This window comes from Wolffia australiana, chromosome 14 (assembly GCF_029677425.1).
Source record: "Wolffia australiana isolate 7733 chromosome 14, ASM2967742v1".
NCBI lineage: Eukaryota > Viridiplantae > Streptophyta > Magnoliopsida > Alismatales > Araceae > Wolffia > Wolffia australiana.
Genome location: NC_135848.1, coordinates 1,412,222 through 1,480,000, shown reverse-complemented (window position 1 = coordinate 1,480,000; position 67,779 = coordinate 1,412,222). Strand labels below are relative to the sequence as shown.

The 67,779-nt window shown below is 40.9% G+C and overlaps 5 protein-coding genes and 1 non-coding gene across 13 annotated transcripts; 1 reads left to right on the top strand and 5 right to left on the bottom strand.

The window, feature by feature from the left end:
• Positions 1-28,551: 28,551 nt before the first annotated feature.
• On the bottom strand, positions 28,552-32,664 carry LOC144712191 (uncharacterized). Of its 3 annotated transcripts, none has more exons than XM_078586393.1 (10): positions 32,118-32,664; positions 31,070-31,638; positions 30,925-30,987; positions 30,381-30,682; positions 30,175-30,286; positions 29,671-29,732; positions 29,375-29,440; positions 29,205-29,282; positions 28,921-29,097; positions 28,552-28,708 (listed from the first exon to the last, which is right to left on the bottom strand). In XM_078586393.1, exons 1-10 carry the CDS (start codon positions 32,408-32,410, stop codon positions 28,670-28,672), a joined length of 1,761 nt encoding a protein of 586 aa, XP_078442519.1. In that variant the 5' UTR covers positions 32,411-32,664; the 3' UTR covers positions 28,552-28,669. The 3 variants fall into 3 exon arrangements, with proteins under 3 accessions (XP_078442519.1, XP_078442520.1, XP_078442518.1); XM_078586394.1 differs by having other exon boundaries at positions 30,381-30,586; XM_078586392.1 differs by having other exon boundaries at positions 30,381-30,688; positions 32,118-32,662.
• Positions 32,665-33,217: 553 nt separating this feature from the next.
• LOC144712589 (small nucleolar RNA U3) lies at positions 33,218-33,395 on the bottom strand. Its single transcript, XR_013583850.1, has one exon. It is a non-coding gene; the product is annotated as a small nucleolar RNA U3 (small nucleolar RNA).
• A 1,685-nt stretch (positions 33,396-35,080) lies between these two features.
• On the top strand, positions 35,081-37,167 carry LOC144711613 (uncharacterized). Of its 2 annotated transcripts, XM_078585596.1 has the most exons (9): positions 35,081-35,236; positions 35,309-35,401; positions 35,470-35,544; positions 35,636-35,733; positions 35,806-35,851; positions 35,923-36,012; positions 36,123-36,200; positions 36,681-36,806; positions 36,920-37,167. In XM_078585596.1, exons 1-9 carry the CDS (start codon positions 35,141-35,143, stop codon positions 36,974-36,976), a joined length of 759 nt encoding a protein of 252 aa, XP_078441722.1. In that variant the 5' UTR covers positions 35,081-35,140; the 3' UTR covers positions 36,977-37,167. The 2 variants fall into 2 exon arrangements, with proteins under 2 accessions (XP_078441722.1, XP_078441723.1); XM_078585597.1 differs by lacking the exon at positions 35,923-36,012.
• Positions 37,168-37,559: 392 nt separating this feature from the next.
• Positions 37,560-41,222, bottom strand: LOC144711611 (arabinosyltransferase RRA2-like). The gene is made up of 3 exons (XM_078585595.1): positions 40,894-41,222; positions 38,789-39,555; positions 37,560-38,135 (listed from the first exon to the last, which is right to left on the bottom strand). Exons 1-3 carry the CDS (start codon positions 41,077-41,079, stop codon positions 37,790-37,792), a joined length of 1,299 nt encoding a protein of 432 aa, XP_078441721.1. The 5' UTR covers positions 41,080-41,222; the 3' UTR covers positions 37,560-37,789.
• Positions 41,223-43,068: 1,846 nt separating this feature from the next.
• On the bottom strand, positions 43,069-47,173 carry LOC144711935 (putative protein phosphatase 2C 55). 2 transcript variants are annotated; one of them, XM_078586093.1, is made up of 5 exons: positions 47,099-47,173; positions 46,231-46,697; positions 45,152-45,476; positions 44,561-44,710; positions 43,069-43,562 (listed from the first exon to the last, which is right to left on the bottom strand). In XM_078586093.1, exons 2-5 carry the CDS (start codon positions 46,623-46,625, stop codon positions 43,260-43,262), a joined length of 1,173 nt encoding a protein of 390 aa, XP_078442219.1. In that variant the 5' UTR covers positions 46,626-46,697; positions 47,099-47,173; the 3' UTR covers positions 43,069-43,259. The 2 variants fall into 2 exon arrangements, with proteins under 2 accessions (XP_078442219.1, XP_078442220.1); XM_078586094.1 differs by having other exon boundaries at positions 47,082-47,140.
• Positions 47,174-53,462: 6,289 nt separating this feature from the next.
• Positions 53,463-66,254, bottom strand: LOC144712110 (alpha-1,6-mannosyl-glycoprotein 2-beta-N-acetylglucosaminyltransferase). Of its 4 annotated transcripts, none has more exons than XM_078586293.1 (17): positions 66,165-66,254; positions 65,985-66,073; positions 62,370-62,584; positions 62,063-62,199; positions 61,791-61,901; positions 61,578-61,679; positions 61,392-61,500; positions 61,114-61,308; positions 60,874-61,042; positions 60,655-60,736; positions 60,460-60,553; positions 60,252-60,348; positions 56,333-56,426; positions 55,295-55,367; positions 55,060-55,233; positions 54,854-54,973; positions 53,463-53,749 (listed from the first exon to the last, which is right to left on the bottom strand). In XM_078586293.1, the coding sequence occupies exons 2-17, from the start codon at positions 65,998-66,000 to the stop codon at positions 53,588-53,590; spliced, it is 1,950 nt and encodes a 649-aa protein (XP_078442419.1). In that variant the 5' UTR covers positions 66,001-66,073; positions 66,165-66,254; the 3' UTR covers positions 53,463-53,587. The 4 variants fall into 4 exon arrangements, with proteins under 4 accessions (XP_078442419.1, XP_078442420.1, XP_078442417.1 ...); XM_078586294.1 differs by having other exon boundaries at positions 65,985-66,066; positions 66,165-66,246; XM_078586291.1 differs by having other exon boundaries at positions 65,985-66,047; positions 66,165-66,208.
• Between the last annotated feature and the right edge of the window lie 1,525 nt (positions 66,255-67,779).

Genomic DNA, 67,779 nt, shown 5'->3' with positions numbered 1-67,779 from the left:
CATAAGGACCAAGGTGTGGAGAAAAATCCAGTAGTCATTGGACCAAATGATAATGGGCCAAAATCACCAAATTCCAACAGGAGGCGAATGAAAAAGGAACAACTAGATCTATTCAAGGAACGAACATATATGCTATGGCATTGCCTCATCTATCATGTGGGAGTTTTCTTACAGTGGTCTAGTACCATAAAAGCCATGATATGGCCTAATAATGTGGCAATGGAGATGATTTTTCAGGTTGAGGGTGAAAATTATTATGGTCACGATGGCATTCCATAGTTATTTGGGCATTACAAACCAAAAAAGAAATTTTCATGGTCGATGACTATCGAATATCACTTAGTAGGACCGACTTAGCTAGAACAATGGGAAAGAATGGAAGCAAGAAAAAAAGGTTAAATCACATAAACAAGAGCCAATCCTTTATGTAGAAAAATACCAATGGCTTTCAAAGGTGGCTTCTGATTGGATTCAAAATATGTGATCAGTAATGTCTTATGAAGGTATTGAGGAAATTAGAATAGGCGTACATCTCCTACATATAAAAGATGCTTTGATATTGAATGGACTGTTGTGGTATGGTGTTTCATGGAAAGACAGAGATACACAAGTGTTCACAATAACATATGTTTTGGCACAAAACGATAGAGCACCAAAAGCCAGGTCTTTTGATGAAAAAAAAGTTTACAGGATTTTCTCAGGAAATCGTGGCAAATATTCTTACTACGAGTAGTAAGGATATAAAAGAATATGCTTTAGGCAACAAAATTGAGACAGCGGAGTGCCAAGGTAACATTGCGATATCAAGGCAAAAAATGAAGATCCTTCATATGCAAAACAGCATCCTAAAGTAGCAAAAAGTCTATTACCCTCTACTATGTGAAAACTCTCATACTCATACAACATGGCTAAGAAGAGATCTCAAAGATCTATAAAGAATAGGAGGGCTAATAAGATTCCTGTTTGTCAAATATTTACATTAAAATTCAGCAGATTTATCACAAATTTCATGAGACAAAAGACACATATGTTAGGTAATACCCAAAAAGTTAGAAGGAAGATGGTACACCAGACACAAATAGAGAAGTTATCTACGAGGATTGAGAATCAAATTTCAAATACTGTAATAGAACATAACAAGAATCAAGAAACACATAGTCCAAGGAACAAGCCATCATTTGGAGAGCTATTTTTGAGAAACCCTATTCAAAATGAAGAAAAGACATAGGTAAATGACATGGACAAGTCAAAATATGAAGACTGGCATATTCCCAAAATCTCGTCGGGCGTCCCATGAAGGGGATATACTTTGCTTGATGGGATAGAAATGATGACATTTTCAGATGAGGAAATACAACATATGACTCAACCTTTCGAGGATACAATTATAGATAAATTTACTTATGGGAGACCAGACATTATGAATATTTGGCAATATCTATTAAAACTAAAGGCATTCAGAGCTGATTTCACCGTCACTGCTTGGGATTAGAGACATGTTTTACTAAGATTTAAGGATAAAGATGATTTCAACTATGCTTGGAGTAGGAGTATGTGGCAGTTTGAAGAATATTGGACGAGGACTTTGAAATGGGCTCCAAACTATTCCATTGACACAGAGCACACCTTTGCACCAATATGGATTGGGTTACCAGGTCTGAGACCACAATTTCTCAACCCATCCCCTTTCAAATCTATTTGCTCAATGATAGGGAAATTCATCACAACAGATAATGGAGTCAGACAATTTTCTCAACCTGGATATGTTGGAGTATGTATTGAAGTGGATTTATCTCAACCTATTCTTGAATTCATTCTTATTGGAAATGGTTCATCACAGATCATCAAACAAAAGGTAATAGTTGAAAGGTCACCGCATTTTTCCCAGCATTTTCACAAGATAGAACACATGGAAGAAGACTGTAGAAGACTGTAGAAGACTGTAGAAGTGCACACGATAGCCTCAGATCAGTCAATCCAAGAACCAAAAATGATCCCACCATAAGAGGCAAACTCAAATGGGTCATCAAGTCAGACATTTGTACACAGGAGAAATCACACAATGATGCATAGGATATTCACTCATGTCCTGATCAAGATACACACAATGCACTAGATCAAACTGCTATCTTATCTATCAAGGAAACCTTGAGTACCATAAGTGTCACAAACAACTCTCTTTCTCTAAAAAATCCCAAGGAGTAAATAATGGAGGTTCCAACTATCCTAGAAGAGATGGGAAAAATGTATGATCTTACAACAGATGAGGAAAATGATAGCTCCCATTCTGCATCTAGCTGGCAGACTGTTTTATCCAAGGTACCCAAAAAACAAGCCAAACAGAAAAGATACAAGTTGGCGGACTCACACTCATTAGATTTAAGAGCACAAAAACTTGAATTTAGATCAAGAATAGATGATTAACACATTATTTTGGAATTACATACAAACCTACAAATATGGTATTGGGAAAACATAAATCCAACTGATAGGGATCATGGAACCTAAAATTAAAAATATGAAAATTGGAACCTATATGCATGACATAGGTTTGACAAAGGATTGGGCACAGCAGAAAAGAAATATTTGGTTATTTTGGGACTCTTCTATTGACCTACATGTAGTGGGTGAAAATTCTCAAAGTGTCACAGCCATAGCACAAGTGGGAACATAACTAATATATTACACCTTTATCTACGCATCGTTTGTTGGCAAAAGAAGACATAAATTCTGGGAGCATTTAATTAGGAAATTTGGTGATTTAGGTTATCCTTGGGTAATAGGTGGGGACTTCAATATTATCAGGAATGCTTCAGAAAAAATTGGAAGACTCCCACCTTCCTTTCGATTAGTAAATGAATTTAATGACACTATTATGCAGTTGGGATTGATAGAGCATGTGCATGAAGCTAACAACCTATCTTGGTGTAATGGCAGAAAGGGGTCAAAGAGAGAGTACAAAAGGCTAGACATGGTACTTGTGAATTATAAAGGTCTTGCTATGGCAAGGTTAAGCATTACATATCTTCCTAGTGAGCCTTTAGATCATGGACCAATCATTTGTATTTTTCAAAACTCACATAAATCTGTAAGGAAACCTCCCTTGAAGTTTCAATCAATGTGGATCCAACATAAAGACTTTCTCAATTTTGTGGCAGAAAGATGATACATACTCAATCAGCCGAATGTGGGCATGTGGGCCATGAATAAGCTCAATAAGAATCTCAAGTTCCTGATTAGAGAACTCAAAAAATGGAATAAAAATATTTTTGGTAATGTACACTTGGCCATTTAGAATTTGCAACATCAAATAGAAAACTTAGAAGCTGAAATACAATGTCGGTTTGGAGAAGCCAAGTGGAACTCATTGGTTCAACTTAAAGAAAATCTCAAAAATAGGCTTACACAACATGAAACATTCTTCAAGCAGAAAGCAAATCTACAATGGACAGTAGAAGGAGATCGTAACACAAAAATTTTTCATGCCATAATAAATCATAGATCTCAACAAGATGATTTTACGCACATTCAGACTGGCATAGAAGAACAAAAACAGGTACAAAAAGAGGAGGCTATGTCATACTTTAAATCTATGCTTACTTCGCAATAGGTGGATACTAATAGGGAGTTAATGCAAGTTATCACACCTTTGATTTCTGTTGAAGATAATATTTTTTATGCAAAGTACTAGAAATGACAGAAATAGAGAATATACTAAAAACTATTAAGCAATATAGCGCTCCTGGTGCTGATGGATTCACTCCTAGGTTTTTCTGCACATGTTGGGATAATGTCAAGCTGGATGTGGTAGCAGAAATCAAAGAATTTTTTTCAACAAACTACAATGCCAACAACATGGAAAAGTACCTTCATCTCCCTCATACCAAAAATTCAGATGCCAAAGGAATATTCAGATATGAGACCTATCAGCCTATGCAACACGATTTACAAGATCATAACCAAACTTCTCTCTAACATATTGAGTCAATTGTTACCAAAGTTAATATCCGATGAACAATATGGCTTTGTTAAAGGTAGGTCTATTCATGATACCATTGCGCTAGTTCAAGAAGTGGCAGAATCCTTGGATCACAAGATAACAGGTCAAAATGCTATAATCAAACTAGATATGAAAAAGGCCTATGATCGAGTAGAATGGTTCTTTTTACAGCAAGTTTTACTGAAAATTTGGATTCACCTGATAAAGGAATGTACCCTGAATAATTATTTCTCTGTGATAGTAGATGGTAATTCCACACCTTTTTTCCAAGCTACACGAGAGTTGAGACAAGGTGATCTGATATCAGCAAGTTTATTCATATTGGGGGAGGAAGTGCTAAGTAGGAATATGATGAAAGAGTTATCATGTGAAAAGAGGATGCCCGTTGATAACGCATAGTCTTTTTGTAGATGACACTATTATTTTTCTCAACGGCAGAACACATTCCATAAGGAACATGATGAAGTTGTTACATGATTTTGAACGTTTATCAGGCCAGAAAATTAATAAGAATAAAAGTGTCATTCATATTGGATCCAAGTCCAGTGAAAGAAAAATGATGCAACTTCAGAACATTACGGGGTTTACTGGAGGAGGGTTTTACAGCAGAAGTAGTGGTCCTTAGAGATATTTTGTGGATGGATGGTTGCATATTAATTATGACCTATTGGTAACTCATTACTATATTAATATCATACATTTACATGTTTATCTATAATTAAATGATTATATTATGTGTTTTCATTTACATGTTAGAAAATATTAAAGTATCAGTTATATTTTAAGAATTATACTATGATTTTTCTGAATTTTTGAGAATTTTATTGGGATTTTATAACAACGTATTTGTAAAAAAATATTTTTAGAGTTTTCAGACATTTCATATATATTTATAAAATAAATATTCATATATTATTAAATAAATAATATGTTATTATAAGTAATTAAATACTCATATATAATTATTTGAGGCATTTTGGGAATTCTTATAGGCTTATAAAATCAACAACACCACATGTCGCTAGCTGATTTATCAAAACACCTATCATTGACATTCACCAATGATTTAATGTGCTAATCATTGAAAAAATGTGCTAATATGGTATCATAAATTAAAAATGTGAAGGGAAATGTGGCAGAAGAGGATCAATTTCAATCATAATTTTGTATTTTTTGGGGATTAAGGGGGGACTTATATAGACATGTCAAAAATGGCAGTTAATTAATTTGTAATATATATGAGTTATAAAACAAGAAATTTTTGGACATGGAACTCTTTTTCATTGGCTTAAAACCAAAAATGAGCTCATGTGGCCTCATTGCCACATTATTCATTTAATTTAATTTAATAAAACACATTTTTCTTAGGTAGGTTCAACTATATGTGTCATGCTATGAGAGGAAGATGGAGGAATATTTAAAATTTTATGGAAAGCATCATAGTGGCAGTTAAATGTGAACATTTATTGCAAAATGTTGGGCCATTGTGAGAATATCACTTAGATTACAGTGATTGGATGCATGGTTCGATGAGGAGAGACAATGAGAATGATCCAACTCCAAATTCTGACATGTGACTATCTAGAAGGATTATCATGCCAGAATTTATAGGGTAATTTCATCTCTCTCCTCTTTCCATCCATACGCTGTGATATATAAATAGAATCATCTATCCATGTAAACTTATTTCGGTATTGCAATTACGTTTGTAGGCCATGTGAAAGAAGATAATTTTGAGATCCATAAAGAATATTCAGTATCCATCTTGGATTGAATTTAGAAGGTAAGCGATAAGTAGAGAGGCTCTCGTATTGATGCAGTTACCTCAATTATGGCTGCCTCTTGCACTTATGTCATCTTCTTCTTCTCAACACCTATTCGTCTACATATCCATATCCCCCCCTTATTCCATTTTTATAAACATTCATATTCATTGTAATCGAATTGCTCCCATTCCATTGCGAGGAAACTCAGAATGGATCATGTTTATTGTCATCCCTCGAATAAGCTCTGGTTTTTTTGGAAGTGGGATTATTCGTTGGTACTATGGGCCGAAGGGACTCAGTACGCCACTTTTGACATACCGTACTCCCTGAAGCCCTACATCCTTACCGTAGTCTATGCCTCACATAGACAGCTAGTGCGGGAGGCCCTCTTGGAGGGACTCGCCTTACATATCCATTCTCACTCACGGCTTGTTGATCTCCCTTGGTTTATAGCTGGGGATTTTAACTACGTATGGGCGGTCAGAGAACGCCAGGGAGGTCGCCCACCTAGGGCACACTCCATGCAAGCGTTCAACGACTTTATTAACCAAACATCACTTGTGGAGCCTCCTACCATCGATGAGAAGTGGACTTGGTGTCATGGGCGTCAGGCAGATGCGCGTATGTACGACAGGATCGACCGTTGTTTCACTAATGGCACTACACTGATGCCTTGAACCATCACGATTGAGATCCTACCGAGATATTACTCAGATTACTCATCGATCCTCCTACTCCAGGACTCGAGTAATCGAGTCCAACGTCCTCCATTCCGCTTCCAAGCCATGTGGTTAGAACATAACGACTTCCATCATTTTGTACGCAGCCATTGGCACGGAACGATCTCGACATCACCTACAGAGAACTTGAGTTATCGATTGAGGAATCTCAAGTTCCACCTGAAATGGTGGAATCGACATGTCTTCGGTGACGTACACGCATCGGTGGAAGCAATCAAGATGGAACTCGCTGATGTCGAGCGGCAATTGCAAGATGTTTGGATAGACGACATGGGAGAGCGTCAGCTTCGACTTAGAGAGCAGCTTGAGGACGCTATGCGACGTCAGGAGATTTTCTATATCCAGAAATCGCATGTTCAATGGCTGCGGGAAGGTGATAGAAACACATGTTTCTTTCACGCCTCAATCTGTCACCGAGCCCGTCCTAATTATACGACCCTACTAGAGACGTATGGTCAGGACCCCGCCCAGCTAGCAGGAGTAGGGGTGGCGTTTTATCGTTCGCTCCTCTCCTCACAACCAACTGTAGTGAGCAAAGATCTTCTCGCCTCTATCCCCCAATTGGTGACCGACCAAGAAAGCGCCCTCCTCACAGCCCTTCCTACTCGAACAGAGATCAAGGAGGTCATCTTCTCCTTGGCTAGGAACAAGGCCCCGGGACCGGATGGATTCTCAGCGGAATTCTATACCGCATGTTGGGATATCGTAGGCACAGATTTGGTGTTTGCTATCAGGGAGGTGTTCACACGCAAAGTCTTCCCTTGAAGTTGGAAATCCACTTTTTTGGCGCTCATCCCAAAAGTGGACACTCCAACTACGTTCAGAGACTTTCGCTCTATTAGTCTTTGTAATGTATGCTACAAAGTTGCATCCAAAATCATTACAAATAGACTAGGGAACTTCTTTGATCGACTTATCTTGCCTGAACAGTGTGGTTTTATCAAGGGTCGACAGATCCATGACAATATCATGTTCATTCAAGAGCTACCCCAGTTCTTAGACACTCATATTCGGGGCTTGAATGTCATCATCAAACTAGATATGTAGAAGGCTTTTGATCGAGTCGACTGGAATTTCCTTATCCAAGTGCTGCGTCGCTTTGGGTTCACCACTGCGTTCATCGACCTCATCGATGCTTGCATTAGAGAGAATCATTTCTCTCTCCTGATGGATGAAAACTCCACTAGCGTCTTCACGGCCACGAGAGGTCTACGGCAAGGTGATCCTATCTCACCCACCCTTTTTATATTGATGGAGGAGGTCTTCAGCCGATCGCTCACACGTGCGATCGACCACGGTCTTATCCAACTGTATTTCACGAGAAGGGGTTGTCCGATCCTCTCACATTCTCTATTTGCAGATGATTCCATCCTCTTTCTCAATGGATCTAAAAAATCCATTAATGAATTTATGAGTGTCCTCACAGCATACGAGCAAGCTTCAGGCCAGCTCGTCAATGCCCCGAAGAGTAGCTTTATAGTTGGTCCTTCCACCACTACAACGCGCTCTCAGATACTTCAGCACTCTACCCGCTACTCACGAGGAAGTCTTCCGTTCGACTATCTTGGATGCCCTATCTTTCTGGGACCCGCTAGGCATCATTACTTTGATGCTTTGTTGGGCAAACGTAGAAAGAAACTAGAGGGATGGAAGCTTTGTTTCCTATCCCCTGGTGGACGTATCCAACTTATTCGACATATCCTCATGAGTATCCAGCTGCACACCCTTGCGGTCCACTCACTATCTCTCACAGCCCTCCGCTCAGTGGAACGACTATGCGCACGTTTCTTATGGTCTGGTCACCCTGAGGGAGAGCGTCGCCACCATTGGGTTTCTTGGGAGAGAGCATGTCGGCCGATGGCCGAGGGGGGTCTAGGGATCAGACGCCTCATGGACGCCCAAGACATGCTCTAAAAGAAGCTAGTGTGGCGTATGCGCACCACACACTCTCCATTGGGTAGCTTTATTTCTGCCAAGTATGGCGAGTGGGCCCGTCGAGAGATCAATATCCGGGGTCATCGGAGATGGTAGACGTGGCGCCATTGGCTTGAGATTGCTCAGGTCACATGCTGGCATATTGGCCGAGGAGAGATTAGCACCTGGTTTGATACCTGGCAGACTGACGAGCCGTTCGCTCGCCACCCATAGTTTGTACCACATCGAGTGCAACTTACAGTGGCCCAACTACTTAGGGGCAACACGCAACACCTATTGGAGGAGCATGGCCTCCCTTCATCCACGTTATCCGAGGCCCGGAGTATCCCAATTGGGTCTAGTCTTGATTGTGCCATTTGGACGCTCACACTCGACGGCGCCTACTCGTGCAAATCTTCTTGGGAGCATTTCGGTGAGAAATCCCCCATCCAGTAATAGGGTCGCCGCATCTGGCATCCGGCGATCTTTCCTCGAGTCTCCTTTTTCCTCTAGAGGCTCTTACATCGTGGCCTTCCGACCGATGATCGTGTTACCCGTATAGGTCACTATCTCAGTTCTCGTTGCCACTGATGTCCCACATCCCCACATACTGAGACCATGGAACATCTTTTTTTCCATAGTGAGACAGCCCTCAACTACTGGCGCCTAATCACACACCATTGACGTCCACTCCTTCACACTACACTAACCCCGCTCGAGTGTTTTGGCAAGGTATTTCTCTCGCCAACATGCTCTAAACGAAGCCCCATCCTACACATCACCATAGCTTGTTTACTATGGGAGATATGGAAAGGGCAAAATTCTTCCCGTTTTGCAGGTTCGCCCATGCGCGCCGTGGATATCATGCATCGAGTCAAGCTATGGACACAGCGCATCCGACATCTCATCCCCCTTCGGGCCTACAACTCAGCCCTCGTGTGTGATTTCCTTCGCTCCTGGGGCATTTTGGTGACCGTTGCCCCCACCCGCGTTCAGCTACAGGTCGTCCATTGGCACCCACTACCAATCGGCATCCTCAAATTGAATGTGGATGGTGCGGCGAAAGGGAACCCGGGGCCAGTAGGGGGAGGTGGAATCCTCCGAGACCATAAGGGGAGCATTCTCTTCGCTTTATCTTCTTACTATGGATTACATACTAATACAGAAGCCGAAGCCTTCATAATATCGTTGTAGAATCGAACTCACAGGTGTTAGTCAACATGATTCATGTAGGTACATGCTCCTAGTGGCGGCTACAACGGGTATGGCAGGACATCATGCGGTGTCGCTCTAGCACAACTAGCGTTCTACACCAGCTGCGATAAGGCGACCAGACAGCAGATGCTCTTTCCAACCTTGCGGTACACACACGACTCCCTTCTACTCTTTTTCTTTCTTGGCAGGCGCTCCCTCCGACAGCACGGGGATGCTATCGTGTCGACCGTCTCGGCTTGCCGACCCTCCGCACGCGTCGGACATTCTCGAAGGGGGCCCCACAGGAATGGAAGATCGCGTGGAGCACTCAAGGTGGGAGTGCTCACCCTCCCGCCTAATCCATTGATCATCTCAAACCAAAGGGATGGACTGTGCCCACCTCGAATGAAGACCTCGCAACGCACTTTATCAATACCACTTGACGGAGGCGAGGACATCTTCAATACAGCTCCATCATCGTTATCGCGGGGGGATCCAGTGGGACGTCATTGCGGGCACATATCCGAGCACCTGCCAGGTATCATTTATGTATCTTTTCCTTTTCTGAACATGGACGTGGACGAGTGGGATCCGAGTGTAATTGGGATATTTATACTCGTTCCACGCCTATAAACACTCCACTTATATATAAAAACCCCCCTGGGTGGCATTCAGGGCACGGATTGATCGGTCTACAGGCACAACCGGAAGGTTGGCCGTAATCGGCACCATATTTTTGCCATTCTAAAAATATATATATATTCACTATGAATTGCATATATCTATCCTTAGTAGAAAATATTAATTAATTATAAATAAATACATTATCCAACCATCAGTGCCACCAAGGGGCAATTAGTGGCAGTTGCACGAATGATGTGAGCTGATGAGTTTGGAAGATATGATAGTGTATATGGGCCCACAAGTGCCAAGACATGGCATGTGATATGGATTTTTCTATCACTGGTGGTAATGTGTGATGTGGATTTTTTATGTCGGCATAGTGGTGGAGTTGGTAGTGGCATGTGTGATGGTGAAAATGTAGGCCTTATTATGTATGGTAACCTAAGAAGAATGATGAAAACGTGAGTTTGAAAAATACTGATATGATCCGGCAGCGGGTTTATGCAAGGCAGGAAGTACAGGCAAGGCCCGTCACACCCGAAGGGGCCCACACCACCCCAACACCTACTTAAGCACCTGCCTGCGGACAGGGGAGGCAGGCAATCAGAAGTAAGCTCTCACCCTCCCCTCTTACCTACCTCTCCAGGTTTCCCTCATCTCTCTCTTGTGGTTCGTAGGTCGACGCGCCCTCCTCGACGCGGAGCCGACAGCCCCCCCTGCCTGTTTCTTCCCCTCTCTACCCCGAGAACTCTCTCCTCCTCTTCTTTCCCTGACCTCCCCTATCTTGTTATCGCTCGTGGCAAATTGAACTGTTGCATTGAATCGTTGAATTACAAGTGTGTCCACGATATGTTCCGAGTAGGATCATATCAATTGGTATCAGAGCCAAACTCTCCTACCTCGCCATCACCGTCATGGAGAACACGTCGGGACGTGGATCCCCAGCCCGCAATGACAAACTGGGCACGAAGGCCATCTCGGACGCATTGACGTCCCTCTACTCTCAGATGCAGGAGCTCCGACTAGATCAACAGCGACAGCCCGCCCACTTCTTGGCAACCCTGGCTGCCGTCGACTTGACGGGGGAGACGAAGGGCCCCTATGCGGGGGTGACCCTCAAAGGGGATGGACAGCCGACTCCACCGGGGAACACGGACATGGTGGTGTCAAATTTCTTCTCCAATGAGGACTACGGTTGCTTGTGCCGCCTCCACCGCCGCCCTACCGCCGCCCTACAGCTGCCACCCCCACCCCGCTGTCAAGGACCCGTCGCAGCCTCTAGAAGGGGGCTTGGTGACCTATGACCGCACATCGACTACCCGCGCAGTCCGTGAGGAGACCGACATCCCGCCGGAGCTGTACCCCGCCGCCCCATCTCCTGCCGAAGTCCCCCAGGGCCGCGCAGCCTTCCTCGCGCCTGCAAACCCTAGTTGGGGGCGACAAGGGGGAAAGGACCCTGCGACCCTGGCCAAACCTCTCGGGCCAGGGCGTAGGGCCCGTTACCCCATTCGAGAAGGGCCAAGCCTGTTTCAAGTGAGCCCACTCACCCATGGGGCGGGCCTGGTTCTTATCTCGGCGGCCCGGGGCAGATCCACTTGACCCGGCGGGCCAATCAAGAACCCTCCCTCTGGATTAGGGAGGGTCAATCACAGGCCTGTTTGGGCCCCCTTGGGCCCCGCCGCGATAGGAGGCACACGGGCCAACCCGGCGCCACACGGCCCACCGACCCCGCCTTCCAAGGCTTCGGCGCTTACGAGCGGGACCGATGTGCAGTGGCTGCAAGGCGTCGCCTACTGGCCGTACTTCTCCAACATGATGAGCCGGCGGACCCTGAATGGGAGGGAGGCAAGGATGAATGTCGTTAACATCCATTTGTGCTTACAACAATGCTTTCCGGGGGTGTTCCACCATCCTGGGGGCCTACCTCCTCGGCGTGCGCTGGACCACCGCATTCCCCAGCTACTAGATACAGGCCCGGTTAACTGTCGCCCTTACCGCTACTCTCATTGTCAGAAAAATGAGCTGGAGTGGTCGGTCCAAGAACAATTGGATGCTGGCCTTATCCGGCCTTCGCACAGCCCCTATACGAGCTCGGCACTATTGGTCTGGAAGAAGGATGGTCAGTGGCATTTTTTCGTCGACTATCGTGCTCTCAACAAGATCACCGACCAAAAACCGTTCCCCATCCCGGTGGTCGATGAGCTGCTCGAAGAACTACACGGCATGTCGCACATCTCCAAGTTGGACCTCAAATTCGGCTACCATCAGATACGAATGCATGACAACGACATCGATAAGACGGCATTCAAGACACATTTGGGCCACTACGAGTACGTGGTCATGCCGTTTGGGCTCTCTAACGCTCCGGCCACTTTTCAAGCTCTGATGAACCTCGTCTTCGCGCCACTCCTCCGGAGGTTTGTGTTGGTTTTCTTTGATGATATTTTAATATACAGCCGCAGCCGGGACGCACACATGGACCACCTAGCCAAAGTCCTGCAACTCCTGGACGACCACGCCCTCCACGTCAATGCAAAAAAATGCTTCTTTCTCCAAATGATTTGGGTCATTGGGTCTCTTCGGAGGACGTGGCCACAGATGAGGCAAAGGTTCGCACCATTCAGGAGTGACCAACTCCCCTCACCCTTCGAGACTTATGGGGATTCCTCGGCTTGGCGGGCTGCTACAGGGCTTTGCCACGATTGTCTGACCGTTGACCTGCCTCCTCAAGAAAGGAATGTTCGCGTGGTCGGCCAACGCCCAAGCTGCTTTCGACCAGCTCAAGCACGCCCTCTCCACGGCCCCAATTCTTATTTTACCTAACTTTACATGTGAAGTTGTGTTGGAGACAGATGCTTCGAACACCAGATTGGGCGTCGTGCTAATGCAACACAATTGGTCGGTCGCCTATTTCAGTCTAGCTTTCCCCATCACGGCCTGGACTCGCTCAGCATATGAAAGGGAGCTTATGGCTATTGTCCTCGCTATTTTCAAGTGGCGCCACTATTTGCTTTTCCAACCCTTCGTCATTCCCACAGACCAACAAAGTTTCAAGCACTTGTTGGAGCAGCGCAAAATCCAGGGCAACTACAACAAATGGCTCTCCAAGCTGTTGGGGTACAACTTCTCCATCCAGTACAAGGCTGGTCGCTCCAACGTAGCCGCGGATGCCCTATCCCGTCTTCCCTCACACAAGGACCTTGCTCTTAGGGACATATCGTGGTCCCATTAGGGAGATTTACCGACCATCCGCCAAAAAGTTTCGGAAGACCCCAAGCTCGCCGCCATCATCACCGCCCTCAAAACAGGTCAAGCACCCCATCGCACTTTACCATCTCCAATGATACGTTACTTTATGATGGCAGGGTGGTCATTCCCAAGTCTTCGACCCTTGTTGCAGCCATCCTACGAGAGTTTCACTCCACAGCCACCAGGGGCCATGGCAGTTTTCTCAAGACGTACAAACGCATCCTTCCACAATTCTTTTGACAAGGAATGAAGCGCGACATCAAGCGATCCGTCGATGGCTCCCACGTTTGTCAACAAAACAAGGCGCCACACCTTGCTCCGGCCGGACTCCTCCAACCTCTACCCACCCCTTCGCGTATTTGGGAAGATCTTTCTATGGACTTCGTGGAAGGCCTGCCCAAGTCAAACAACCTCGACACCATCCTGGTCGTGGTGGACCGCCTCAACAAATACGCCCACTTCCTCAGCCTTCTTCATCTGTTCTCGACCAAAGAGGTGCCGGACAAGTTCACTAAGGAGATCATCAAAATGCACGGGACACCGACATCCATCGTCTCTGACCGGGGTCGCATCTTCATGAGTGGGTTTTGGCAGGAGTTGCATGCTCTCCAAGGCACACAACTCCGCCACAACTCCGCTTATCACCCGGAGACAGATGGTCAAACCGAGGTGGTCAACAGGAGCCTAGAAACTTACCTCCATTGTTTTGTAGGAGACGACCCTCATCGCTTGATTACTTTGTTGCATTAGGCCGAGTTCAGCTACAACACTTCGCATCACTCGGCCATCAACATGTCCCCTTTCAAAGAAGTCTATGGCCGACCGCCACCCACCCTCCTCTGCTACAGGTCGTCTCCTTCCCCGAACGATGAAGTCGACCACCTCCTTCACAATCGAGATGCTCACCTCGACCTCCTACGTCAACACATGGACCGTGCCAAGGCCACCATGAAGGCTCGTGCCGAACAACATCACCTACCGGTGGAGTATCAAGTGGGCGAGCAGGTCTACCTTAAACTCCGCCCTTACCGCCTGCAATCCCTCGCCAAACAGACCTTCGAGAAGCTCGCCCTGCGCTACTTCGGGCCCTACCCCATCCTACAGCGCATTGGCCCGGTGGCTTATCGACTCGCTCTTCCAGAAACTGCACGCCTCCATCCTGTCTTCCATGTCTTCCAGCTCAAGCACGCTGCACCCAGCACCATGCCTCCTCAACCTCTTCCACCACTACTCACGGAAGATCACACTTGGCAAGTGGTCCGGTCCAAGATCACTACTTTTCGTCCGTCCCCAAAGGGCTGCCAAGTCCTCACTCAGTGGGTGGATCTTCCGTCATCCGAAGCTAAATGGGAGCTGGCAGCCGTCATCAGGGACCATGATGGCGGATGTCATCGATGGCGTCGTCCGACGGGTAAAATCACTAAGTGAATGTAACTATGTGATGCGATGTATCCTAGGAGAATGTACGTGCAGGGCACGACTCATAGGGTTCGCCAAACTCTGAGCTCCGTAGCGGACGATCAGTGATGGTGACAATGACCTTCGACCCGCGTTGGAGCGACGATGGCGACTACAGCGCCAAATGGAACAAGTCCGTAGGGGCTCGCACGTAACGGACAGGCTCGACCCGTGCATAGGAAGATGCTCAACTTCGTGGTTTTCTCTCAAAACCTTTCTCTCACCTAATCTATCCCAATCGCGGTGGAGTGCAGTCAAAGATATACTGAGAGAGATAATGTAACGAGCGAGCAAGGAACGACGTACCTCTTCGGTGTCGGTGTTCGTCGTCGATGTCTTAGTCCATGCACAGGCCGGTTTGGACAGGAATAGCAAAAATCGAGGCAGCATGACTGTCAACGAGAGGCGGTGCAGGTGTAGATGTCAACGTAGGAGCCAGAGGGAGAGAAGTTGAAGAGCAAGCGATGACGATAGGACTTGTGCGTTCGACCAAATTAGGGTTTGCAACCAGTCCGCAAACAGCCGACACGACGAAGTTCAAGGCAACCCAACGAAGCCACGCTCACTTGGACATATTCCAGGCATAGTAAGATGGAGGGATTGCAACCGATGTAGCAAGGTGGTCGCTCCAACGCTGCGCAAACAACGCATCCAGAGAGACACGCAGTGGCGCCAGCAGGTAACAGCCACCTGTGGATGAAGGGAACAGCCGGCTCTGTAAGTAACAGAACAAGGTCGTAGGTCCCCTCGGAGATCAATCGAGTGGACGATGGGGTTGTCCTTCAGTCTGTCGCGCAGCCAAGAGAGTCACGAGATGACTCGGCAGTCTTGTCTAGATCTTGAGTCGCGTTCAGATTTGTAACAAGATGTTCATCGTGGATAAATTTTGACAGAAGGATCATATTCGAGTTGCGGGCGATGAGGACTTGGAGATGGTTGAGGACACTATCGTGTGACCATTGAGAAGAATCTCTCAGAGCCCACACTCACTTGATATGAATGGTCAGCGAAGACCACCCAAGCGGCTTAGAGTGTCCATAAGTCGGGAGGGCGGTCACCATGGAGGAGGATCACGAGCGGCTTCTAGCGAGTCATGCAAATGATAAGAATAACGTCCCAAACGTCTGCAAGGATGTGATACCCGCGAGGACAGAGCAACTTCGCGGTGGATGGGTGGTCAACGTCGTGCGCGACAACCCTTCCGGTGCAATGAGCTTATGGCAAGAATCGTCATTTAGCGGCAGGAAGATCCAACGGCATTCTGTGTTTCAGGGCAACCAAGAAGGCGGCACAAAGGGCCACAACGGTGCTCCTCATTTCCCAGGCTCCTCTCTTCTCCCACCCCTCTCCTGTTCTCCCCTTTCTTCTTCTCCTCCTTCCTCTACCCTCTCTTTCTCTTTGGTGAAACCTGGAAACAAAAAATAACTGCCAATGCAAATTTCCAGATCTGAAGGCAATGTGGTCCCATCATGGCCTTATATAGGGCCATGATGGGCCCTTACATGGAGTTCATTACAACACACGTAAAATAAAATAACGGACAAGACGACGTAAACCAGACGACTGAAAACAGACATCAATATGGCTGAAAACAAATGACAAAAACCACGATATAAGGGCACGGACGTGCTCTACCTGGGGTATTTAAACCCGGGCTTCTTCATGGACGCTTTGGCGTGCCAGTCGAGCTGGACTCGAACCGGTGGCGATGCTGGTGATGGCGATGCCGTCGGCGATAGCTCCGTTGACGGTTCATCGGCATCGTCTGGATGCGCTCCATCAAACCGTTTCCCCTCCTTCCAACTTGAGGACAAGCTGTTCGAAATTGGGGGGAGTATTGATATGATCCGGCAGCGGGTTTATGCGAGGCAGAAAGTGCGGGCCAGGCCTGTCACACCCGAACAGGCCCACACCACCCCAACACCTACCTAAGCACCTCCCCCGGACGGGGGAGGCAGAAAATCAGAAGTAAGCTCTCACCCTCCCCTCTTACCTCCTTCTCCGGGTTTCCCTCATCTCTCTCTTGTGGTTCGTAGGTCAACGCGGAACCGACAACCCCCCTACCTATCATTCCCGTTTCTTCCCCTCTCTACCCCGGGAACTCTCTCCTCCTCTTCTCTCCCTGACCTCCCCTATCTTGTTATCGCTCGTGGCGAATTGAATTACAAGCTGTTGCATTGAATCGTTGAATTACAAGCGTTTCCACGATACGTTTCGAGTAGGATCGTATCAAATTTAAGTAGCACACTAATTATGTAATAGCGTGCTCAACATGCTGAGTGGTGCCTTTTCTTCACATGAATTAAATCAGATTGTCCCTCCTTCAATTGTTTGCCCTCAAAACATGTGAATGGACCCATAAAATATTTTGATGAGAAAAACACTCCATTAATTACATTCAGGAACAAAGTCCAAGGGTACATTTTTATAAGTATATAGGTTCTATTTTTCCTAATCTGATCCAATGGTGCAAAAATATAAAGCTCGCCATATTTAGACCTCATCATATTTTTCATATCTCGAATTTTAAAAGTTTAAAAATCTCAACAATTTAATCTTCTTTATGTCTCCTCCAAACACCCACTAGCTGGATTGGATTCTGCTCTCTGATTTTCTATAAATGCTACACTACTATTAGTCAGCGCTATTCAATTTTTTTTCTCTTTTTTTTAATGGTATGCTGCCATGTGCCTAAAAAGGGAATACAAATACAAGTTAGTTTAATCATTAAACCAAGATGTGGAATTGGATATTTAATATCATGTTATGGAGAATAAGGCTTTATTGAGAAGAGAGAGAATGAGAGATCAAGGCACCATGCAGCATCTTGAGAGAGAATGGAGCACCTAAGGATAATTTAGCAAAAAGGATAATAAATGTTATATATTTTCTATGGGTGAGAAGTCATAGCTTTATATAGAATTATTGGGTCCCCTAACAATTAGAGGGTACAATGGTATAGAAATAATTGAACAAACTTCTAGAATATATAAAAATAAAAGTTACCTCTACCAACACTTCCCCTCAAGCTGGAAAGTGTATGTTGTTCATTTCCAGATTGCAGATGAGGCATCACAACACAGGGCGGTGAAGACCTTTTGTGAACATGTCAATACATTGATCTTCTCATTTGACATATGGGGTGATGATTAAGACACTGCACAATTTATTTTTGATGAAGTGTCAGTCCATCTACACGTGCTCAGTTCGATCATGTTGGACTGGGTTTTGAAGAATTTTGATTGCATATTTGTTATCACAGAAGAGATGTTTAGGAGTCTTAAATGGGATCTTGAAATCTTCCATGATGGCTTTAGGCCAGAGTGCTTCACAGATGTCATGTGCCATGGAACAAAGTTCTGTCATCGCACTATAATGCTCTGTGACTGGTTATCTTTTACTTCACCAAGAGATATTTTCCCTCTAAAAAAGGAACCATACCCTGCATAAGGGTTGAGATAAATAATGTTCCCTGCATGACCATCATCATTAAAATCTTGAATACTAGTTTGATTGATTTTCTTACAAGTAATCCATATCATAGTGTTCCGTTCAAGTATCTGAGTATTCAAATATTGTCTTTTCTCTAAGATCTTTCAAAGTTCAATGAGATATAAAATCTTAGGTGGGGTTTGTGAACAATAACTGAATTTTCCTAATAGTCTTTGATGCATGCCCTTGTTAGTTGGTGGGTTATCTTTTACTAATCCCAACTTAAGGTCAGTATCCTTTGGTATAGGTGCATGTTTTCACCAAATCATCACACTCTCAAGTAAAAAATCCAAAGTATTTTTCATTTGTGATAATGAAATCTCTCCCTTTGATTATTCTACTCCTATGCTCTAAAAACACCAAAATTGACCTAATCACTTGATTTCGAATTCCTTTGCAAATCAATCATTTATCCTCTCCATTTCTTTGATCATCTCTAGTTATGTAACACAAAGAGCGTCGGGATCGTTCGGCTCATGTTACAACACAGGCGTGTCGACGAATGAAATGTAAGTGATACAATGTATGTAAAGTATGGTGAAAACCCAATGAGAAAGATGTGGCAATTTCTGATTAGAACGACAATCAACTAAAGATTTGGGAATGGACCATTCACGGTAAGACTCGCAATGACCCACTCGGACCAACTAGACATCCTACGAGGTGAGTGGACAACGAGAAGTCTAAAGATGTCCACACCACGCCCTTTTCTGCCATGGACATTAGTCATTATCACAAGAATTCCCTAACTCTTGACAATTAGGTGGCTAGTCCAATATTTCTATGTTAATACTAGGCAGAGGAGCACGTAGTGGAAGATGGCACTGAAAGAAGTATTAATACTGCAAATTTAAAGTGGGAGAACAATGGTACCTGATGGGTCAAGACTTGGAAGTCCGTGATGAGGAGTCATTTCATGATAGATGACAAAAACCGTGGGCCGACTGCAAGCGTGGACAGGCAATAGGCGTGGGTGTGGTCCCGCGTACTCGAGGCGTGCGGAGGGCGCATGGAGCACGCGGAGCAGCACGCACACAAGAGCAGAGCATGCGATGTGTTGGAAGCTAAGAGGGGGGGTGAATTAGCTTATCTACTTTTAATTTGCCTAAATTACTTCTAAGATTCCTTGGATTGTCGCTCACCTTCTTTCTCTCGAACACAAGATTTACTTGGTTCCTCGATCCGCTAGTGATCGAGTCAATCCAAGGCCCCCCCCCCCTTCGAGTCCAAATTAGGACTCAGGATAACCTTACTAAGGATCCTCCCTTGTCACTCAGAAACTTATTTTCTCCAGTCATGTGTCTTGAACATCCACTGTCCAAGTACCATTTACTCCTAAGACTGGAGTTTACCTAAAGATAAGGTTAGATCTAATAATGATAACAATCATATCCCCAATCATGTTGACCATAGTATGGTGTGTGTTTATAACTTCTTAACCTATGATGATTACACCCTAAGTGATATGGGTTCAAAAAGTCATTTCTATCTTCAAAAAATGGAATTTTATGCATTACTGGGGCATAAGGGGTAAAACTCCTTTCATTTCTTCTAGGTTTCCATGAGTTCACATTCCTAACTCTATCAAATTGTTGATCCTCATTCCAATCCCCAATGCTGTGGGAAAATCTATATCTCCGATCTTTTTCCATGTATGTATCTTTAGAATATGATCGAATGATCTTATTCTTCCCATAGTGTCTCTTTTCCTCAAATTTCTGTCCCTCGACGACACTATGAGATAATATATATCTTTTATCTTGAGCTAAGTTCTTGTCGGGCTCATATGATTCCACAATTTTCATTAATTGTGTATCCTTATTTTTTGCCATCTTCTTCTTCTTCTTGCAAGGGTCATATCCTAATCCTTCCTTGCAAGAATATGGTCTACATGATCCTAATAACATTTGTAAAGTTTTCTCACTATCTGAAAATTTTTCATAAATTTCAGATATTTTTTTCTTATCTAACGTCTTATACCATTTTAGCATATCTATTTGTTTCTTAAGTTCATTGTTTTCTTCTTTTAATTGTAGGACTAGTTCCGGAGTTTTTTTAAGTTGAGAATTTGCTTCGTCAAGTTCCGAAGTTAATTCTGCCACTTGTTTATTTATGCTGCAAAGTTCATTTTTGCAGATTCTCAAGTCCCTAGTGGATGTTTCGAGCTTAGAAGATGTTTCTCGTAAGACTTCTTCTAGTTCTTCTCGAGAATGTTCATCTTCTAAAGCCCTAGGAGCCTCAAGTTTACATACAAGTTCAGACTTGAGATCTGTAACTTGTTGATTTAAGTTGCAAATTTCTGTTTTGCAACTTTTTAATTATTTTCGGGAGGCTTTTAATTTTGCATATGTGTTTTCTAGAATCTCTATTAAGTCAGCACTAGTAATGTCATAAGTGGATACCTCCGAATCGCTTCCCTTCGCCATCATGCAAAGGTTGGCCGACTCAGTCTTCTCGTCGGACTCATCGTCTGAGCTGTCCTCACTTGAATCGCTCCAGGTTGCCCGTATTGCCTTCTTCTTCTTGCCTCCAAACTTCTTTGATCTTCTCCGGTTCGGTTCGTCTGCTTCATCCTTGTTCTTCTTCTTCCTTGGACATTCGTCCTTGAAGTGACCTGGTCTACCACACTCAAAACATTTCTTAGTAGTTTTTGAAAATTTTCCCTTAGCCCTAATCATCCTAGCTATCCTCTTTGATAGCAATACTATTTCATCATCTTCATCACTTTCGTCATCATCTAAAGACTCCTTAACTCGGAGAGCGATGTTTTTCTCCTTCTTACTCATGGATCCATTTCTCCGAGTCTCATCCATTTCAAAAGTAATGAGTGATCCGACTATGTCAACTAACGGGGTTGTTGACAATTTTTTGTCCTCCTCAATGGCCACAACCTTTACTCTAAATTCTGAATTTAGAGCACCTAGAAATTTCTTGTTCAACTCTAAAGTTGAATAAGATTTGTCTAGGCTTTTAAGATTATTAAATAGTAAACTAAATGTTCTGGACATCTCTCTAATTTCCTCACCAGGATTTTGACTAAAAAGTTCAAAATCTCTAACTAGCATTCCAACCCTAGTTTCCTTTACTTTGGGTTGTACCTTCATACGAGGTTTTTAAGTAATCCCAAATATCTTTAGCTAAGGGATAACTAGATACTTGATGAAAGTCAGTTCCTTCTAGTGTGGATAACAATATATTTCTACCTGATGCATTTAGTTCGAGTTCTAAGGTTGAAAGTTCTTTGACCTTTTTCTCGAACCCCAAGGTTATAGCACTCCATAGTGAGTGCTTCTTACCCATGGTGTATGCTTCAATACGAGTTTTCCAAATTCTATAGTTAGTACCATCTAACATAGGAGGAAATAACTTCGATTCACCAGCCATTAGCTTCCGATCAGTCTTGCGGATTAATTCCAATCCTTAAGCAAGAACCTGCTCTGATACCACTTGTTGGAAGCTAAGAGGGGGGGTGAATTAGCTTATCTACTTTTAATTTGCCTAAATTACTTTTAAGATTCCTTGGATTGTCGCTCACCTTCTTTCTCTCGAACACAAGATTTACTTGGTTCCTCAATCCGCTAGTGATCGAGTCAATCCAAGCCCCCCCCCCTTCGAGTCCAAATTAGGACTCAGGATAACCTTACTAAGGATCCTCCCTTGTAAGGCACCCTAACCCAACTCACCGAGTTGCCTCTGCAGAGGAGTCTTCCGATGGTACGTCACGTCCTTGGGTGCACAAGCTTCACCCCTGAATTGCCTTCGGGTAGACCGTCACGAGCTCTTCCTCGTACGTCCACTTCCCTCGTCACCGTCACATCCTTGGTGCCACCAACGTCACCTCCCTGCCTTCTTGATCTTCAACACTTGTTCAGATTAGTGGAAGAAATGATATACCGCTCCCCGTGATTGATCAAAGGTCAATCACCGCTCTCAATGATGTATGAATGATCAAACACACTAAGATTCAAATGTGATATCAAGATCAATTCTGAAAACCTGTCTCATAAGTACTTTCAAGATCAACAAATCAATTCCTCTTAATCACTTTCAAAAATAATATCAATCCCTTCACTATCCTTCACAAAATCTCATAAAAATCACCACTAACTCAATGATTGTGGAGGAAACTATCACCCTATTCAGTAAATGAATGAATGATGAAAATGAAAAACTTCCCTTGAGAGTCTAGAAGCACAAGCACACTGATTGCAGGGGAAGAACTTCACAAGAGGGAGCACTTTCTTCTTCAAAGAGGAGCTCAAGAGAGATGGTTTTCAAAGTGGATGCCTCAACCCTTGCTCTGAAGGGGTATTAGGGCTAAAGGGGGTAGATTGTAATTTTCTGAGAATTTTAAAAAAAAATTCGAGCTCAAAAGGAGCTGTAATTATTTTTTTATGATCTTTCAAAGTTTTATAGAAAGTTTCCTTAATTAAAAAATTAATTATAGTAATTAGTGCTAATTAAAGTAGTTAGGTTTAATATAGGAATTCCAAAAGTCGGAAAAAATATGATTTTTTAGAAATGACAAATGAATTTTGGAAAGTCAACCGTCGGACCCGACCTTTGGAATAAATCAAATTTCCTAATTCGATTTATCGGGTCTGAAGTGAGTTAAAGTGCACATGTGGCGCACTGGTCAAGCGCCACGTTGCCAGGGCGGAGGTCGCGGGTTCGAATCCTGCCCGCCCCATTTTTTTTTCTTTATTTAAACTTTCTACTGCGGACCCGACCGCGGACTTAACTGGTTAAGTCCGCCCGTCGGGTCCGCCACTAAGGCTAATGGGCTCCGCCCATTTAGGCCTTATTGGGCCCTTTATAACCCAAAATAAATCCAAAAAAAAAGTGATTAAAAAACCATTTCTCATTCAATAAAAATTCTTTTAATTTCTTTATTTTTTTTTGACATTTTAAAATATAAATCAATGTTTTAAAGACACTTTAAAACCTAAAACGTCCTTTATATTATTTAAAACATTTAAAAACATTTTCAGAATATTTAAAAGGCATTTTTAATTATACAGAAGATTTTAACAATTTCTTTAACAATTATATTAATAGCTCTTAATATTTTAAAACATTTTTTTAAAGCATTCAGAAACCTTTAAAAACCTTTAACTTCAAGGAACTTATTAATTTATAGAGTCATGATTACTATTTTAATTTAATGTACATTAAAACACAAAAACCTCAACATGATGCAACCACGCACACGAGGAGTGCGTAGAGGGAGAAAAATGCACCCAGAGCACACGGAACGTGCGCGGGTCTATGGTTGGTCAGCGATAGTGGTGGCCGTCACTGACGGTGGTTGACGACAGCGGTGTGCATGGGCTCATAGGCTAGCGTTCGCGATGCTGAGCATGGGGACGCGTTGGGCGCGGGGGGCTGCGGGGGCGGATGCAAGAACGCATGGACGCGTGCGGAAATGCGGCTGCAGGGCAGTGAGTGTGGCCGGTAGCGGGGAACATCATCGGCGGACCGAAACTGACATCGACGGCATTGAGAATGGGCATAGGAGAATGGTTGGCCAAGAATTCCAAGAGCCCGTTCTTGGAAATAATCAAGAGGATTATATTGAGGCGATCTTGAAACTGCTCCAAGAAACTTCAAGAAGGTCCGAGAAACGAGTGGGAGGAAATAGGAAGTGGGCGCATCGACAGCGGCGGTTGTCCTTCCGGCAGAGTTAAGACTCCACGGCGGTGAATCTGACGGCTTGGCGACAAGCGGTTCCCCACGTTCTAGCCTAAAAACTTTAAATCGATAACTCGCAGCGGGAGGAGGTGGAAACCCAGATGAGAAGAAACTTTCAAGTTTCAAATGAACTCCAAGGGCTTCCTTGGGCATGCCTCCCTTTATATAGGGTAGGGGGGATGCCCAATTGGGCCGAATAGGGGGAAATTGTCTTGTGATGAGAGATTTCCCTTAAAAAAATAATGAAAGCAACTATGGCTGCGGCCCAAACACGAAGGCCCATCCAACAATTCAGAAAAACCCAAAATATGTGGAAATAAAAGCAAACCTCACGACCCGTCACTAGGCTGTGTACTTGAAGCTGGGGTCGCATACGTGGGATCGAGCTACGGGGCGAGGTTGTTGGTGTCATGTGGCTTGGCTGGTGCGATGGTCCCCCATCATCTAGTCAAAATCATGTTCTATACTTAACAAGTAAAATAAATATGTTAGTTGATGTATGTTTTATGAATAATGAATGATCACTATTACTTTGTGTATAGCCCATGCATTTCATTGATTTATTTAATTCCCCAAAAAATTCTCGTAGTGTTTTCTTGAGGCATTACAATGTTTTTTCCAGTTTTCAGATCATATTTAGATTCTTATCTATGTTGAAGCTTGGCAGAATACACGCGCATATCTCTTCCTCTAAGTTGCAATGTAGGAAGGCATTCTTGACATCTAATTGATGAAAAATACATTCTTTGACAATGGTAAGGGAAAGTAAAATCTGCATCATGTTCATTTTTTCTACTAGATCAAATGTCTTGAGATAATCGACACCAAATGTTTTGAGTTGAATTTAGCAGCAAGTTGGGTTTATACCTTTCAGTGTCATCATTTGGGTGATAGTAAACCACAAAGACTCACCAACGTCCAACTGTTTTTTTTTTGTAGAGAAAAAACACAAAGGACCATGTTTTACTCTTGTGTAACACTTGGATTCTCCTTCCATCACTGTCTTCTAATGGATGTGTAACAAGGCTTATGTCATGGTAGGAGGTATAGGTACAAGTCCAAATTTGGAGATAAACACTTGATAGGTTTCTGTAAGTAATCTAGGGGAGATGTATGCCAGAGTAGGGCAGTGAATGTCCTCTTTGTACCAACCATTCCGATGAGTAAGGTGAAAATATCTGGATCAGCCTTTTGATGGTATAGCTACTTACCAAACCGTTGTGTTAGGGAAATCATGTGCTCACTAGATCCATTTAGGATGTTCTAGGAATTGATTTACTAATGTGTTCCTCAAATGAAAAAAAAATTTCTAGGGATGACTCTGATTCTGAATTTCATGAAACTATGGATTATTGGCTTCTTGGGCCATCACCTGTGGATTCATATTACGTAAGGATTGATCTGATACCCTGGCATAGAATGAAACTTGTTCATGAAAGGAAACATCAAAGGTCACATGAGATTACCACTACTTATGGCTATAACATCAATACCATTTTTGGGTCATAGAATAAGCTACAAAGATATATCTGAGTTTGGCAAGGTTCTAATTCCATGGTGATATAGTAATATATCTGTGTTTTTAATCACAGAGTTTTAATAGGAGTTGAGATTATAATGTAACACTAGGTAAGTGTTGTTCAAGATTTTCAATGGGGCTTTTATTCCCCGGTTTCATAAATAAAATCCAAAGGGATATTCACCATTTTCACAAAAAAATCCGAAGGGATTGACTGAGTACAGATTTGGGGAAACAATAAATAAAATGTTATAAGAGATGAGTGTCTCTCTTGAATTTGACATGATAATTTTTTTAATATTTTTTTATAGAAATAAAATTTCATGGTTCAGTCCAGTCCTCAAGGCAGTACATGCAGTCACATTCTGCATTGAGTCTAATCCTCTGACCGCTAGTCATATTCATGAGATCACAACCTTTTTCAATAATAATCAAGTCATGTATCATGGACTTTTGAAGCCTACTTGGGGAAAAAATTTTGGCTGATAAACATGGTACATGGAGGGTTCCTTTAAAGGATCCAATATTTGGAATATGAACAGTAACAATGCCAAATATAGGAATCAGATGGCCACTATTAGTCAAAATTTTCTGAGTAGAGAGGAAGGGGTTATAATCACTTTTTAAAAAAAATGATGCAGAGTCATGTGAATTATGGCTCCCGAATCAATAATCTGGAGATCATGAAATCAGCATGGTTCATTAAGTGCATTTTGAGATGTTAAACTTGTATAAGCATAAGGGATGATATCAAATGAGATGCTGGAGGGTGACATAGACGCAACAGCCACCTTGACACATCCGTTCAAGTTCATGCTTCCATTTTTCTATTTCCTTGCATAGATAGCTGGAAATATTGGAAGGATGGTTCCCTATCAAAGATCCCTATGGTTGACCCATAAGTGTCTTTGGCCAAGTTAAGGCTTCTCGTGGAGTTTCTAACACATTATCTTTTGAATGAAATATTTTGCCACAGTGACTACGCCACATGTATGATCTAGGATCATCTTCAGTTGAGATAATCTGAACCCTCTGATTTGTGGACCCACGACCCACTATTTTCTTTGTGAAAGTTTTCATCCCAAAGGTGATGGTCTCCTGGATGTGGTCTATAACCACCGGGTGCACGTGACTTTCCTCTCGGATGGCCAAAATGATAGATTCTTCAAGACTAGGTGTTATTTGTTTGTTAACGAATAAGGTCTTAAGTGTGCCAAACTATGAATGCAGTCCTGATATAAACTTGTGAACTTGGTATTCTAGAAGATAAGATCTTTCTCTGAGTTAGAGAATTTTCAGAGGTATAAAGGGATCTAACTCATTCCAAATTGCTTCTAGTGTTGATACATACTCAAGCATTTTCATACTTTCTTCAATGAGGGTGATCAATTTCTGGAGAAGTACCGCTATGTAGGCTTTATTGTTTTGCTTGGAATGGATCAGGTGTACTTTCTCCTAGCCTTCACTTATGTTGAATATAGCAGATTTTTATCAACAATAGGTTCTGTTATCTAAAAAATCTGTGTTCTTTGATCCTTCACATATGTTAATCCTAACATAAATTTCTCTTAACCATCAATTTTTATTGCTTTAAAGCTTCAGTGCCACATAGCATTCTTAACTCAGTGTTTCGTCTGAGCCCAAGCTCTATTTTAGGGAGAATTCGTTTTTACCATAACCCTATTTTGTTTGAGCAAAAGCCCTATCCCAGTGAGATTTTGTCTTTGTGTGCTGTAAATCAATCTTGTTGAAGAGGCATTTGTTGGAGAGAATAGAGCATCCAAGGCTTGCTCAGCATAAATGAGAAAAAAGGTCACACATTTTATATTGGCAAAAGTCCTAGCTTTATACAAAAAGATTGGGTCCACTAGCCATTTGTGAGACCCGTTCGAGGGTACAATGATAAAAAAAAAGTAAAAGTGAATTAGAAATTATTGTACTAACTTCTAGAGCAAAATATAAATATATTTATATTTATATTTAAACAAGAAAGGTAGATCAGCCAAAAATATGAACAGGAATGTGTCCGATCTATATTTAAATATAAATAATCAACACATTATGGCGTCATCATAAATTACTAATAGCTGCATTTATCCTTGAACTTGTAGCTTGTAAATATTTCATCATTTTTTTTATGTTTGATTTTCATTTAAATAAGTTTTGGGTAATATTTTTGTATTCCTTTATTTTTGAAACTCTAATAAATGAGTAAGTTATGTAAACATAACCTGAGTGAGCTCAAATTGCAAGTAAAAGGTTACGAAGTAAATAAACCAATCAATGAGATGTTGTGGGTCGCTTGGCTTCTCATTCAGAGGAATTCTATTTTTTGCCGGTCAATTGTTTTTCTTGCAGAACCTAACTGAACTAATTATAGCAGTCTTCTATGTGCACTTGGGAGAACGAGTGCTGATCCAATCCGGTCTCTCTTGAACCAGCCAACTCCCTACCCTAGGGAAGACGACTAGCTAGATGGACTTTGAGTCAGAATTCGAACTTGTTGACGCGGAGAGCCATCAAAGGTTCTTCTTTTAGAAGAACTGAGAACCCCACGAAAGAGGTTCCTTCGGTTACAAAGTCACTGATTAGCATCACCTTCCATCTTTCTTTCATTCTTGCAGAACATTCTGTTATGTTTTAACATAAGAATTTTTAATGCTGAACGGACTGAACCTCTGTAGAATGTAGGATGTCCACTTCCTTCGGAACCTTAACGGATAACCAATAAATTACAGAGATATTAATTCTACATTTTAGATAAACCTTCCTTCCAGAGGAATGTCTTACAGAGAAATACAAGCAACATTTATAGCTATGTTTCTCTTACACCATTTCTATTTAATATTAAAAATATATATTCAGGTGGAAAATTGAATGATGGTTCTTTAGTGGTTATAATGGTAAAGGGAACTCAATTGTAAATGTATATTAATTTTTGAAAAAACATTTTCACTGGAGAAGCCCTACCAAGTGACTTTGGCACCTGTGTAGATAGAGAGAGAGCGAGAGAGAGAGAGAGTCAAGGAGAACTCAATGAGCTGAAGTTGGTCCAAGCATCCTGAAAAAGGAAACAATTAATACCAGTGATATAAGATTTTTAAAAATTATCAAGACCTAAATAAGATATAAAAAGAGACAGCCATAATCTAAAGTCATCTAGTATTCGGACACTAATTGATGAGTAAAAACATCATGCCCCATCTAACCAATAAAACCCCAAAACATCGGTTTATAATCCTCGAATAGGTCTTATTTCTTAAGATCTAATACCTGAAGAATGTTAAAGACCTTCTCTGCAACATTCCTTTGGTGCACATCAGCCCCTTTCTGTTGGAGTTTATCAGGATGCAGACATAACATAGCCTTCTGATATGCCCTCCTAACAGAATGTCCTTCAATAATGTCAACAAGAGGGACTGGCTTCCATCCACTCTCTGGCCAAAGAACCTACCAAGAAAATAAACACAAACATTAGGAAATGATAGGCTCAGATGCCATTATTTTTTTTCAAGGTAAATTATTTCCAAAATGGAATTATCACAGCATTAACTCACATATTGCAATGTTGAGAGCAGAGATCTGATGTTTCCTTCTTTCCCTTTTGACCAATCTCTTATCTTGACATCAGACGCCTGAGAAGTACAGATGAATAGGTTTTCATGGTTGTGCATAAATTATTGGAAAAAAATATTTTCCGGGTTAATTCAACTTCAGTATTTCTTACTTGAATTATTTCGCAGTACAATTCAGCTTCTGATGGTTCATTTTCTATTTGAGAAAACTTTTCCGCCTGAAACAGCACACAAAGACACTGCCTAAAAAATCTGGGGTTTTGTGTTTTTCGATTAGGAACTCATATTTCACAAAATAAAAACCAATATGTATGATAGCCAGGCCTTCCGGACGTAAAATTGACTAGACACAAAATATTATTTAACATTTTTTTGAAAAAAATATTTGATATGAAATCACAAAAGGAGAGAAATCCGGCGGTGTAAAACGGGAGGGGAAGACATATACCAGACATTCATCTACACTTTCAAAATATTCATCGATTCTGCTAAAGAACGAGTCAGCACTTCCTGGGTCAAAAGAATTAAAAGACAGTCAAAAAGCATTTAACCAAAAAACACGGAAGATACCAGAGATAACCAATAGTAGATTTAAACGTGTTTATTCTTAAGTGGGTCAATTTCCATCTCTTTAGAAAAAAATGGAAATGCATCATCCACGTCAAAAAAAAAAATAAGCAAAAGAATTTGCAAGATGATCCCCATTCATAGTGGATTTCTTTTTATGGTCCACTTCCTTGTAAAATTATCGATATTTTTCATTTTTTTGGTTTCAGATTAAAGTGTGAGACCCTATCTGACGACCTAATAAGTGATCGCACAAATCGGTAAATGGGAAACGAAGATAATATTGAAGTAAAGCAAAAAAATGTTAAAACCACAATACATTCACTTCTCCGAGTAGAATTAGTGACCGGGCATCAAAATAAAACATATCGTTAGATGAACTAACCAGATGGACGAACTGGAGTGCCAGGTGCCTCTAAAATATAATCATCTTCATTTCTAGAGTTTGTATTGTTGATAGAAACTGGTTCTGCAGTTTTCATCGGACAATGGCCCCCCTAAATATCAGACGAATGAAGGTAAGCAGGGGAGAAATTATAGATATTGATTTTTTTAAGGAAAATAAAAATCAACAAAATACGAGTAACTTGCTTCTGATAGAGCCGGAGAATTGTCATTGATCGCTTTATCCTCCACCTCACTGTCTTGATTTCTAGTAATTGGATTTCGCGGTGGGATTCCAAACTTTGATTTCCGTTGTTGGCTAGCCTCATTACTGAAAATCTTGATGAATTCTTTGACGTTTTTGTTCAACCTTCTGACCAGCGGCTGGAGTTCTTGAATGGCCTCTGAATTATCTGAAATCTCAAGCTCAACATTGGCATTATTATCAGTGCCTTTCTGCTTTCCAACGAAGCTGTTAAAGAAGCTTTTTCTCTTTATTTCCTGAAGTCCTGTCTCTTCACATAAGGTTCAAGAAGACGTCACACAGATGGTTTAGGTATTTTAAAAAAAGAAAACAGATGGTTTAGGTATGTTCTGCTCTAAGCATGCCGCAGATTTATTAAAAAAACTGTTTTCAGAAATGTTAATGACAGAATCCTTATTTTTATGATTCCTTGATTCTATTCTGAATCTTTCTTTCAATTGCAAAGAAAAATTTTATTATTTGATTTTCAAGCAAATGTCATCATACCTTTTACGTCTTTTACTCCACCAGGTTTATCCTGCTTTGATTTCCAATTCCTCGATCCTCTGTCTGCATGGTCCAATTTGAAATTTTGTTCATGCTCAACAAAAACATGACAAAAAGCTAAGAACAAGCTGAAGAAAGGATTTACCGGGATTTCGATGGAAATCATATTTGTCATATTTTGCAGCGGAGAACGAGGAAAATTTTTTTGTTTCATGCTTCAGTAATCTCGCATCTGAGTCTCCATCCACACAAAGGCCACCAGATTTGCTCTTTAAATGTTCTTTCCGCAGAGTAGGAAGAATCTTGCCTTCTTGAAGATTCTGGGCAGATCCTTCGTATAATCTCCGAGAACTTTTGCCCTTGTTCAGCAAGTTGTAAGGCATGATGAGTGACATCTCCGTGTTCGTCCATTTGTGAATGGAGAAGTGAAAATGCGTTGCATTGTGCGTCAATCTACAAGGATTTTCCTCTCCGTACTTGAACTGTTCTCCGTTTTCCCATTCGATTGGAGAGTGTAAGCCGTTTGAAAGATGGTAAGTGGAAGCACGGTTGGTGAACCTCGTCTGGTTTTTTGTTCTAGCTGATCGACGAGTGTTTGCAGGCACCTGAAGCTCGGATAGATCCCGAATGCCTTTCTCCGTCAAATCAGCAATGTCTGTACGACGAGAACTTGTTGCGGATTGATCTGAGCCTTGGGAAGAACTAAAGAGGAAGCTGAAATTTATCAGAAAAGATTGTAAGAACAGTCACTAACCAAACTCATGTAAATGTTTGGTTAATTCGCCACCAAATTCAGTTCTATTAATTAAATTTTCTATTGAAAGGTTAGTTAAAACTGTCACTGTTTCAGAAAGATAAAATATGTTCCTGGTCTGTTCCGCCATCCCAACCGATTAATCATTTGGATTCACGTTTAATTAATACCTATGTGGCTATGGATTGAGAAAAGATCGTCGCAAAGTAAGTGAAATTGGAACAATTCGCCCGCTTCTGCAAATAATACTCGGAAAAATTTTGATTTCGTTCTAAGAAATAGTGAGAATTCGTAATCTATCACGATCGCTCTCTGAATTGGAAGATCCAGGATTTAAATTGATGTCGTTTCACTGATTCCTCCAAAAACGTCTAACGCAATTCATTTCTATAAATTTGAATTTTACAAAAGAAGCTTCAAATCGTTTGTCAAGGAATACCTGATTTCCGGAGCAGAAAAAACAACTCCGCTTCGTCGATCGACTCTAGCCGGACGAGGATCGGTTGAACTGAGCGCAGCAGAAGGCGAGAGCGAACACTCAGAAGGCTCGCGAGCTCTGAAATTCACGGGATAGACATCGTAGGTGAGATTTGAGCGGTGGTTTGGTCTACTCCTCTTCTCTTCCACCAGACTCTCAGAATTTGAGATAGAACAACTGCTGAGACACTCCTCAGCGGAGAATTTGCAGTCGCCGAACTCTTCACTGAGATCGACATCGCGCAATCTAGCCATGCTCAAGCTCTAACCCTAGCTCCCGCCATTTTCAACCTCCCTTCGAGCTCCAAACCTGCTTATCTCTCTACCTCTCTCTCTTTTTCTCTCTACCTCTCCCTCTTTCTCTCTCTACCTCTCTGTCTTTCTCTCTACTTCTCTCTCTTTCTCCCTCTACCTCTCTCACTTTCTATCTCTATCTCTCTCCCTCTCTCTCTACTTCTCTCTCTTTCTCGCTCTACCTCTCTTATCTCACTTTCTATCTCTTAATCTCTATCTCTCTCCCTCTCTCTACTTCTCTCTCAATATCTCCCATTCTCTCTCTACCTCTCTCTATCTCTCTAAATTTCTCTCTCTATTTCTCTCTAACTTTCTCTCTCTATCTTTCCCTTTCTCTCTCTACCTCTCTCATATTCTCTCTCTATATCTCTCTATCTCTCTCTTTTTCTCTCTTCGGGAGCAAGAGTGAGAGTGACGCCGCGACGTTATTCTGGCGCGGAAATTTTGGAAAAAATGGCAAAATGTGGGGCCCACACTCCAGATAAAGACAAAAACAAGGAATGTTACCGCCACGTCACTTTCCCGCCCATTTTACCATTCATCCAGATATTTGTGACGTTTATTTTTATTATTTAAATCGACGTGGGTCCCACTTTCCCCAGACTTTTCCTATGATATTATTGGTTAAATTGACTAGCTTAATTGGGCCAGGAAGAGTCCTTCCCCACCTGGGCAAGAGTTGCTAAGCCGGCAGCAGTGGCTAAGGCGCGAGTTTACGAGCAGAAACAAAATACTTTTTTTTATTTTAAAAAAATATTTTAAGGGACGAGTCTGTCAAGTGGTCCCGCGGTCATCCCAGGCCCTGTGTGAGGAGGCCGAGGAACCGGATTCTGTGGTCTGACTGCGAGAGCACACCTCGTCAACCAGGCTTCGCGGTATGCCTCCTTTGTGCTAAATAATACAGTTGTACGGGCCAATAGAACAAATCCTATTCAAGTAAGACCGTGGGAGCCGCTTACAGAGAAATATATGTACACATATATACAAAGTTAGAAGGAGGGAGAGATAGGGATAGATATAAATATATAAACAGTGGGAGAAATAAAGTTAAAGATATAGATAGATAGATGGAAAAAGAGTCAGAGATAGATAGATAAAGAAAGATAATTAGAGATAGAGATACAGATCCTGTTCAAGTAAGAACCGGATTACTAAGTCAATGAAGGTTACGAAGTCGGAAACCATTAATCATTGATGGGTCATTTATGATAATAATAAAAACTGCCTTGGCTCTGCTTTTGCTTGTAAACTTGTGCCTCTATTCTTTGTTCACTTTGTCTGTTCTGCTAGTCGCACCTGAAAGCAGGAAGGATTTTATAATCTGTCAACTACCCTGATGCTCTACAAGGGGCATTGATGCCTTCTCTTTATCTATCTATATATATCTCTATCTCTGTCTACAATATGTCTCTCTATCTCTATCTCTATCTCTATCTCTGTCTCTATCTCTGTCTCTATCTCTATCTCTGTCTCTATCTCTGTCTCTATCTCTATCTCTGTCTCTATCTCTGTCTCTATCTCTGTCTCTATCTCTATCTCTGTCTCTATCTCCATCTCCATCTCTATCTCCATCTCTATCTCTATCTCCATCTCTGTCTCTATCTCCATCTCCATCTCTAGTTTTATCTCTATCTCTATCTCTGTCTCTGTCTCTGTCTCTATCTCTGTCTCTGTCTGTCTCTGTCTCTATCTCTATCAGTATCTCTATCTCTATCGCTATCTCCTTCTCTTTCTCTATCTTTATCTATGTCTCTATCTCTATATCTATATCTATCTCTATCTCTATCTATCTATGTCACTCTATCACTATAACTATCTCTATCTCTATCTTTGTCTCTCTCTTTATCTCTACCTATCTCTATATATATATCTTTATCATGATCTTTATCTCTATCTTTATCGCTATCTCTATCTCTATCTCCATCTTTGTCTCTCTCTTTATCTCGACCACTATCTCTATCTCTATCTCTATATCTATCTCTATCGCTATCTCTATATCTATCGCTATCTCTATCTCTATCTTTATCGCTATCTCTCTCTATCTCTATCTCTATCTCTATCTCTATCTCTATCTCTATCTCTATCTATATCTCTATCTCTATCTCTATCTCTATCTCTATCTCTATCTCTATCTCTATATCTATCTCTATCTCTATCTCTATCTCTATCTATATCTCTATCTCTATCTCTGTCTATATCTCTATCTCTATCTCTATCTCTGTCTATTTCTCTATCTCTACCTCTATCTCTATCTCCATCTCTATAACTATATCTATATCTGTCTCTATCTCTATCTATATATCTATATCTGTCCCTATCTCTATCTATCTATGTCTCTCAATCGCTGTCTATCTCTATACTGTCACTATCTCTATCTCTAAATATCTATGTCTCTACATTGCTATAACTATCTCTATCTCTATCTGTCTCTGTCTCTGCCTCTTTCTCTCTATCTATCTTCCTTTCTATCTTTATCTCTGTCTCTGTTTCTTTCTCTTTTCTCTCTCTCTCTCTCTCTCTCTCTCTCTCTCTCTCTCTCTATCTATCTATCTATCTATCTATCAATCAATCTATATATCTTACCTTCTATCTCTATCTCTATCTCCATACGTATCGCTATCCGTATCTCTCTCTCCCTCTCTCTGGCTCTGTATATATGTGCGTATATACTTACCATCTTCAACGGCAGTGATGGAGTCTGAAGCGGAGGACAGAATGGCGACCAAGCTTAAGACGAATCCTCCGACTGCCGCTTCGGCTTACCAGGATTGGGCGTCCGCCGTGCATGTTCGTCCCCCGAATCTTTGCCAATGGATGAAATTTTTGCAATCAATTGATGCATGTTTCGCGTCGACGCAGATTTTCTACTCAGCGAATCCCGCAGCTTCAGGAAATCCCCAAACGTTCTACGCTTCTTCTCCGTCGCTCGCCTCTTTTGTCTGGGGAACAGAGGTCACGATTCCGCTTATTTCATACGATTTTCCTCGTGTTCTTCGTTCTTGAACGGTTTTCAGCCGCAGACTCCTGGATCGGGAATTCAACATAGCTCAATTTTCAGCCATGGAAGCGCATTCTCTCGTCAAGCAAAGCCTACTGTAATTTTTACATCCTTCAATTCTTGCCGAAATGGAGCTGCGTTCTCTGTTTACGTTGTTTTTTTAGCAATTTTTTTTTGAATCCAATCAGCGAGATGGAACGGCGAGGAATGTAGAAGGGGAAGATAAGGTTTCAGAGGGAGGGAGCTCTGGAACAAGCGATAAAGGAGCTTCCGCTACCGAAAATTGGTACTGGTGATTTCAAATGCGTGGTACCGCAATTGATTTTTTATTCTCTTCGATTTTTTTCATGATTTTCAGCAAGGAAAGCGGCGGCGAGGAGTCTTCTACAAACCGTATCGATGATGTAAGTTTTAAAAAGAAAAATCACGTGCATTATTCAATCGTTTTACATAAAAATATTGCGCCGATTCCCAGGATGCAGCTCGATTGGCTTCGATCAATTCTCATGGTAAAATAAACATAAATGGCCAGAAAAGACAAATTCCGGAAGATTTCAAAGGGGCGGTGAGGAGCAAACAATTGATAGTTCTCCGTTTTTATCAATTGCAATAATTGCTATATTTTCTTGGATAATTGAAATACTTATCGCATCGATTTCCAACTGGGCTGGGCAGGATGAAAGCGAAGAGAGGAGGCAGAAGAGGAAGCAGTCAAACAGAGAATCGGCACGGAGGTCTAGAGAACGCCGACAGGTTTTTTTTTCCCTGATAGAGCAAACCGTCGAAAAAACAATCTTAATTTTTCTCTTTTTACAAGGGATCTAATTCCATGATTATGCGGTAATTCGTTATTTAACCAGCATCATTAAACTCGTCCTGTACACTTAATGTTTACTTGAGTATTTCAATTATGAAAATTTTTAGTAGTCTGTCCAATTTAGACCCGGGACTCTATTTATAGTAGAAACATGAGTTCAGAGTTTCTTATCAAAACCCAGATAATGAAGAAAACATGAAAACTTATGGTATTGGAACACTTTGTCATCTGCACCATATTTAAATGATTTGGGTGGATACTGCTTTGTTGGGTGACCGCCCTCTTTCAATCATCTTTAAAGAAAAACCAATATTTAAATGATTTTTCAAATTTTCCATGAAGTCTTAAGCAACTATTGAAACCCCAGTTGGAATCTTTTCTGACCACTCTCTCCATTTCTCTCTATCTGTGATCAGAAAGAGTGTGAAAGCTTGGCGAGGCTCGCGGCGGAGCTGAACGCCCACAACGGTGGGCTTAGAGCTGAGGTAGACCAGCTACACGCAGAGTGCGGTCGCGTGGGAGCCGAGAACGCTTCACTAATGGTTGGTTTTTTTCTTCCAGTTTTTGGGGAAAGACTATTTTATGCAGTTCTTTGTCTTCATATGTCATCTGAAGTTGCACGAACCGCCCGTAATGAGATGGTTTAAGCTGGCAGGAACAACTGAAGGCTTTGTATGGAGCCAACGTGCTGTCCGCTTTCGAAGGAGATTAGATGTCTGGCAACCTAAAAACCAGAACACGGTTCGGGTATCATCCATTCCTTTTCTTCGCAATTTTCGGTGCTAATATGAGTTCGAATATACTGTTTTGGTAACTTGGAACTCTTCTTTCCGCGTTCTAATGACTGTGTATGTTCAAGAACAACATACTGCGTAAAGATGAAAAGTAGCACCCTTGCTATTAGCAACAGCTTTTACTGCAGGCGGTAAGCTTTTAACCAGGTTGCAGGTTCACTTGAAGACAAAAAATGATCTAGCTTTTAGCACAGTTGGTAAGCGCTCGAATCTAACAGAGCATAGTAGAGTCATTGATAGACATGGTCGTTCTGTTCTGTTCATTTTAAACGAACCAAAAATTCGCACAAAAGAACCACACAGGGCCTTGTTCTTTGTTCTGTTCTTTTTTTTTTTCAAAGACGAACAAAATTCGCAAAAATTCGCATATCCGCACAAAACTGGAACAAAATTCGCACAAATCGAACAAAAGATCCGCACACGGGTCTGTGCGATGTTCTATTCGAATTTGTTTTTGTTCTGTTTAGAAAACCAAACAGAACGAACAAATCGCACAAAAAGAACAGAGCAACCATGTCTAGTCATTGATAATTCAAGAATATTAGCGGCAAGGATAGTAAAGTTCCGTACAGATTTTAGCAAACCAAAGATGTCCAAGGAAGTTGAAACTGTATCTCAAGATGGCTCTCGTTAATTTTTTTTTAAAACTCAATGCCAACTGTTTCGCTATGACCCAAGATGAATCTGGGTCAACGCCCGTGGGAGATGGACAAGATGGATGGGAAGTCTTACTATTCGGAGCCCTCCGGGAATGGCTTCAGGGCATCCTTCTTTCCATTGGTGTAGTACTCCACAACAGCCTTCATCCTCGGGAGCTTGTCTGGGTGGTAGTTGACATGTACAATGACCGGCTTGATCTTGCTCAGGTTCTCGTCGTTCCTCACGCTCCTGAACAGGACTTTGCTGTTCATGAACAGATAGATGTCCATCGTCCTCTTCGACGCGTGAAGCCCGACATAGCCTGGGTGTGAAGGGAAGAAGAGCTCCTCATTGAACACTGCCTGGTCCCAAGCCCTCTCATCGGCGGCGAGCCTGCTTGCCACTCGATCGAGTAGCTCAACCGAGGCGATGGTAGGCCTGATATCGAGTTTAAGAAAAGTATATCATACTTGTATCGTAGAAGCTATAGACCATATGTCTAATATGCTTGTCATGAAGGCAATACCTATAGTTCAGGGACGCGGACAGGACGATTTTTTTGTCCCGAGACGAAAAAATCGTCCCGTCCGAGGACACGGACGAATTTCGGGACGAAAATTCGTCCCGAGGACCACCAGATGGGACGGTTTTCGTCCCGTGGGATGAAAAAACCGTCCGTCCGGAGGTTTTGGACGATGAACGGACAGATGAGGACTAAAAACCGCCGGATTCACAACCGACGGTTGAGATCTCGCCACGTGGCCTCGCTATGACAATTTGCATCAAGGTCCCTGTATTTTCTCTCCTCCATATTTCCCTTAAAAACTTAGAAATATATATATTAATATATTAAATATATAAAATGGGTTTTTTTTCGTCCAGGACGAATTTCGGGACAAAAATTCGTCCTGGGAGGACTGGACGGATCGAAAAACCGTCCAAGGATGATTGGACGGGCCGGTTTTTTTATCATTGGACAAAAAACCATCCCGCCCTTCATCCCTGAACTTACTCTGGACGTCGGACGGGACGAAATTCGTCACGTCCCATCCATCGTCCACATCACAGACGATCCGGAACTAAAGCAATACCTGATGTAGAAAAAGCCGGAGTTGTAGACCCAGATCCTCATTGTATGGGCATATCTGGCCCATCCCATCGGCGGGTCATCGAAGACATCATTGTAACCGTACGCCGTCATGGTGTTGTGCCCGTCGCTCATGGATTCCACATCCGAGTCCCGGTGCAGATGCGGGAACGGGTCCTGCAGATAAACAATGTCGACGTCGGAGAGGAGGATACTGTAGCCCAGCTGGAGGAACTCTCGGAGAACCCGGAACTTGAGCCCAGAAACGGCATGGTTGCCGCCAGTTTTGCCGATCGAGTCGACGCCCTGGTCTGGATTTCGACGGTAGACGGGAACGCCATTGGAGGTGCAGAAGGCTTCGGTTTCGTCGTCCAGGGCGACAACCAGATAATTCTTGATGCCGACCTTCTTGATGTTCTCAAACCAGACGGTGAGCATTTCCCTCACGTTGGCGTTGGCCAGAGCGACGATGAGCTCCCTCCTGATGGCAATCTTTTCTAGAAGCTTGGCGAGCCTCGGGTTGACCGATTCGTCGGGCTCGAGAGTGGGGCTAGTTCTGAGGGCCTTCACTGTGCCGAAGCGGCCTGCTTTGGGGCTGTTTGTGAGGACGAAGTCCTGGCTCTCTCCCCCATCTTTTCTTTGCTCGTCCTGCTTCAGAGTCAGAATGAGATCTCTGATTTGTTTCTTCAGCTTTGCGTTGTTCTCCATGGCGGCTGCGAGCTCAGACTTGAGACTGTCGACTTTCTCCGTAGAGTCCCCGTAAGAGCTTGCCTGGGGAGAGACAAAGACAAAAATAATTAATAGAGAAAATCACAACAATTTGGTTTGACCGCTGGATAAGACTCTTCTGGCCAGAGAGGCGAAATCCAAGGAAAAAATATGAATTCTACCAGTTTTACACCTAATAAAGTCGCAGATGAAGAACGAGATGGAAAGAATCTGAGACTGTTTGACGCCTGGATAAGATTTATCAGCTCAAAGAGAAGAAAAAATCCCAAAAATCAGGGGACTCTACCCTCTCTTAGAATTCTCCTCTGGATCGGACAAACATGAAGAACTTTGAAGTTGATCTAATGGATGACGAGGAGATAAAGAACGAATTAAGAGAATCTGAGTTTGCTTGACAGGTGGACACTAATCAACAGAAAAAACTAGTAAAAACACCAAAAAATTTGGGATCCGACCATTCATTCGGATTCCCCAATTCAGACGGAGATCGAGAACTCTGAGGTAGACCAGAAAGATGATAGCGAGGTTGAGAACGAGATGAAGAGAATCTTACCAAGTTTGAAAGCTGGATTCATCAGCTCAAAAGAAGAGAAAACGTCGAAAAATTAAGGATTCGACCAGTTATTCAAATTCACCCGATTGAGACGCAGATCAAGAACTCATAGTAAGACCCGACAGCTGATAGAGAGGTTGAGAAGGAACTAGGGAGGGGAGAGAATCTGATCTATTTTGACTGCTGCACTGTAATCATCAACTCGATAAAAGTGAAATCCCTAAAAATCAAGGATTCTACAATTTCATCAAATTTCCCCAAAAATCAACCGCAGATCAATAAATTTGAGGCGAAACAGACGGATGATTGAGAAGTTGAGGGCCAGACGAAGAAAAATCTGACCTAGGTAGACAGCTGGATAAGGATCACGAGCTCAAAGGAAGTCAACTCCCCGAAAAATTAGGGAATTCTACCATCTATTCAAATTACCCCCGATTCAAATGCAGATCATATTCTTCGAGTAGAACCGACTATTGATAGAGAGGTAGAGAAGGAACTAGGAAGTGGAGAGAAGCTGATCTAGTTTGACTGCGACTGAAATCTCCTTAAAATCAGGGATTCCACGATTCCACGATTTCTTCAAACGCAGATCAACAAATTTGAAGCAAACCAGGCGGATGATTGAGAAGTTGAGGACCAGAAAGTAGAAAAATCCGACCTAGTTAGACAGCTGGATAAGGTTCACGAGCCCAAAAATAAGTCAACTACCCGAAAAATCAGGGAATTCCACCATTTATCCAAATTCCCCCCAATTCAAACGCAGATCAAGATCCTCGAAATAAAACCGACAAAAGACAGAATAAGACCGAGATTGAAGAGAATCCGACCTTCTTGGAGCTGATAATCTGGCGGCCGGCGCCAGAATTCGCAGAAAAAAATCCATCCGGATACAGCAACGCGAAAACGCATCCGACCAGCACTCCAACGACGATCGCAGCGCCGATCCGCGACCCGCGCGTCCACGACGCCGACGATCCGCTTCCCCGCATCAGCGGCGTTCCTCGACTGGCCATCTTCGCACCTCCACAGCCGTCAGATCGCCCGCGAAGTAGCCGATCGAGACGATTTCTACCTCAAAATCGAAGAACACGACCTAGAGATCTTCCATCTCCCCCCTTCTCCCGCCTAAAAAAGTCTTCGCTAAGAAACACACTCTCCCCGGCATTAGTTTAAATACTGGCTCGTAAGTCAAAGGTTATAAAAGCTTCACATAAATTAACTTTGCCGTCCGCTTAAAGCCACGTGACTATGCTGCTATAGTGCAGGGACGCGGACGAGACGGTAATTTCGTCCCTGAACGAAATAATCGTCCCTCCCAGGACTTCGGACGACTGACGGGACGACTAATTGATGGGACGACTGACGGGACGACTAATTGATGGGACGACTAATAACCGTCCCATATGGGGACGGGACGGCTATTTCGTCCTGTGGAAGTATAGTATGCGCGTGGCAGGTACACCTGCCCCTGCTGCGCCACGTGTCAATTTCTGAGTGATCTAATGCTGACGCACACCCTGTTTTGTCTTGGGACGTTGGACCGGACGGGGACGAAAAAATAGGCATGCGACGAACCCTGGACGGGACGATTTAGATGAAACTCTAAAAACTGGGACGTAGGACAGGACGATCCAGAACTTTACGTGTCACATCCTTGGTTAGTAATTTTATTTTGCACATCGCTGGTATTCTTGGCCGAAGTTAATGACTTTAGGGTAGATTGAATATTGTTTAATAAGATTTGTGGATTAAGATTGGATGTTGTGATCGTTGACTCTGCCAAACAAACCATTTGTTTGATGGGGTAGAGTGGCACTTCATAAATAATAAATAGAAGGATACTTTGGGGTAATGTTCATCTGGATTAATTAACTTCATAACCTAAAGTCCTTCGTTCCCACTCGACCCTCGCCCATCAGAATATCAGCTCTCAGCCCTCTGAACTTTCGCTATGCACGTAGTTCTATGTCTATTCAAATCTACTAATTTTCAGAGGCACAACTTTAGGAGCGATTTACGAGAAGGATTAGGAGTAAGGTTCTGCAAGAAAGGTGGATAGGGTGGAGGTTGTCTGGAGAACACTCAATCTTGTTATTTTGCCAGGGTAATTCATTTTAGGGTTTTGGGTTTAGGGTTGTGGCTTTAGTCACAAAAATGTATTTTAATATAGTATCTAGACACAAAAAAAGAAACTATGACGCCAGCCTCATGCTACTCGTAGGGTTCAGCATTTGTCAATGACATAGACATTGATGTTCACGCGGCTAGTGATGGTTGGAGCCGTCATCTTATGACAATTCTATTTAAATATTTGTCAATATTATCAACGTCATAAATGCCAATCGCCTTTTAAAGAAATTTTGAAACAAAAAAAGCTTAGCCTCACGAGAGAAAGAGAGAGAGATAATCTGCCCAGAAAAAAGAAAACAAATATAATAAATGACTAAGCCATATCTCAAGTTAAGAAAGGAAAGTAGAGAGATAGGGTATAAGAGAGCTAAATAAGTTGCATAAGACAGTGAATCAGTCGCACTGTTACAATTAGACGGGGAGAGAGATCAAAATGATATAAACGTGGGGAAAAGAGAAGCTGCACTTCGGATCCTTTTGAAACGAGACACAACGAAAGATAGATCACTTCATCAAGCAAAAGCACATCCGTAATTAGAGAGAAAAATCCCAAAAAGTAGGAACTTCTTAAGCAAAAGTGGCTGAAATTATTGCATCATTAGAGGGAGAAAGAGTGAGAGAGACCACAGTCAAGAAGAGGAATCGTATAAGCTCATGAATCAGCAACACTTGGGTATGATTCAAGTGGGATCAAAATCAAAGGATAAAAATTTTGAGACGAAGCCGTAGAACAGCAGCAACAGTGCTCTCAATATGAAAACTATTTTAAATGTAAGGAGACATTATTTTGGTAAAAAGAGGGATAGCCAGAGAGATTGGTCTAAAATTTGAGTTATTTGTACCATCCAGAAAATAAATTTGCAGAACAAGAGTGAAATGGAAGCAGATATTTTAGCAGTTTCTCTATTTTTCTTCAGAAAAAGCAGGTCTTTTAGCAGTTACTTCAGTTTTGATTTTGCAGAAGCGAGAGAGTCAATTACACTAGAGGGTTCCCTACCCGTTAAATAGGAATAGGAATCCTAAGAAATGGAAACTAATAAAATGCTCCTACTTCTGGCTAGTTTCATTGATCTGGAGAAGTACCAGGCAGCACGAAGGAGACTACGACGGTGATGTCATCAAGTTTACCGCCAGAATACCAGTACCCAGCCTCTTGGGCGGCGGTGGAGAAGGGAGTCTTTACTACCTTGTCCACGGCCCGGCGCCGGGCAAGTGCCGCTATCTCGGCTGCCGCTGCCTGCGGGCTTAGACCATCTCTCACGGCCTCGGCCACCACCGCCGCCACCTCCTCCCCGAATAAGTTGTCAAGCAGCCCGTCAGTCCCTGCCACTATAACGTCCCCCGCCACTGCCCCCACCCTGAACACCTGCTCCACAGAATTGATCATTAGAAACATCTCAGGAGATTTGATGGAAATATGGATAAGATAACATGCCATCTGTTCATGCAGATAAGCAAGAGAAACTAAAAGATGAACACAATGGTCGAGAAGAGAGCGGGGGCGATAGACTGACATGTCACAACGCAGATTGAGACAGACAGATATCAAGAGAGTGGAATAGGAGTAATAAATAGAAAGAAAGAATGAGAAGGAATGAAACTGAGAGAGACAGATAAAGGGATAAAAAATTGAGAGAGAAAGAGAAACAAAGAAAAAGCGAAAAGGAGAGAGCGAGAGAGGAAGAACGTTGAGAGATGCAGATTGAGGAAGAGAAAATGGGGGAGCGAGAGATAAAAAGTGATGAAGAGAAAAAGGGTGTAAGAGACAGAGAATAAGAGAAAAAAGCTGGAGAGAGAGAGAGGAATAGAGAAGGGTGTGTTTGTATGAGAGAGAGAGGAAGAGAAAAGAATGTGTATGTATGTGTGTGTGAGAGAGAGAGAGAAGAAAAGAATACGGATGAGAGTGAGAGAGAGAGAAGGGCAAAGGTGGGAACAAGATAGAGAGGGGATAAAAAAGGGTGAGGGGAGAGAGAGAGAGAGAGAGAGAGAGAGAGAGAGAGAGAGAGAGAGAGAGACAAGGAGGGCAAAGGGTGGGAGCAAGATTTTTTTGTTTTTTGAATGAAAAGGAGGTGAGCTAGATAGAGAGATGGGATAAGAAAAAGGGTGATGGGAGAGAGAGAATATGGGAAAAAGGGTGAGAGCAACATAGAGAGAGAGGATGAGAAAAAGGTGGGAGATAGAGAGATAAAGAGAAGAGTGAGAAGGGAAAATGTGAGAGAGATGAAGAAGAAAAGAGTGAGAGCGAGAGAGATGGAGAGAGAGGAAGAAAGAGAATAGGAGGAAGGGAAAAGGGAGTAGAGAGAGAGAGAGAGAGAGAGAGAGAGAGAAACCGGAAAACAGAAAGACAGATATATGGGGGCAGACCTGAGCTGAGCTGGGTGGGTCACTGAGGTTCCCACTTTCAAGCTGGTAGGGGAAATTGAACCCGTGTTGCTGAGGCGGAGATTGGAACACCACCCTTCCGTCCCTCACCAATATGAATCCGCTGTCCCCCAGATTCGTGGCATTAATGCCCTGAATCATCCACAAAATAAAGAACAGTTAAAAAAATACAAGATCTCCATCTGAATATTAAGAATTTTGGAATTTCTCAAAAAATGACCCTCTCTCTCCATTCGCATATCCCGGCCACATTTTGCTATTTATGACATGAATCATTCACAAACAAATACACAAAAGGTTCTTTGAGGTAAAAAATCATCTTCCAAAGTCTAAGGTTTAAATACTTCTATTTGTCTCGGTATCTAGGCTCAGAAAGAACAGAGCAAATAAAGTACCAATTTGACAGAGATATTCAGAAATGGGGGCTTGAAACAAGACTGTCAACAAAAACTTTGATTGTCCGTGGGAATAAAACTTGATTAAAAAACCGCAAAATAAGTTCAAGTTCCATTGATTAAAACGAGACCAGAGTTAATTTTAAAAACTGAAATTGGAGGAAATTTCAGGAGTAACCTCATCAGTGAGGGCGATGATGCACGCGGTAGACGAGCCCCTGGCCTTGGTGAATGAATGAGCTCTTTCCAGCACCCTCGTCGGGTCAATGCATCCCTCCGGCTCTTCCTGAATAGCATGGGCAGAATGGGACATGAGCTCGCGGGCATACAGCCCAGAGTCGATGCCGAGCTCAGCCCACCCACCAACACCATCTGCCACGCCGATGGCGTGCTCACTGGTGCATATGAAATGGGCATCCTCTCCTCCTGTTTCTTCCTTGGCCGGGTGAGGAAGGTAGCAAGATCCAGAAGATAGTCTCAGCCTTCTTTCTCCCACCAACTTCCTGTGCACATAGAGAGATATTGATATGTACAGAGAGATATAGATATATAGATTGATACATACGCAGAAACAAACATAAATTGATACAAAGATAGATAGATTAGTTATACACAAACATACATACAAAAATTGATACAGAGATAGTTAGGAACATAGATAGATCAATAGATACATGCATGCATGCATAAATTGATATAGATAGATAGTTAGGTACAAAGATAAATCGAAATAAAGATATATATATGTAGATCGATAGATGGAAAAATATTGATTTAAAGATGCCAAATTGCCAACAAAAAAAATCCCCTCTTAGATGATTCGTAACATTGCTCGACAAAAATAAAAACGAACGATCAATAGAAAAATGCAAATGCCAGCATCGGACGAATTTAATGTTAGGAGTCGAAGTGGCAAAACCCAGATTATCATCTCGATCTTCTCTCTTACCACTTCCTTTGAACATAAAAATCAACTAAAAATCGATCTACGGAGGTCAGGATTTTTCCACTCTTTGATTATTCAGGATGCGCTTCAAGAACAATGAAAAAAAACGATCTCAGGCCCTTTAAATGAACTAGTATAGATAAAAAATACAGATAGAAATTAGATAATTTCTTATTAGTATAGTAACATAACTTCATCCGATGGATATAATTGAAGACAAGTAAATGAAATTTAATCAAATAACCGTTTGAACATATGATAACCCTAGTAGTAATAGTAAAAAACAAAGGCCCATATCGGCGAAAACATACTTTTCCGAAGACGGCGGGGGATGCTCAAGTTGATCTTGCGGTGCAGATTCGCCGAAGGTCACATCCGAAGCAGAACAAGTTGCAAATGATGAAGGGGGAGATACATTGAAAATCTTTGCTCCAGCATCAAGCAGAGGATTACTGATCCAACTCTTGCCTTGTATGTTTAACCAGAGGCAACAATAACTACGATTGCAACCACGGGGCTCTCGACTTTGGAGATTTCTTATGCCCCTGAAGCAGTCAATCCGTCTACCAGAATAAGATCTTTTGTTACCATGGTAAGAAACTTCTACCCAGTTCACTAGCTTCAACATCTGCCCCTTTCTGCAAAGACTGTCAAAATTTCGAACAGAGAGCTCAACCCTGCCAAGAAGAGAGCTACAGGCCGCCATTTTCTAATACTGCAAGTGAAGCTTCAGCTCCTAAAAACAGTTTATCTCCCCCATAGTAAACAAAAAGATGACCTAATTGTCCAAGAAATACGAGCAAGCGCGTTAGAAAATAGCCTTCATCTCCAAAAATCTCTGTAACATTCAAGCACAAGAGGCCCGCCGATAAGATCGAAGACAAACTTCACGAGTTTACGCGCAAGGAAGTACTAAAAAACTCGGATTGAAAACAGAGAAAATCACCAAAAATCGGTCGTCAATCTGGGGTTAGAAATCGGACTAGGACAGACTAAAAAAACCCGACATTCTTTATCTGCGAGGGAACAAATAAAATCCCGGACTAACAAATGTACTTCTAGGAAGAAGAAAGGACGAACCAAATCAAAAAGTGAAAAAGGAGAAATCAGACATATACGGTAGAAAATCCAAAAATTAAGTCAATGAAATCCAAACTCTTACGTTCTATCAAATCTCACCTCAAGACAAGCTACCGCCGGCGGCCTCGTTCACAAGCTGCCGCAATTATCTGTCGAACGATACTTCTTTTGCTTATATGATATGAGTCAATACTAAAATTGCGGCCAAGATTTTTTAAAATAATTAAGTCATTTGATGTATTTTATTTTTACAAAAAATATATTAGCTTATATTATGCAATACAATTGTGAGTAATCAGATTTATAGAAACTTTGGCTCAAGTTTTCTGTGTAATTTGAAGCATTGACTGTGATGAGACATAAAATTCCTTTGTACAATTAGGGTTTTTTTGGCTTTTGCCAGTGAGAAAAAGTTAAGGTCTTAAAAATATGTGGACTATCTTCATTAATGGTAAGAAACTATAAAATAAGTATACTTTGCCCAACTTCCCAGATATAAAAATCTACAAAGGATGCATTTAGAAGATAAATTAGATGAAACCTTTTTTGGCTTAAAGCAAGCTCCTCGAGCTTGGTATGAAATACTGTGTTACTTATTAGTTCTACATGGATATGATGGGTATAATAGAGAAAAATATTTATGTCGAATGAGCAGAGAAATACTTTATTACTTATGAATGTATGTTGTTGGTATTATTTTTTGCTCAATCAATCAAAAAATAGGGGCCGCTTTCATGACCAATGAGTTTGAAATGAGTTTTAAGGTGGATTGTTTTCTTCCTCAGTGCTTTTAATATTGATGAAAAATGGTGAAATATTTACTATCACTGAGAAATAAATCATTACTTTGTAAAAACTTTGAGGTTTAAAATTACAAAGTTATTGAAATAATGGCAATTTAAGGCTCTGTTTTGGTGAATACTTATTTAAAAATCTATTTCATTCCATGTTTGATGAATTTTTATTTGTTTATAATAATTTTCTATGATATTTATCATTCTGCATCGTTGTATATTTTAAACCTTCATAACGTGTCCTTACTATTTCATTACAGCACATGAACACATGTGACCTTTCTTAAGTTATCAATGAGCCTACCATCATAAGAAAATTGAAAAATGGGCATTGGTGTCTTTCTCTCCCTAACACGGAAGTTTGTTTCAAATTTACCAACATTAAGGCTCAAAGTGAAGAATTTCAACTTTGTGTTATGCATGTTTTATTTTTATGCCATCTAGTGCTCTCTAACAAGTGTTTTTTGGGAACTACCTTCTAAATGGTGAAATAACTAAGAGGGAGGAGTGAATGAGTTTGTTTCTTTTTCTATTTGTGTCATCTATATCTTTTTATGTATTCATTTTTTACTCACACCATTCATCACGTCAATCATGCGTAGATTTTTTTGTACTGTACAGGGTGATAAGTTCGGAAAGTACGTGTTTATATGTGTCATTATTTAAGGGTTTCCGAACTTAACCAATAAAAATTATTTATCCTTTAGTGCTCAAGTAAGGGGTCGAACCCTAGAGAGGCAATAGTGAAATTCAATTTTTATCAACTTAGGGTTTAGAACTCTAAAGTCATCTATTATAACTTTTTTTACTCAGGTAATATAAGAAGCTTGTACTTGTAACTGTCCTTCTACTTTTAAAATTCAAATCATCACGATCAAGAGAGACTCAAGATGACTTGCCCCTTTTATATTCTTGGCAATCAATGAGAGTCACATTAATGATTACGTAGCAAATCTTGATATGATTTGCTCAGTAATTCCCTAACTTGGATCAATTATGTGCCAAATAGACCCTAGGTGTTTGTAATTTGATTGTTACTTCTCACTATGTGTTTTGGTAATAAAGTCTAGATTAGAATTTGATCATTGACATTAATACCCCCATTTGATTTTAAAAAAACTTAAATTCGTTTGCCTTGTGTTTTAAGTTGTTTATTGAATTTAAAATGTATTTAGAAAATTGATTAAGTCCTAATTGATTTACGAAAAAGAAACAAAATTATCATTAACTACTATTCAAAATGGATTCAGAAATGATTGCCTATTCCTACTGGATCAGAGATTACTATTCAATTGTCATTTATCCAAATCAAATCCAGACTTTGGATAAAACAAATAAAGACTAATTTTTTTATCAGCATAATTCAAGACATCGTAAAATTATATTCACTTAGTAGAGCTCGATGAAGCCTTGCTAATTAAGGAATTTAGAAACCAAATTGCTTGGAGTTAAAATTCAATTCGATTCGACCTTGTTTGCCCTTAGTTAATAAAAATTAAACTACTGGAAAACAACTGAAATTTGCAGATTAAACAATGGAAAGCAGAATTTTAAGCAAAATCATCAACTAAACTGAATTACGAAATTGATAAAATTGAGCACGAAATCAAGTGTAAACTGAATTCAAATTGAGCCTAGAAGTACCAGAGACAATCTATGAGTCGATTTGAACAGATTCAGCGCAACGAACAACCCAATGTCCCACGAATTTATGCTTCAATTTGGGGAAGAATGCGGAGTCGGATCGTCAGAATTGCTGTCAAATTCTAGCTCCAGATGCACTCCAGGTTGGTCTTGAGTCTAAGAGGGAGCTAGGCGACTTCTCCTCTCGCCTTATCATCAATAATGCCTTTGAATTTCTCCTTTTCCCCAATTTATCACCGCATAATCGAAAGAACGTGTTCTTCCGATTCTGTTATTCATTTAATTTTGTTTGCTGTGTACGCAGGCTAAACGCAGCGCCGTGATTGGTCCACTTGGTGCCGCGTGTGTGTCATCCTTCATACGCACAACGTCGCGTACGTGTGATTTGCACGGAAAACACTTCACGATCAGCATGAGATCTACAAGCTGATTGGTCCACGTATTGCTGCGCACGGCCTTAACTCGCTATGTCACACTCAGCGAGTTAATTCACACGGGATTGGTCCACGTATGGCTTCGCATGAGGCGCAACACGCACGTTGATATGTACGTGTGTGTCACGCACCAAAGGTGTTTGCCTCACTCCTGATTGGCCAGCATACTTTTTGTGTGTTTTATGCGCATTTAGCATCCGATTAGAGCTTAAACTGGCCCAATAAGGGCCAGTTTCATAAAAAAAAAGATTTTTATTGAAAATCAACCGAAATAAAATTTAAAAACCATTTATTAATGCAAATAAAAATGCTTTATTAACTTCTAAAATAAGTTTTATTGTTAATTTCTTTTTTTTTTATAGAAATAGGTCAATTAAAAACATTTAATTTCTTATAAAATTTAATTTTAAGACATTTAAAATGTATTAATTAACCTAATTATTTATCAAAAGTATTGTTTCTCTTGAAACTTAAGAAAAGTCTTGTTTTAACGTAAAATCACGATAACATGCACTAAAATTCAATGTTTTTAAACGTTGAAAGCCCACACATATGATTAAAAGCGCATTTTTATTAGCTCTTAATTGCATGTTATCACAGGGTATCTAAACCCCATGCGCTTGGCTAAGGGGAGACAGTCCACCTAAAGTCTCTCCTTGTCTTTATAAATCCCTAGTAGCAATTACAATATGGTTGATCAAGTCACAACTCAACATGAACTTGCGATCTGATTCACTCATGTTGTCGGTTAGCAACCTCACTTTGCGAGTGTCATTCATTATATCTCCCCTAATAGTGTTTGATGGAAATATATGTGGTCGGCAAGCCAATTACACATTTCATATTTCATTAATAAGACATATTCATTATAGTGAATGTGTGATGCTTTTAATGAAGTACATGAATACATGATCAAACTTAGTGAATTATGAAGAGATTGTAAAACGGAGATGACTAGTCTTTAAGCATGTGTTCTAAATATTCATATTCCAAGGATACTCGAGAAGGAAATCAAAGTATCGGGATAGAATATCACTATCTAGCCTCATTCATATGATGAGTATGGCTGGTCCTATAGCCATTAGTGTGGAGACACTAAGGATAGATACTGGGTGCTCTTTAGTGGAAGAGTTCACTGGATAGGTCCATATGAATCCTTGAATAGTATTATACCAAATTGTCAATCAGGTTGATTCACGTCTTAGTTGTGTAAGCAGTCCTAAGACTCGAGACACCAAAAATGTCTTGTGGACGGACAATTGTACTTTGATTATAACCTAAGAGTCTCTAATCATGAGATTCTAAATAGGCTTAGTTCGGGTGCATCACGAAATTCATGAAGACAATTGAATGGTAAAGATGGGATCGTCCACCCTCGGTACAAGAGGAGATATCTCATGGAAGATGATGCTAAAGTCTATGGCCAAGGCAGTGAAATATCGAAGAAGAGTTCTTTGATGACTTCTGAATGCATCAATATTAACTCGAATGACCAATTAGGGTTTAAGTTGACCATTCCCTAAGTCGTCCAAGGAGTGTCAAGTGGAGGAGGGACTATATGTACGCAGTAACTAATGATGAACAAGTTCTTTGAGTGAGTCGATACACACTCATTTATATCGCCTATAGAACAAGGTGTAGCTTGGCACCCCACAGTTTGGAGATTCAACCTATCGATTGGGTTAAATCGATCCAAAATTAATTAATCTATATGGTGATGTAGTTAATCAATTTGGAAGGTCAATAAAGGTTATTGGGTCACTTGAGCATTAACTAGACTGGTACATGAGCCTAGAGGATCACAAACAAATATTTTTTTGGATGTTGGAAGATAAACTTAAAGTTTAGGGGGTTTTGGAGAAAAGGAGAAAAACATGAGTATGAATAAGAATGAAAACGAGAGGAGATTATTAACTAGAAAGAGGGAGGTGGACAGACTGAGAGATACATTGATGAAGGATGTATAGATGTATAGATAAATAGGAGAAATATAAAGAGAGACAAACAAGAAGGTAAACATACATAGATAAATAAAAGAGATGGATACATAAGTGATAATAGACATCCTTAGCGGGTTGATATGATGCAATTCATATTTTTATTTGCATTTTATTGTTTATATATGTGTTTTATCAAGCCTAAAATAATTAAATCCATTTTTTGAATTAATTTTTGAATTTTTCAAAATTTTAGGAATTTCTATAATATTATATGTTGAAATAAAAATATTTTTTGAGACAAAATATGTTTTTCTTGTATTTTTTGACATTATATTCACTAAGATATGATTTTTCTAAGTCAAAAAATATATGTATTTATATTTTTTGGCCATATGCTCTAATTTTGTACAAAGTTATTCATGAATTCTCGTGCTTAATTTTTGCTGCACCATATATTGCCATTTGATTTGTAGAATGGTAACCAATCATCTGATCCCATTAATGACTGGCATCGACCAATCATTAAAAGTATGCCATTATGGCATCATGACCAGTGATGCCATAACGGACAATCATTACTGATGCCTTTTGTTATTTTTTAACTAGTGATGACATGAAATTCGATTTCATATTAATCATTTTTTGCCATTTTCTTGTCTTATATGTGTACGGGCATGTAGCGCAACATGAGCCATCGTCGATGGAGAATGACATATTGAAATCTGGGCTGATCATTGAAAAATATTTATAAAATTTAAGGAATAAACCTGAAACAACGTGATGGTGCCGACGAAGTGAGGAGAGAGAAATCTTTAGATTAAATCAATTACTAAAAATAGTCAAAATTCAGGGCTTGAAATCAGACAATCCATAAGGCCAATGGAGGTAAAATTCTTTCTCTCCTCTATCCATCCGTGTGGTCGAATTTTTATTAAGTCCATGGTCTTTGTAAAAGAAATCTTTGAACACGTTTCCTCAAGAGGCAGATTGAAAAAAACTAATGCTTTTGAAGGTCCATCAAGGTTGTCTTGGTGTCTTGAGTGGTTGGAGAAGTCAAGACAGAAGACGAAAGACTGATCTGCGTTAGGAAATCTCCCCGATCCCAGAAAAACGTAGGGATATAAGTTTAGTCTCTTCCCTTAAGTTGTCATTTTCCATCACATACATTAGTTGGAGACATATCACCTTCCTCATCACCTCTGTTCCAATCTATCATTGCCAATTATCATCAGCACACATCCTACACCTCATAAATATCTCGTCTCTTATTCTATTTTCATTTAAATCATAAACCCTAAATCACTACCTTCCTCTCCTTTCCTTCTCACTCATCCCCTATATCCACCATCTTCCCCTTACGTCTTTGTTTATCTTACTCCCGCATTTACATTCATCCTATTTATGTCATCCTGCATACTTCTCTTCTTATTTACCTTCACATCCTTGTTGAATATACAATACCTCCCTTCTCGTCTCAATGTTTCCATCGCATCACTACATCTAACCCTATTTATATCCCTTCTCATCGGACCCAAATCACTTTCTAGAGATAGTCAAATACCTAAGGTTCGATCCTATGGAGACAATCCAGACTCATCTACTAGCTAGACTTATTACATGACTATCTGTTTATAAATTTTATTGATTAAACTCAAATCAACAATAATCAAATTTAACCCCAAATTCGAGTTTATCGATAAGCGAGAAATCGAGAGAGATAAATAAGTGAGAATGATAGAGAGAAACATAAAGAGAGAGAGAGAGAGAGAGAAACGCTCAAGATCTACAGCAACGGTAGATCTCAGAGCGCATGAAGTCAATAGGCATGTGATCAAGGGTATAACGATCTGGGCCAAGATAAACCCCAGCTTTCTCTAGTAGCGCCAAAGCTTCTTCCCTTCCAAACTTCTCGGAATATAGTCTCAAATACTCAATATCCTGTGAATAAAATACCCATATTTTATCAACCAAAACTTGATCACCTCATCATCATCAACGATTACTTCTTCTTCATCATTATCAACTTCATTATCAAAATCTACTACATCATCATTAACTTCATCGTCAACAATCAACTTCATCATCATCATCATCATCGACATTACCATCATTCTTATTATCACCATCACATGTTCATCAGAAACATCAACTTCATAATCATCATCATCATCATACTCATTGGCTTTGTCATCAATTTCATCTTCAGTATCATCAACATCAACTTCATTATCATCTTTCTCAGTTTTACCATCATCAGGATAAACTTTACTATCAACTTCCGATTAGCCATTAGTTTAATCATCATCAGGATAAACTTTACCATCATCAACTTCAGATTTATCATTAATCTTAGCATCGCCATTGACTTCTTCATCATCATCATCGACAACATTAACTTCAGTCAGCAACTCATCTGCATATCATTGACATTTACTTCATCATCTTAAGCTTCATCATCATACGCTTCATCTTAACTTCACCATCATATCATCATCATTGTCAACATAAACTTCATCATCATAAGCTTCATCACCATCAACAGATCACTTTTATCATTCTTGTAATCTATATCACCAGCGACTCACTATGGCCATGATCATCATCAAAATTAAATTCATCATTGTAAGCTTCATGACCAGCAACTCATCATCCTCAAGATCAGTATAATCTTCATGACCAGCAACTCATCATCCTCAAGATCAGTATAATCTTCATGACCAGCAACTCATCATCCTCAAGATCAGTATAATCTTCATCGCCAGCAACTCATCATCCTAAAGATCAGTATAATCTTCATAACCAGAAACTTATCATCCTCAAGATCAGTATAACCTTCATGAACAGCAACTCATCATCGTCAAGATCAGTATAATCTTCATGAACAGCAACTCATCATCGTCAAGATCAGTATAATCTTCATGACCAGCAAATCATCATCATCAATGTTATCTTCATCATCACAAGCTTCATAACAAGCTGACTCATCATCATCATCATCAACAACATCATCATAGTTAGAACAGCAAGAAAAATGAGACAAACCTGCATGCCGCTAAGGAAACGCTCCAAGCGAAGAGAAGCAATGGGGCCCTTGGATGAGAAGGCCTCACCAGGATAGAACAGGACGCCGTCGCCGGGGGGAAGGCCACGGCGAAACCTGACCTGCAAATGTAGCTCGAATGGGGTCCCTTAATAGATAAAATTAAGATGATCTGTCAACATAATCAAGATTTATTAACTTTAATCACCTCGGCGCCGGGGACCGTGGCCTTCTCGTAGCAGTTGGCACCCCAGTAGAGGAACCCGGTTCCTCCTTCTTTCCAGACCCTCCACAGGACAGCCCGATGCTGGGTCCCACGCATGCCAAGATGCCAGTTTGGGTGTGGGTCTGTGGGTCCCATGCACACGTATGTCCACCATTCCTGAGCACGAAGCGGAATATAAATCCTCAAGCAACATGACGGACGGATAACTCGACATTACCTCGTGGTTTTCAGGCTGCAGCTCGGAGATTATGTTCTTGACCAGATCTTCTCGATTTCCCAACACCCACTCGCTACAAAAGAGGACAGTTAGCCGACATGGGACTTCAACTTCTACTCTGTTACAAACCTCCCAAGGACTTAAAGAAAAAACAAGAAACTGATACGAACCTGGCTGGTTCGTATCAGCGAGAAGACGTGAAGGGTGGGAAGATGTGAACAGCTCTGATACCAATGAAACGAACCTGGCTGGTTCGTATCGGTGAGAAGCACGAGACTATCTAGTAGGATTTCGACACGTTGGAGACGGTCTTCCATGGTGGGAGGATGTGAACGGCTCTGATACCAATGATACGAACCAGGCTGGTTCGTATTGGTGAGAAGACGTGAAGGGTGGGAGGATGTGAATGGCTCTGATACCAATGATACGAACCTGCTCGTTCGTATCGGGGAGAAGACGAGAAGGGAGGGAGAAGGCGCCGGGATGGTTGTCGGCATGCCAGGATGGACTACGGCAGGTGGGGCAGGCGGAGTGGATGTCGCCAGAGGGAGCCAGAAACATTCTTGTGATACTTCTTCGCTGCCCTCCTCAAGGGAGGGCTGCTCTATTTAAAGGAATTACAAAGAGATCTAAATGACCTAAATGCCCGTATTGGGCTAAATGATGAAAAAGACCCTAGTTATGATGGGGTCGTATCAGAAACCTCCCACAAAGGAAGCTCAAGATACCCAAAAACACCTTCGAAAGGGGGATTTTAGAAAAACAAGTCGCCATACCTATCTTCCTACTCTACTCTTCTGGCTACCCTCTCCTACTTCTCTTTTTTGTTCTTTCCCGTTGCTGCAGATAACAGAACTATCAGATCTATTGGATTACATTGAATTCCTACCAATCATATCAATTTCGTTGAGGAACCAAATGCAGCATTGAATCAAATTCATTCTTCTTCTCTGCGCCTTAATAGATGGCTTTTAGATCTTTGCATGAACCGGGAGTTAGAGAAGAATAGTAACAAATGGAGAACAAAAATATGAGTACCTTGTACAAAATATCTGAGTGTGGGGACGGAGTAAGGCGGGAACTTTGAGAAAATTCTCGAATGAATTATCAGAAATAGGCGCATCACCGGGTCCTGAAACATCAAATTGATGCCAAAACAGAAAAATAAGACTTCACCAGGAAAACATCAAAAAACTATAATAACAGTGCTACTGCCCATGGATATTTGCCCTGCGAGATCAAGGAGCATGGTTTTTTCTGGAGATAAACGACTCGTATCCTGTATGAAACAAGGAAGGAACAAGGAAAGGAAACGTGCAAACAATGCATGAGAGAACATACCTCTTGACCCCCTAAATTCATCATTCAGGTCACTACGTTCATATGTGTATATTTTAAATTATATCAGGAAGGTTGTGCTTGTTGGCAGATACCTTCTTTTCTAATGTATTTTATAAGTGCCCAAACCTTTTCCGTTTGTATGTGGGCCACAGTTATAAGTGGCCCATGAGAATGCTTTTTATGTGACTTGTTCTGAGAATAAGTCACGTTAGTAAGTGGCTGGTATTTAACCCAGCGAGGAAGAACAGAATGTGTGTTTTTTTATTTATTCAACCTAGCTGCCAAGGTGTTTCTGTGGCTAACAAAGAGAGGAGCGTCAACTGGAGAGGAAGAAGAAATCTCACCATTGTCTAGCAAATTCCGATGGTCTCTATCCCTGCAAATGCTATTCTAAACGCCATTGAAAACAAAAGATGAAGGGTAATTGCCCTTTATTCAAATTAAGGTGATTGGTAGCCAGATAGAGGGTACTTGGAATAAGAAGTCAAGAACGGGATATACACATGGCTGCAAAATCATACCCGATGCTTACCATGGTGAAGTGGGTATTCCCTAATTCTTCCTGTGCCTTCCATTTCTCAATCTTTCTCTCACACACACACTTCCCTCTGTTTCTGGTTTGGTCTAAAACTATTGCCTAAATATCTATCTGGCTATTTCAGGTCAATATGCCAAAGTCAGTGAAGGATGACCGGATTGACTCATTGGAGTCACATATTGAGGTAAAGTTTCAAGATCAGGGCCAAGTGAAAAATATATTGTAAGAACTGCACCAAGGAGTTCAGGAGTTACCTCTGTTAAGCAACATCACGCCCCATCTCTATGGACCACAACTAGATGACAAACAGATACCAATTCTAGCTACTGTAGCTGCTATTTTTATCAAGATGTAGTAACATGACAAGTCAAAAGATGGACTCGCCAACATTTGATGATGACATTCCTTATGAATGACCGAGATGAACTGAAAGGTATCTTCTAATCAACAGCACAATGGAGCATGAACATTATTAAAATGCTCTAATACGTATTGAAGGTGCAGCTATGGATTGGATCCTTAGAAGAGAAGATCCCTTCCAGTTTATGAATAGGGTTGATTTTAACTCATATTTAAAAGGTTTAGCTCTATTTTCTACTAAGATTTATACCAGTAACTAATGACTCTGTTCCCAATTTAATTATATTGCCAATTATTGTCAAACGTTTGATCTCTAAACAGCATATCTTCCAAGATTACCAATTCAACCTCTTGAAAAGGCTAACCTCAAGGATTACTAATTCAACCTCTAAACTGGTTTTTCCCAAACCAGTTGGACTCAGGAATATTATGGATGCCACAATAGAAGCTGAATTTCACAAATGATCTACCTGGGATGCTGATACCGTTAGGTATCTCAGATCTGAGTCTTCCAATATAAAATCCAACTTGTAAGCATCGGTATTGATAATAGCGTTCCAAATTTCCATTGAAGAGGATGGAATCCAGAAGAACGATAAGAGATTGAGAGAAATGGAGATAGGGTGAAAGAAAGATACATTGGAAGGGAATCAACTCCTCTTGCCCTTTCTGGTCACACGCTCCAGCCTCGGCATCCATCTGCCAGGAGAGAACAACTTCTTGAACTTGATGTTGTGCCGAGCTTTATTTATAGCCAAGTCGCACATGCGACTTGGCTTAACATGGTCTCTTGGAGGCACGTCGCCCTACGTATCAGATGCTTGGTCAAAACATAAACAAACGCTGTGGGCCTCACCTTGGCCAGCAAGGAGAACCAATGGAGGAAACAGATCCAAGCTACATTAGCACCACTATCTACCATCCATCCATTGTGCCAACACGAATGGGCTCCACATCTTCCAATAGGTGTATAAACTTGTCCAAAACAAAAATGGAATTGCCATGAGAGTAATATGATAGGGACCTTGATGTAAATCTCCATGATAGAGGGAAATTCTTGAAGAAAGAGAATGGTTATGAATTCAAAGCATCTTGCAGTGATGCAATAGACATCTTGACCGCACTATCTCCATTGCCCTGAACGCCATCTGATACTTCAATAGGATTGCTAATGCTGACCCCAAGTGACTCCAGACCATCTCAGCCGATTGTCTATGAGTTATCAGATCATCAGAGAAAAAAATATCAGACGTGAAAGTATGCCCCAAACGTTTGATTCATGAGGCCGAGGTACGGCATTGATGCATTTTTTCTGGAAATCACAAAACCCACATCATCTAGAGTTGGTGATCACCTTGCCTTCAATATGATTTAGGGTTCAACAGTAGTGACATGCATCTAGATTTGATGGTCATCTAAAAGGTCATCGGAAGCTCTCCAACTGATCATGTGACATTGATACATTCATTCTGTACCTAAAGCAACGAACGTGGATATGTTTGGCATAATATCTGGCTTGAGAACATTGAGGGCTATACTCGCCATCCTCGGTGTCAGAATTTGCAGTGATTTATGGGCAATAAAGGACTCTGGTTTAGTGTCTTCAATTTATTTGTCACACCCCAATATTTTTTATGCTATACTATCTGAAATGATAGTTCCTCATGGAATCTGACTTCAATATTTACATATGGGGGGAGCAAAAATGTCATACAGACATTTCATGCGTAGACACGCCCTATGACCTAGGTCATCAGGCCAATTTTCTGTCCACCATGATCTTCAATCTTCTTGATTTTGATGTTTATTAACGATAGCATCGGGTACGCAATTAAGAAGACCCAGGAGTTTAGTGTGAGGAATGACTTTTGCCTCTTCTAGATTTATCATTCAAGTGCAGACGGGATCTTTAGTCTCCAGTTCCCAGACCCCTTGTCCGCTCTTGGATATCTAGTTGTGGAGTTCCTAAAATTTTGGAGATTTTGTACCCTTATGATTTCAGACATTGATGTAGGCTCTCAGAAGTTGAAGGCAATTGTGGCCACTGGATTCCCCCAAGGCACTGTCTTTGCAGAACCAAATGCTAAGGCTGTCGATGGAATAGCATCACCATGGTTTATCTAGAGGATTGAGCACATCTATTTTGTTATGATGCCAATTACTGAAGGATAAAATAGGAAGAATACTCCAGGACATCTTCAGGGAACAACCGTGATCCTCATGCAATCCAAGAGTTGTTTGCCTTCCCTTAAATGAAATTCTGTCCCCATGGTTGATCTACTGGAGAAATGTTGAGTGGGTCTAATAAAAGCTGGTTATAATCCCAATTCAGGATAAAAATGGAAGAAGAAGCTGGTACATGTCCAGGGAAAAAACCAAATCATCATGAAATCTAAGATGCATTTTCCATCTTTCTAAATGAAATTTCCACCCCTTGTCTCTTCCCAATAATAAATCCTTTCTGCACAAACCTATAAGAGCTTTTAGATACATCTCTTCCGGGGTTTTTCTTTCTTTAGCAAGTTACTCACCCACTACTCTGAGATTTTCCTAGGTTTCTTGGCCCTGGTATTGTGTTCTGAGTCAACAATTTCAATAGGTTATGTCATTTCGTGACATCAAATATTTGAGGAATGTCTGCTACACAATAAAATACCGGATCATTGCAAAAAATAATGAGTACTGAATGAAATGATAGATGAAAACAAAAGCATTTACCGCAATAATAACTGGTTAGGACACGTGCATCAGGTGCATGCAATCGTATTTGAGTAGACATATCTTTAATACAATTGTACTGCTCCAAGTTAAGTGGCTGGACAATACAATTAAGATGATCTCATTTGTCAATTAATATTTTTTAAAAAATTGTTAATATTATATCAAACTAGAGGAGAATGAACGGTTTATTAAGTGATCTTCGTACCTCATCCCATAAGTAAAAGTAGGCCTTCCGCCAATGTGGTTTTGTTTTCAAGATCTCAAGCTCCTTTTGCAGGGTGTCCTTGGCAGCATCATCACTATCCCAAACGATTAAGAGACGAGCATATCATACAGCACATGAAACGTTTGATACAAAACAATAACAATAGCTTGAGTAATAACATGATTGTCTGCTTACCAAGATAAAATTGGGCCATAGGGAACAGCATACGCTGCTAACCTTGGATCTGAATAATATTTCTCAGAGTTTGGGTGATCAGCTGCCGAATGACAAGGAGAGTCCAAGATCATGAATTGTCTAGATAATTTTGAGGTTTTTTTTTTTAAAAAGAGGCTCTCAGTATTTAACAAAATGTTCATCAGAAAATTACTTTTATACTGCCAAAGATCAACTTACCAGACCAAGGACAAGTGTACGCTAAGACACGCATGCTGTCCCCCCACCGGCAAAAGAATGGACTGATTCTGTGCTTCAGAAGCCACAGAAAGTGTTGATCCAATGCATCATACCATTCGTTTGTCCCATGTCCCACACCAAAGCGGTCCTCAATGACTGTCTCAGAAACCTAACTTAAAGTTAAAGAAATTCAAAAGAAAGGGATGCTTCATTAAAAGATGAAAATATAATAAAGGATACACCAAACACCACTGGAAGTGATGGTGTCAAAGGCAGAGTGAACTCCCAAACTGTCACACATAGCTTTAATCGCACTGCAAGGTTAGTCAAGACATCCTCTTCCATCACATCACCATAATCTGAACTGAACTCGCTGAAGCACGGCAACAAAAGGATTCTCCTTAAAGCTGAAGAAGTAAATTTGGCTCTTTCAACCTACATGGGAAGTACTAATGAGGATAAAATGTCAGCATTTATATTGGCCAATTCAGTTAAATATTCTAAGTTTCAGATGCTACCACTTCCTCAAATGGTTTCCCATCTACTGAGTCTACTATATCAAGGCAAGTTTTCAGTTCCTCATATAGTTGGCCTTTTTCACATTTTGCCGTAGTTTGGGTTGACGACCTGGAAGAGTGCAGTACAGAAAAACATAAGAAAAGATATCCTATAAAAATAAAACAGATCTAAAAAACTTTTTTTACTCTGAATTCATAGAAAGGGCAGTAACAAGCAGTTGGCCTTCGTATTGGCCCGGTGGTTGTCCACACGGAATATCTACGGACAACCATATTGACGTGGTCTCTCTGCAAAGAACATAATGCCAGATTGTTACTCAGAGAAAACGCCCTAAATTTTTTCTTGATGCAATACGCAGAATCTGCGAGGAAATTTTTTGATTGTAAACTAAATACTACCCAGAGAAGAGATTAATTTGACAAACTGGACAGTCAAGAGGCACAAGCGCATCTGGAACCCCTAGAACCGGCACCACCTTCCTCAACGATAATGACTGTCCTACAATCAACCTTACAACTAAAAGAAGTCAAATATCAACCTTCGAATGAAAACTACAACAAAAAGAACCAACACTGAAAAAACAGAGCTAATATTCACAGAAAATCAATGTTATAATATCTAAGTACAAATACACCAATGAAAAATATTTTCACAGTTTCATGTGCCCGACCTGTCACCTGAGGGAGAGCTCAGATCAGAACACTGAATCTGGACAGAACCAGCGGTGGACTGTCCCCCCCATGAGACTTTTGAGCGCAGTGCTATTTGCACACTCTCCTTCTCATTTCTCGCAACAAGAAGGGACACCTTTATTACAAGATTCAGAGTTATGGATGAGGCGTTTCAAGGGAATGCAACCATAAAATGAATCAGGCATAATGAAAAGCACAAGAAAAAAAGACACCGGATTATCCCATTAAAAACAAGGATACTATTATAAAAATAAAAAAAGAAACAAATTTGGGAAGATATCATACAGGCTCCAGCTTTTGAGGCAGTTCTTGTTGACCAACATTTGATGTGCTTGGCATGCACCATACATGGACAAAATCTGCTGTTGGAACTTTTGATGGATCCATTTGCCGAGGGAAAGGATGAGAAATTTCAAAGCCATTGTCGGCCCAACCATATCCAGTTCCCCCTCCCCCCAAACCTTCCACTGGGGGCACATTTATGTGAACTGAGTTTTCACCTGAATAGAAAAAAATATTTAGATACGATTTTTTGAAATTATTGGAAACATAATAATCAGACATCCATTTGATCATTGTTTTTGTACGATCCCAACTGGGACTAGGGATTTTTATAAACTAAACAAAAAATGATGAAATGACATGATTTCAATTCCTTTAAATGCAAAAACAAACAAATTCGTGCAAAGCAACGTAAGGGTTCAGGAATTCCTTGCCATTTCTTCAAACTCTAAACCAATAAGGAACGAGATTAGAGAGAGTCAACATACAGATCCAAGTCAAAATTAACATATATGAAGGTGAACATGAAATCACAGCATGTTGAATCTAGAGATGTATATGTAAGAGAGTAGGTACCTGAAAGAAATGAGACAAGAAGAATGTAATGCCCTTTATGGATAGAATTGTATAAGAGCAAGGGGGCAATAACTTGTGGTTTACCAAATTCTCACCCGCTCTCTCTTCATATTTTTTGGTATTCCTTATGTCTCCTAGAGCTCCTCACATCCAGATTCGAATTACTCTCCATCTCCAGGTCCGAGGAAAGAATGGGAGGGCCACATCTTAATCCATAAGGAGTGGCACCAAGTAGTAAAGTTCAGAGCCACGTTTGGACTGTTCAAGGAAGAGCTCACTAAAGGGTGATATGGACTCCGTCTAGACCAATGTGATGAATGCATAAGAATATGTAGAACAGTTATGAGGGCTGGACAAGTATTTTTTTTGCTAGATGTCTCTTCTTTTGAATGCCAATTCACCAAGATGATATGAGCATCACTGCAGGTTCAAGGGTTGGATGTTGATACGAACCAGCCGGTCCGTACAGGGGAGAAGACGGTGGAGGGAGAGTGAAGGCGCCGGGATGGTCGTCGGCGTGCCGGAATGGACTACGGCAGGGCGGGACCGGCGGAGTGGACGTCGCCGGAGAGCTCGACGGAGTGGACGTCACCGAGGGAGAGGAGAGACTACTTGAAGCCAACAACTTAATGATTCATGTCCTGCCCTCCCACAAGGAGGGCTACATACTTAAAGGAAACGTAAAGGGATTGTCTAAAGACGAAAATGCCCCTAGTGGGCTTACTGGAACGTATCGATGTCTCTTCTGACGAGGCCTTTTCTGGGAATCTATCAGAGAAGGCAGATGAAAGCAAAAGATGGAATGCAGAAGTATTCTCGAGGTACCTGATACCGTAGTTCCTAGAAAGTGTATCAATCAAGCAACGGAACACACCTCTACTGGCGTGGCGGAGATTCAACACTGAGCTGGATCAAGTTGTATTGCAATCCTGACGACTTCTCCTCTGATGAAGATCCGAGTTCTGGACCTCAGTCACCCTTCTCTTAGCCTGGTCGAATGCAAGACCGAGCCTAGAGGAAGAAACTTCCAACATATTCTTGATCCTCCCCTTTTGAAAAGCCCCCCTCCTTTCCTTATATCCTTCTCCTTCCCACCATTATTCTCTAATGGGCTATTATTTCTTCCTCCACTTAATGGGCCTGATTTAGCCCTTTTATTACTAGGTCATCATGTGCCAATCCACATGACGCTCTTCAATACTCTTTTCTGCAGTAGACTTTGGGTCAGCACTTGGTTGACCCCGGCTGTGCTCCATTCACCTCCTTAGTCTCTCATATAACTGTTCCTTCCTTGGCCTTCTCTTGTATGAGATGTATAGAACCTTATCGGTACCATGGGCAATGAGGAGGTGTTTAGGAAGAGGTAACGGACAATGTTCTTCATGATGTGGAGACTCTTGTGGCGTACTGGTTTAGAAGGGAATGAAGAGAGAATCATTTTGGTCATCATATGTATTGATGTTTATCTATTTTAACAGCATCAGGTCGCTCACTGTTATCGGGTGATCTCCCTTGTTTTTTTCAAAAAAAAAATTTTTTGCTGGAAAACATCAGCAAAAAACTGAGTGTAGGGTGTCCAAGGGGGGACCCTCTAGATCTGCCCTTAAAGATGGATAGAGAAAATACTTTCGATTTCCCTCTGCTCTGATATCAGTGTTACGATCCTGATTGTAGATGTAGAACTCTGAGATCTGAGGATAACTTGAACGACCATATGTATTTGACTGCAACTGCACAGAGGATCCTGAGGAGGATGTCCGATTTTGCCAACTATACAAAAGATACACCTGATTTATGAGGTTTCCATCAGTACCAAAGCAGTGCAAGAAAATCTGTGGTGTTCATTCTGATTTATGGGTTTCCTCCAGTAGTGTTGATTCAGACACCGATCCACTTGTTATGTGATTATAAGTGGACAGATGATATTGATCGTGATATAGCTCAGCATGATTTCTCAAGGACATTCTTTTCATGGCTTCATTAAAGAAGTTTTAAAATTCAGTAAGAATGTGCCGATCTCCTGATAAAAGACCAGGCTAAACTTAAATTTCTGTCCAACTTTGCATGCCGATAGGGAAGGGCATGCGCGAAAATTCACACCACTTGTGCGAGTTTTCAGTCACACCAAACCCCCTGTGCAATGACTGGTGAGAAATTGTGCAGAAATTCGCATTGCAAATTGCATAAATTCGCACAAATGATTGGGAGGGGAGCGAGAGACATAGGGTGAAGGAGAGAAGAGTGATTGGGCGAAAGAGGGAGATAGAGAGAGAGTAGCGAGTGAGTGAGCGAGAACAACAAATTGCACATTCGCACAGGCCTCTGTGTGTGACAACAATAATTTTAACAACAGGATGTAGGGTGTCTGAGCCAGCGAATTATATTTGATTCTTACTTTTATGTTCACTGTATTTACACTTGACCATAATCTCAAAGCAGTAACTCGCTGGATTAAGACGAATCAAATTAAGTCCGTGTTTCTAGCCATATTTGTGTTAGCTTTTTCCCAAAAAAAACTAGAAGAGTTTTTTTTCTTCTCGAGGCTCCTTCATAGCCCCTCATCTCTGAGCCTAACAGACAACGATAGAAACTTTATAGAAATTATTCACTCACCGTAATCTGCAGTGCATTGTTTCTCTATTTATGATATCTTCTACATAAGAACTTATAATCACGGCAGATAATCCGAATTTACGTCAAAGCGTTGTCTTTCAACCTTACGTTCAGGATAGTTCGAAGGCTTCTTTCCAAAGAGTCTAAGATGATATGACAAGGAAATATGACTTCGAATAGTTATTTCAACTCGGCACCAAGTTCACCGGATCATAGACGGCGGAAATCGAACAGAATTGTCTTAAAAAATTCTCCAACGAAAAACATAAAAAACTAGTAAGATTTAAAAGCCAAGAAAATTGAATTCAAAATATTTCAAATGTCGGTCGTCCACTCCTCTAAGTGGCCACGAAAACAGAAATCATGGCAGAGAGAATCAATCACACAACAAGCAGATGAAAACAGACGGAAGGTGGACTCTGTTCGTACCTCCAACATTCTCCATTTCTCCTCTAGATTCTGCTCGTCTTTCCAGATTTCCCCGCGTCTGATCTGCGATTACACGAGAGAACTACAATCTGCAGCTCAGTATACGCTCACAATATCAAACACTTCATCATATTAAACTATCGCATCCAACGCAAATGAATTCGCTTCCATCGCTTTCACCTTCTGGACGCGCCCAGCGACGATCGATCAAGAGCATTCCCGGAATACTGTTGGAGTTGCGTAAGATTCCGCAGTGAAATTTGTTTAAATATCTTGGATTGACGGGCACGAAAAGCATACATTTCATTATTTATATTTTGATATTCATATTAGTATTTAAATATTGAGAAACATTCAATTCAAATTATTTTAATATTCATATTTGTATTTAAATATTGAGAACCTTCAACTGAAATTATTTTAATATTCATATTTCAATTTTAACGTTGAGAATTCATTCAACTGAATTACTTGCTCCTTAATTAAACGGTGAGAATTGAATTGAATTTTTAGTCAATTATATTCTCGTTGATAAGAAACATAATTGAAATAATTTATTAATAGAGAGAGATAGAAGCTGTGTGCATGAGAAGAGCGTGGATGGTTTAAGACACATTAGCAATAAATAGTTTAATGAATTGAAATGAGATATAAAGATTTAGTAATGTATAACATTTTGGGATAGTCTTGGTAAACTATAACAATTATTCAGTACGCCACTGCAGGAGACAAGCTACGTGCTCTGAATCTTAAAGAACATAATCTTAATATGAAAATTAGTACTTGAATCTTAATTTCTGATTTCAAATTCGTTATCTCTGAATCCTCATTCTGTTTTAAATTTCTCCATTTGAAATATTGATTTCTGACTTTAAATTCTTTATCTCTGAATATTTGTTGTGTTTTAAAATCTCTCATATTTTCAAATCTTGATTTTTGATTTCAAATAGCTGTTTCTTATAAATGAAGTGTTCTTTGATTTTTGTGTTCCTTTTTTATTTCCTATATCTCTGATTTAAAATTCAGTCATTGTCAACCTTCTGTCGCCTTTCAAAATCTTTATCTCTATTTCTGATTTCAAGACTCTTTCATTCTCAAACCTTATTTCTAATTTCACATTCTAAGTGTGTTTCTCCAGTTTTAGATCTCAGATCTATCCTTACTGAATCCACTCAAGCATTGTTTTTTTTACTCACACATCAGATGTCTACCTGTAAGTATTATTGAATTTCACTTCTAATACATCTTCTAATAATGTTTCTTCTAGTTTTAAATATCAGAACTAGTATTTTTAATTTCACTCAAGCGCTGATTTATTTTGAATTCTTGAATTAGAATTCAGACTCATCGATCTTTCTTGACTATTATAATTTGTGTTTCATATTCTCAAAATTCTAACGGTGAATTTATAAAATAAAGTGATTTAATTTTAATTTTAATCACTAATATATAAAGATTAAGTATTAAGATATTACTACGTATAGGTATAAACAAATATCGTTATTCTTCATTTCTCTTGGGAAAGAAGTTTCCAGGTTCTCTTGAGCTCCTTATTTAGAAAAATATCCATGAGGTAATTCTTATCTATTCCATTCATCCATCGTTTAGTATCATATAGATTCATCATATAGAATATTTCACAGGGTCTTACATAAATTTTAGGATCATAGATTATATTCTATAAAATCAAAGGCATATAAACAGCAAGATAAAGAAATCAGCCAGAGTAACAAATTCATCAGTAGAAGTCAAAGTCAATGTCAAAATTAGAAAGTAAAAGTCAACCAGCAATGAA

Coding starts and splice junctions, on each gene's coding strand:
- LOC144712191 (XM_078586392.1), bottom strand. CDS start 32,410: ATGGCTAGATTGCGCGATGTCGATCTCAGTGAAGAGTTCGGCGACTGC. Junction 29,733..30,174: donor CACTCCAGTTCGTCCATCTG/GTTAGTTCATCT, acceptor CTTTTGACCCAG/GAAGTGCTGACTCGTTCTTT. Junction 29,441..29,670: donor AAAGTGTAGATGAATGTCTG/GTATATGTCTTC, acceptor GTGCTGTTTCAG/GCGGAAAAGTTTTCTCAAAT.
- LOC144711613 (XM_078585596.1), top strand. CDS start 35,141: ATGGAGTCTGAAGCGGAGGACAGAATGGCGACCAAGCTTAAGACGAAT. Junction 35,852..35,922: donor CTACAAACCGTATCGATGAT/GTAAGTTTTAAA, acceptor GCCGATTCCCAG/GATGCAGCTCGATTGGCTTC. Junction 36,807..36,919: donor CCGAGAACGCTTCACTAATG/GTTGGTTTTTTT, acceptor TTAAGCTGGCAG/GAACAACTGAAGGCTTTGTA.
- LOC144711611 (XM_078585595.1), bottom strand. CDS start 41,079: ATGGCCAGTCGAGGAACGCCGCTGATGCGGGGAAGCGGATCGTCGGCG. Junction 39,556..40,893: donor AGATTATCAGCTCCAAGAAG/GTCGGATTCTCT, acceptor GTCTCTCCCCAG/GCAAGCTCTTACGGGGACTC. Junction 38,136..38,788: donor TCCGGCTTTTTCTACATCAG/GTATTGCTTTAG, acceptor ACTCGATATCAG/GCCTACCATCGCCTCGGTTG.
- LOC144711935 (XM_078586093.1), bottom strand. CDS start 46,625: ATGGCGGCCTGTAGCTCTCTTCTTGGCAGGGTTGAGCTCTCTGTTCGA. Junction 45,477..46,230: donor CCCCCGCCGTCTTCGGAAAA/GTATGTTTTCGC, acceptor CTATGTGCACAG/GAAGTTGGTGGGAGAAAGAA. Junction 43,563..44,560: donor ACCCACCCAGCTCAGCTCAG/GTCTGCCCCCAT, acceptor TCTGTGGAGCAG/GTGTTCAGGGTGGGGGCAGT.
- LOC144712110 (XM_078586291.1), bottom strand. CDS start 66,201: ATGCTCTTGATCGATCGTCGCTGGGCGCGTCCAGAAG. Junction 66,048..66,164: donor TCGCTGGGCGCGTCCAGAAG/GTGAAAGCGATG, acceptor GTGTAATCGCAG/ATCAGACGCGGGGAAATCTG. Junction 53,750..54,853: donor GTTTCCTTAGCGGCATGCAG/GTTTGTCTCATT, acceptor TTTTATTCACAG/GATATTGAGTATTTGAGACT.